At 34.9% G+C, this 72,089-nt stretch overlaps 3 protein-coding genes and 2 non-coding genes across 5 annotated transcripts in view; 2 read left to right on the forward strand and 3 right to left on the reverse strand.

The window, feature by feature from the left end:
• Positions 1-15,160: 15,160 nt before the first annotated feature.
• TRNAT-UGU (transfer RNA threonine (anticodon UGU)) lies at positions 15,161-15,233 on the reverse strand. The gene has a single exon. It is a non-coding gene; the product is annotated as a tRNA-Thr (tRNA).
• Positions 15,234-18,185: 2,952 nt separating this feature from the next.
• LOC150094201 (uncharacterized) lies at positions 18,186-18,782 on the reverse strand. Its single transcript, XM_090412421.1, has one exon. The coding sequence runs from the start codon at positions 18,780-18,782 to the stop codon at positions 18,186-18,188; it is 597 nt and encodes a 198-aa protein (XP_090268547.1).
• Positions 18,783-30,366: 11,584 nt separating this feature from the next.
• On the reverse strand, positions 30,367-30,439 carry TRNAT-CGU (transfer RNA threonine (anticodon CGU)). Its single transcript has one exon. It is a non-coding gene; the product is annotated as a tRNA-Thr (tRNA).
• Positions 30,440-30,664: 225 nt separating this feature from the next.
• Positions 30,665-32,374, forward strand: LOC150094203 (KAT8 regulatory NSL complex subunit 2-like). The gene has a single exon (XM_090412147.1). The coding sequence runs from the start codon at positions 30,898-30,900 to the stop codon at positions 32,266-32,268; it is 1,371 nt and encodes a 456-aa protein (XP_090268273.1). The 5' UTR covers positions 30,665-30,897; the 3' UTR covers positions 32,269-32,374.
• Positions 32,375-60,023: 27,649 nt separating this feature from the next.
• The window catches only part of LOC150094204 (PEST proteolytic signal-containing nuclear protein-like), a 170,608-nt gene continuing 158,542 nt past the window's right edge, over positions 60,024-72,089 (forward strand). Inside the window, exon 1 of the mRNA XM_090412131.1 lies at positions 60,024-60,094. Within this exon, the coding sequence (XP_090268257.1) occupies positions 60,052-60,094 (43 nt within the window). The 5' untranslated portion in view covers positions 60,024-60,051. The remainder of the gene's footprint in view (positions 60,095-72,089) is intronic.

The following is a 72,089-nucleotide window of genomic DNA, read 5'->3' on the forward strand; positions in this document are numbered from 1 at the left end:
TAAATACACAAATAAACCATTTCTCAAACACAAAATCAACAGCGGAACTGTTGAAGACACGTGCAAACTTCCGAGGGAGGTTGCCGCTGAAAGCGCTGTTGTCACTGTGCATGCTTTACCTTACGCTCGCTTGCGTCTTGTTCACAAGTATAGCCGAAATTTAACGTAGAACGGATATGATATCTCACGCTATAAGTGGTTTTAACGTAGCGCCTAGGAATGTAGTTATTCTACATAGTATGATTGTATTTAGTATGTTTTGTATTTATTCCCTTATGAGATCACCGACGTATCTTCGAGAGGACGTAACTCGAACGGACGTAAGTAGAGGTATCACTGAATGAGGTTCAGAGATATTTGCAGTCTGTGTAATATATTTGTCAACAAATAGTGCAATAAGAGACAACTGGGATAAAAACGGCACTAACTGAAGAAGAAGCCCCCCCACACACACACACACATAAACTATGCTGTATAGACGCAAGCAAAGCAACTGCTAAACACAGTATCTAACTAAAAACTATTGTCCAAATTTTCAATTACATAAAATAAGCTCAATTACACAAAAATACTCTCATATCTCGCACCACGATTATTTAACTTTAATTTTGGGAGAAAATAAAGTGCGAATTATATTCGAGTAAATACGATAATACTGCTTTGAGAAGTAACCTGTATACTTGTACTATCATTCCGAGGTGTATTTTAAGTATCAGATTCTTTCCACAGAATAAATAAAGAATGACTAAATTCATTAAAAGTAAACGCTTAAAAATAATAAAATTTAATTAAAATAATTTAATTAAATATTTCGCCACCATCCAAAAGTACACGGGACGAATTGCTTAGCGATATGAGCCATCGGTAATAAAATCAACGACTCCGACAATTACTACCATCGTCTGCCGACTTTCAATAACAACTCCCCCCCCCCCTCCCGATTTAGTGTGATTATCTAAAGATCAGTTAAAGAATTTTGATAGTCTTGAAATTTTTATGCAAGAAAGGAAAAAAGAAAAATCTCGTTTAGTAAATCAAAATAATAATAAAGCACTGTTTTTCTCAGTATTAAAAGGAATAAAATAGGTACTAACCAGGGAACTGTATCTTCAGACTACAGCTCGCGAAGAGAGGACAGAACCCATAACATTTTTTATACAGGCGGTCCTTCAGTTACACGAATTCCGTGTAGGTTGATATTTAGACACGGATGGGAAACTGTATCCCCACTGACTATTTTCTCGTTATTTAACTAAATTTATAAATTTAGCTTTTTATACTAAATGGCTTAAATAACGACAATAGGATTCGTAACACCAGAATGAATAGTATTAAAATAAATTGAACCGTATTTTTCAACGAAAATTGAAATCTTAAATTTTCATTGAAAAATACCGACCGTGTAAAAATTGAATTATTATTCCTGTTTCACAGTTCGTATGGAAAATTACAGACTATGGAACCAGAATAATAAAATTCATTGCAAATCATTAAATTAAATTGATCTTCAAGCCTGACGTTACATTTTAAATTAATTCCACAGTCAACGTAATACTTTTCCTATGAGTGCATGCACAAGACCGAACTAACCAATAGTACATGAGGATTATTACATCAAAGAAAAGGTTAAATGAACTTCACAAAATGATGCATTGTTGATTTATTTATTTATTTATGTTACTCTCGTCCACGAAGAGTTGCAAACCTATAGTACATTAGCACCGTAATGTGGGTTTGATTTTTTCTTGATTTTTTAATTTCATTTATGTTTTGTTAATTTTGAAAATTTCGATATGTACAAAATAAATAAATAATCTGTGTCCCACACATATATAGTATGACGAAGTTGTATACACATTCAATGATGAACTGCTTTTTTTTAAACTGAAAATTTATCCTAAAATTTTAAACGGATGCATGAAAAAGGCCCCAGTATATTATCCGCTCTGCCTGAAAACCAGGATTAAACACTTTTAGCATGTAGATGTTTCAAAAAACATCTTTGAGACGACGTTTATTTTTAACTGGCGAAACAAAAAGCCTGTACATATGATATCTCGCGCTACAAGCTCAGATAATGAATTATTGAGGAAAAATAAATTTATGTCTCAAGGTACCGATTAATTTGTTTAGTCAGTTAAGAGAGAATTGACGTCATAGTTCCATGGCGGCAACAACAACAACACACACACACACAAAAAAAAAAATAATAATAAAATAATAATAATAATAATAAAATTGCGCAGATTTCTACACGAATTTACTGATTGAAGAATAAATTCTATTTATTGATTTGCATCGGTGGATCATATCATTGTAGGTATCTTTAAAAACCGTGTCCTTTCAGCATGAAGATTGCCTAGCCTTTTAGCATGTAGTTATAGTCTGCAATCTAGAATTTATAATAAAACTAAGAACGGATATTTTCCGGAAGCTGAAAAGAAAGTACTGGCATCATTGTCTTTGTTCAGTAGGCTGTCACAAGAACTTGCTGAATAGAATATTGTTAACAAACGCCATTATAACGAATATTCATAGTGAATGCCAGCAGGAGCAGAATAAAAATATTCTATGCTGGAAGTAAGGATTCCCATATGCTATACACTGCTTGGAAAAAAGTCAACGGACATTCCTTGGGCAAGGTGTATTGTGCCATGTAACAAGTCGCGTGTTTGTAGCCGGTTTGTTGCAAGAAACGAACTGACGAAGTTTAAGAGGCGTTGTGATGGGATGTCATGTTGCAGGCCTATCTATTCGGGAAATTATTGACAAATTGGGCCATTCCAGGTCATCAATCAGTGATACCATACTGAGATGGAAGCGCAGGGAGTCAACTGCGAGTGCTACCTGCAGTGGACGACTCACCACACTTACCGAACGTGACCGTAGGGTGCTACGAAGGATAATATGTAATTACCGCCATTAGTCGGGCAACACGTTGAGTGTGGTTCCGAGCATCAACTGGAACACGAATCTGCACAAAAACATTCAGAACCGAGGATCACAACATGGGTTTCCATGGTAGGATCGCAATATGAAAGCTGCGCATTATTTGGCCCAACATGCAGCGTTCTCCTCAGTGGTGCCAAAAAGCATGTACAGCGGGACATGGGCAGTTGGAAAGCTGTGTTATGGAGCGACGAATCACGCTACACCCTCTACTGAGCAAATGGACAGGTGTAGGTGTGGCGGATGTCCGGTTAACGTTTCTTACCAGAGTGCGTAAACCCAACTATGAAATTCGGAGGTGGAGGTGTGATGGTATGGGCCTGTTTTCCTGGTTTGGCCTAGGGCCTCTGCTTGTGGTGCCATGAACACTCTCCGAGAAGGATCTGAACATTCCGTACAATGCAATGCTTCCTACTTTGTGACGTTTCTACGAAACTGGCTATTGTCTTCTTCAGCAAGACAATGCACCTTGTCATAAAGCTGCTGCTGTAACTGCGTGCTTTGTAGACACGAACATCACTACACTTGACTGATCGCAAACCCTTAATCTCAACCTTACTGAATATCTATAGGATGAACTTGAGCGTCGGGCAAGGTTCCAGGGACCTCCACTCCTCAACAGTCCAGGACTTCATTACACGCCTACAGGAAGAATGGTTCAAAATTCCCATTGATTGCTATTGTACACGAGGAAAGTTGGTCCCGTAGGATTGCTGCAAGTATCGTAGTGAAAGGAGGTCCTACATCTTATTAAGGTGGGCGCCGTGGTTGTTTATTCATCACACTATGGTGTCCGTTAACTTCTTTCCGCGCAGTGTATATTACCAATACATAATTTGCAAAAGAGTGACTCAGCTGCTTTTTTTTACTAACGGATTGATAAACAAATAGTAAATACACGACTCCTGAGAACTCAGTCCACTTCCGCAAATAATACTGTCACGACATCAAAATACCGAGTAGGAATTTAATGATTAATAATTCAATAAAGATGCTAGATTAAAGAAAAATAAACTACATAAAGTTTAAATCAGAAAATATTTGACGTTACTGTGTAGCAAAGTACTTTCGTTTTTCATTCCAAAACAGTTAACTAAAAAAATTTCGAAGAAGTTTATTATTTTGCAAAAAAAGCCCAAAATGCACATTCACGGTACTTTAAAGATAGAAGTGCAGTAATGAGACTACTATTTAAATAAGAAAGAACGATTCGTTTGGACCAAACGATAATATATCATTACGTCTAATTAAAGTGCAATAAAACTATTTACTTTCTGAACAAATATAATGGTTGCGGTGCCACAGCTGTGTAATTTTCAAACCTTGCATAACTGGATGAGAAAGAGAGGCTCGTCTGTCAGGCTGAAAGGCGCCAAAGCGAAAATATTTAGCCATTTTCATGATTCTACTCTCTCAATTTTCATAATTACATTATAAATTAGAAATGGGGAAATTACTTGCCGTTCTCATGTTAAGATAGTAAATGATTAATTTGCGTTCATGTTGATATTAATGAGTTAAAGGGGGGAGGGAGTATTTCCATCCTTTGAACGTGACCTACTGTTCGGGTTTTGCTAGCAATCTCTAGGGATGAAAAAAACATTTATAGAGGGCAGAAGTGTATACAATAAAGCAATTTAACTTACAAAAACGTTATAACCAGTAATAACAGTACAGATAGAGCTATTTTGATAATTAATAATAATATTAACTATAAATTTAATGATTTTAATAATTTTTATAATTAATAATAATAATAAATTATAATAATAATTTCAGTGTTTTAATTTATATTTATAAAGATAAGGACACAAAATATTAGATACTTTCAAAAGTTACGTTCACATATATGATGGTTTAGAGAACATCATATATCGTGGAATACGTACTGGTCTATTACTTTCTGACCAGTACGTGTTCCACGATATTCTTCGGGATTGTTGTAATTTCCAAGAGAAAGTTCTGCTTCCTTGTGCTAAATATCGAATAACTTAGGAACTGGATGGAAAAAAAAAAAAAAAGCCTAAAAAAGATCCTCTGGTGTTGGTGATTAGAATCAAATTGAGGGTCATTCTGCTGGCAGTATAACATTATTGACACAGAAGCGGTACCACCAGACTAAGAAACATATTTTTTTTCTATTATACAGAAGTTTAATAAATTCTTCATTTTTTATCAACTTTTTTGACATATTTTGTAATACAATCTTTCAATGATTTTGTAACCATTTTATATCCACACTCGATATCAAGAAACACAGCATTACCTCGGAACCTCTGTAGCTCAGTTGAATCCATACGAGCCGTTTGGTTGGATAAACTCGGGTTCGAATCCCGTATATGACGTGAGGATCGTTTATCAGGTATTTTCAGTCAAATCGTAAGTCATCCGGTCTCATACAAAGAAGATGACCAATTTGATCAATTGGTCATCTCCCGTCCAATTATGGTCAAAGCACTCAGTTCTCTGATTTCTTATAAATGGCCCAAATGTTGGGTTTGATAAATCTATATCTTAATTAAACTAATTTAGAGACCACCTCAACCTACCAAGTAGCAAATAAAAATTCAAACTACCTCTAAAAACTACAGTTGGAGTATGATGATTACATTTTCTAAAGGTTATCTAGGACAAGTTTTTATTTTTTTTTAATTCACTTATATAAAAAATAATGAACCAAAATAAATAAAAAATGGCACGCGAATGTTATTTTTATTAGTGGCTTATCCATTTCTTCAAAATGTTTTTCTCTTTCCCCACACATTTATTTATTTAGCGTTGTTACCGTAAGCTGCGAATTTAATACGCCATTTAAAATGGAGTGGGGGGGGGGGGGGAGCCGCTGCAGATACAACTACTAACCAACCAACAGACTACAGCGACTATTTCAAAACCGCTACATATCTCATGGCGATCAAGATGCCCTCTAGGGAAATCAAACGTTGGAGTTTGTTTCTGTGAAATGAATATAATCAAGGAAAATGTTTTTAGCAATGTAGCTTTCGTGTTTCGCTGCAAGTGTGATACTAATTATTAAAATGCAGACAGTGGGTATGGTTTTGTTTTGCAGACAAGATCGATTGTAAATTCAGTCCAAAACGAGATATTTTAAATAAGTGAAGAGAAGGCATAAATTAACCAAATACAAGTTTTTAATAAACTCTGATGTGGAAAAAAAAAAATGTTACATGACGAAATAAGTTGAAATATTTGCGTTTTCAATTAATATAATTTTTGTTTGTGTGGAACTGGCCTCTTCATTTTCTTCCTGTCTACCACAATAACTACAAATGGATGAAAAGAGCGCCGGCCATTTTGAAAAAATAACTACTTAACATTAAAACGCGATTAAATAAAAAAAAAAATTTCAATGAAGCCCACACGGGCCACTAAGCTATACTGCGGTATTTAGAATTGTAAGATGCTTTCCAGATTCACAAGGAACGTTATGCATTTGATACTTTACACAAAATATTAAATAGACATGCTTCTTCAACCATCTACCAGCGCCCAGCGGTACTTAAGTACCAGTACTAACGTTGCAGCTAGATGACTGAAGCAGTAGTTCGAGTGCGCTGTCTAGTGCCTTCCAGATTCATCTCGAAGGTTCTCGATACTTCGTTATTTTCATATAAATACAAGAGGATCTCATCCACAGTCAGTCAGTCGTGAACAGTGTGATATTCGTGTATAAGCGCACTCAGGTTCGTCGTGTCAGCCATAGCCTATTGTGGTTTTATATTGACAGACTTTTTCCATTAGTGTGAGACATATTCAGTGAATAATAACCGTTACACGGCTATTTTGGATCATTTTTTTGTGTTCACTTTCCATCACTATGGCATCTACGATTAAAAAACGTAAATAAAGTGATTCTTCTCCGGTTTTTAATGAAAAGTGGACCAATTTATACAGATCGACGATAAGCCAGTGTGTTTAATTTGTCGTGAGTCAGTGTCAGTATCAAAAGAATACAATATAAAACGACACTATGAGACGAAGCATGCGTCCAATTTCGATCACCTTCAAGAGGGGCTTCGTGTGGACAAAGTGAACCGTCTCCAAATTGATTTCAAATGCCAGCAGGGTACGTTTAAAAGGCAGAGGAAAGAGAGCGAAGCGTGAGTCAAAGTAAGTTATGCAACAGCTGAAAAAATTGGTAAAAAATCAAAAGTCTTCGTGGACGGCGAGTTTGTGAAAGGGTGTCTCATCGCTGCCTGGGGAAATTCTGTGACCAAATAATAAGGAAGTATTTAAAAAGTCTGGGGTAATTGTAGCACGACGTGTCGAAGAACTTGCCAATGACATTGAAGGAACTTTAAAAAAACGGTCGTTCGAATTTACGTCACATTCACTTGCTTTAGATGAGAGCACAGATGTGAAGGATACAGCACAACTGGCTATCTTTGTCCATGGCACTGATCAACAATTCACTGTGACAGAAGAACTGCTAGCGCTCGTACTTATGAAGGGAACGACGAAAGGCACTGATATTCTTGAAGCCGCCAAGAAAACGCTCGAGCGCTTCCACCTCAGCTAAACCACCCTCGAGGTTGTGGTAACTGATGGTGCCCCTGCTATGGTGGGAAAGAGCGAAGGGTTTGTTGCGCTGCTATGGAAAGAACCGGAACTAGGAAGAAAAGATTTCGTCCATTACCCCTGTTTAATCCACCAGGAGAATTTGTGCGCGAAAACTATTGGATTTGAGAATGTCATGAAAGTTATGGTGACTGTCGTCAACATTATTAGGGCAAGAGAGTTGAATCATCGTCAATTACAAGAGTTTTTGACCAAAGAATGCTAAGCGAATCACGGCGATGTGGTTTATTATATTGATGTGCGTTGGTTGAGCAGAGGGAAGGTTCTTAAAATGACTCAAGGAGCGAAATACAGCAGTTCATGCAAACCAAGGGAAAGCCGATTGCGGAATTCAACGATCCGAAGTGAATGAACAGACTTTGCCTTTGTGACCGACATCTCGTTGCATATGAATGACCTAAATACGCGGCTATAATCCAAAGATCAACCGGTGCACACTTTGTTTGATCACATCAAAGCTTTTGTGGCTAAGCTCAAACTTTGGGAGGCACAACTCCCAAAAAAAGATTTAACTCATTTTCAGCTTCTCGCTGAGTCCAACTGTTCATCTCTTGATGAATACGCTACAAAATTAGCCGTGTTGCGAACTGAGTTTGAAGAGAGATTTAGTGACTTTCGTAACCAAGTCTTCTTTAGATTTATTTTCAATGCCATTCAGTGTCAATGCTGCTGAAATGCCAGGCTCAGTACAAATGGAACTGCTTGAACTCCAAAACAACTCTTCTTTGGGAGAAAAATTATTCAATGTGCCCTTGCTTACATTTTACAAATACTACATTTCTACATTTGTCGGCATGCTTTGAAGATGTGCGCTTTGTTAGGAAGCACATACTTATGTGAGCAGTTCTTCTCCAGAATGAAGAATGTGAAGTCCAAGATAAGAACTCAGATTACGGACCAACATCTCGACTTCCAACAGTGATGCCAACATTGACAAGCTGGTCAAGAAAAAACATTGCCAAGTTTCCCATTGACATTGTAAAAAATGAATGTTTTCTTCATTGAATTATATTTTTTTCAAGTTTTGATTGTATTTACTTTCGATTGACTCCTACTTACGCTCTTAAAGCTGAGTTTGTTTATTTTTATAGGATTTTATGTAAAGTATGAAATGTACAGCGTTCCTTGTGAATCTGGAAAGCATCTTACATTTCTAAAATACCACAGTATAGTTTAGTGGCCCGAAGGCTTCATTGAAATTTTTAAGGCGGTCCGCACTGTCCGAAAGGTTGAGACCACTGCCCTAATACCATATCCTTAAAGATTCTAAGCAAAGCACGTACATGTCGTGACTTAAAAATTAAACAGGTAGCAGTTAACAAAATTTAAATTAATGATTTTTATAATTAATTTAATTTATTTAATCTGATCACAATAACTATTTACTATTGCATAACTCGACCTCATCATCAGCTAACGCCTATGTTGTTCCCGTATAGGGAGTAGGCGGGGCCGTTTACTGACCTGTGATGCAATAATAGCGAAAAATATAATTCAAATATTATAAAAATCTGATCTGCTTACATTTGCCTTTTGAAGGCATCAAATATTTACTAATTAATAAATATTTTCTAAATGAAAATTACAATTAAATTAAAATACAAAAAAACAAGTGTTACGAAACATTTGTCGTTTTCTTGAAATTAGCTCAAAAGAATTTTATAAAAACTATTAAAATTTAGAATCAAACTATTCAAAATATGAATAATTAATTTAAATTTTCGTAAATAATTTTCACATCACAACTTGAATGCTCCATTTACATTTTTTAAGAAATCCGAAGTGAAGTATTTTTTCAAATACTTCACTTGGAATTTCTGAATACATATTATTATTATTATTATTATTATTATTATTATTATAAGGGTCCTGTGTAGGCATACGAAGGACCCTTAATATCACGGTAATATCGCTGCTCCCGTTTTTCATAGTTTTAAAGTGGTTCCAACTTCTGTTTTTAATTTGAAAGTGTTCCCAAGTAACTGTTCTTGTCACGCCGAAGACAAGACAGTGATATAAAATTCACCGAAATCGGCTACGAAGAAACCAAACTTTGAAGTGTTGAAAAGTGAACAGAGAGGACCGGGGTCAACAAAGATCGAAGAACAAAGGACATCTTTGCAATCACGCCTTGTTGCTCAAGGGAAGAAAGGTGAGTATGAAGTGTATCAAATGCCTGAAGGATTTATCGTCCGACGGAAATCATATAACCTGTAGGAAATGCAGTAGGATTCTACACTTAAAATGTGCCGGCTTTTCAGAAACAACCTGGCAACGTAAATCCAATGCAATATGCGAGGAATGGAAGTGCCTTCTCTGCAGGAAGAACAAAGAAACGCACCTGAGACAGCCACCTACGACACAGCCGATGATACCGGAGGCAAAATCAGACGACGAACTGAACAGACAAAAAAAAAATGCAGGTGGGTTCTAGAATTTCAACTCTTTAAATATACTAATGGAAAACGGTCTAGAGACTATAAAAGCCAGCTTAGTAGATTTTGTGCAAGAACTCTTTGACAAACAGAGCGAACAAATAACAAAAAAACTACCGAATATCAAGATTTGCTCAAACATAATAATTTAGCAGTGATAGAAGTGTTGCAAACGGTAAAAGACATTAAAATCAGCATTAACACACTAAATGACAGGCAACACATTTGATGAAAGAGACATCCGAACTCCGTCAAGAACTTCATTTTTTTTAAAACTACAATACGAACGTTTAAATCAGAACAAACAACATAAAGAAGATCTTGTCATAAACGGTCTCCCTGAAACTGCACCTACAGAAAACCTCAAAGACGTAGTTTTAAAATTAGGCCATGCAATTGATATCCCCTTACAGCTTAACAACAATCAGATCGTAAATCGGATTCCTAGGAAGAGCAAAAAACAAGTCTTGCCATGACCTATACCAGTCGTAGTTTGTCTTACAAGCAAGTCCACAAGAGACAATCTCATAAAAGCCAGCAGACAGAAAAAAACCAGTTTCCAAGGACTTCAACGCATTGCAAGACAATACACCAATCTTCCTATCAGAATATTTAACACCATTCAACCAGAATCTGTTCCACCAAGCAAGAAAGGCAAAAACAGAAAAAAATTATCAATTTTTGTGGATCAGATATGCCAAGATATTCTTGAGGAAGTCACAAACTTCAAAGCCAATACAAATTAAAAGCTCAGAAGACATAGAAAGGCTGCCACAGTGAAAAAAAAAAAAGTCTCCTAATTAGTTCAAAAAGAAGACCACAATAAAAATGAATGTGAACCATCAAGACAGATACAATAACACCAGAATATACCGGCAATTTCACTTTGATCAGACCTTTCAGATCATTCATTTGACCTCCCAAACATTAGCCTACTTCGAACACAGCGATCAAATCAATAATAAAAAAAATATCTAACTGGTGTCATCCTCAGATCAGCTTATTAAAAAGCTTCGAGGATGCAAGCTGAGACATTACATCGCAATCAAGATCAACAGAAAGAAAAAAAAAGAAAACGCTGTAGTTACAGCGGTTAAAAACATTAAAAGCAAAAATTGTAAAATATATATAACTTACTGTTATATAAATGCTGTTAAAAAAATGTAATCTTATCCAATTGCAAACTGTAAATTATCATCTATAGTAACATTATTAACACATTATACAAAAAACGGAAAAATGTGTATGAAATTCACTGTAAAAAAAACAACAACTAGAACAACACGTTTTTAAATGCATAATATGCAATAACAACTTTAATAATAATAAACAAATAAATAAAAATTATTATTGGCACTTCCATGGAGTATTTAGACTCATCGTAGGAGGTCCACTAAAATCAACACTACCCACCAATACCTGTCATATTTTCAACTTATTTGCTGACAAAGCAGTATTTACAAGCGGCTCTGGCAATCTATTCCACTTATTCACCACTCTCCAAGAAATCAATCTAGTCCTAGCGCCCTTGCTAACCACACTAATTTACATAATATCCAAGGATAATCCCTAGATTTCCTCGTATTAGCCATGTACTGTACTGAAATACTTTTCTCCACATCAATCCTATGACTCCCTGTGACTTATATGTAGTGGCGGCCGGTGAAAATTTTAAGTGGGGGTGATTTTTAAATTTTAAATTTAAAAATCACCCCCATTTTTTAAATTTTGTTTTGCATATACAAAATAAAATTTTAAAAAATATTTTTTTTCCTAATCAATAACTAATTTATTAATAAATAAATTTACATGTTAAAAAATTGCTTTATTAAAAATATTTAACCCTCACCACGAACAAACACCAATAATAAAAGTCTCGTATCTCACAAAATAACGCGCGCAACGATACACTGCCCAAAAGAACAGTGTCAAGGGTAAACGAATATCGGCGAGTTTACCTGCAATTGGCGTGATCATTCGCAGTGTATTTGTTTCGAGTTACCATAATTGAAAAAATATAATTCTTTTCATATTTTCAACGGTGACACTCGTCATTATTCAGCCTTGTATCTATAATAAATAAGTATATGTTATTTTAACAAAATAAAATAAGATTTGCAAAAAATAGTTCAACCTTTCGTATCTCACAGAAATAACGCGCAAGCATACGATACACTGCCCAAAGAGACTGTCGGATTCACAAGTTACGTGCAATGAGAAGAGCAAACGAATATCGGCGAGTCTGGCTGCGATTGGTTGAAAGTGATATAACGTGATAATTCTGACACTGCGTTAGATCGCAGTGTATCTGTTTCGAAATCTAAAGCGTTAATCGAACAATTATAATTATTAACTATTCAATCATTGTCGAAACATAAACTGTAACCTTTAACATGTTGTATTGCATTTATGTAATGTTGTAAGCATTGTTATTATTTATAAACACAAACAAAATTTAATTTTTTCATTTTTTCCTTGGGGGTGCTGCAGTGTCGTAGTGCTTATGTACGGGCCGCCACTGTTTATATGTCTATCTTATCCTCCCCATTTATCCGTGTGTCAATCAGTCTCTGTAACCCATAACTCTTCAATCTCTCATCATAGCATTCCACAGAGCTGAGGTTTAAAAAAAAAGTTAGTTCGAGAACTACTGATGAAATAGAAGACTGCGTTCAGCATTATTTTGATGTGGCGCCATCTAGTAGCTCTCGTGCAAACTGTTTTTATATCAATTCTTGCCCGGAAAATATCGTGCAATACTAATTAATATAAAAATCATAACCCCCGTTTTGTGTATTACATACTGAACTCAATATTATTATGTGTATATTTTTTCATTGAAAATAATGTGCAATAATAAAATTCAATGGATATTAAACAAAACAAACAACTTTTATTTGATAGAGCATCTCATTGACTAACATTGAAGTGCTCTGTAAATTTTATTAACATTAAAGCATCTATATACAATCAAAATAAATATATATACAACTATTTACAATGTTGAAAGTTTATTTTTCACTAGGTTAGACTATAATAAATTTAGTTTAATCCTTTATCCCAGTGAGAGCAAACAAAGTTTGCGCCTGAAAATATCTTCAGGACTGAATATAGTGTTGCACTATCTTACCTGGGTAAGTAGTGCAACACCAAGGCAACTCGTAGCAAAGGTGGTGCAAGATACCAACACTCCTATCCCAGTATCTCCCATAATGCAAAACATATCTCCTTGTGGATATGTATACTGTTATGCATTAATGGATTGGCCACTACCCAGACTAGTTTCGACCTTTATTGAGGTCTCTTCAGTGGGAGCCAGGCCCAGAGTTGGAGATACCAGGCAGAAACAGTAGCAATCATCTTTACCTAGTGTTTTGCATTATGGGAGATACTGGGATAGGAGTGTTGGTATCTTGCTCCACTTTTGCTACGAGTTGCCTTGGTTTTGCACTACTTACCCAGGTAAGATAGTGCAATACTATATTCAGTCCTGAAGATATTTTCAGGTGCAAACTTTGTTTGCTCTCACTGGGATAAAGGATTAAACTAAATTTATTATAAATATTTACAATATATACATTTATACATAGAACGCTTATTCTAATTCGCATTTTGATTTACATTTCTGGATATCTTAATAATATATATTATGTACAATTTATTTTTCCTTACTTTTAACATCATAATCTGCTCAGTGTCTGCTTCTTCCTACAGTCCTTTTTACATGAGTTGAACAGTATTTTTCTTTTAATGTAACATAACTTTACTATCCATGGAATTCTGTATTATGAATTTAAGTTACCAGTCACATTTCTATTTCCATAAATCATATTTCCTTTTTATAATGAAATTCTTATTTTTTGTGGTATATTTCCAATTACATATGGGATTCGATCTACGTTATTATCTCTTGTGAGGGGACACCTTTCCTTAAACCTATGTAAGGTTTGTTTTAAAATATACAACAATGGATTTTATATTGTTAACTAATCTGACAATATTCATATATAAATATACATATTTATACATGTATGTACATATACACACCTATACATACATACCTATTACTACTTTACATATAATACGTCTTCTATGCATATGACTATTTTACTTATAATACATATAATTATTCTTTCGGAGACATGAAGTGCTCTGTAAAGTGAACATGCCATTTTGTACTTTATTTGATAATATTGTTTATACATAATTTTTAAAAAAGTGTTTATTTGTAATCATGGGGTTCATTCCTTCGCCTTTCCTCCTCCTATTCTTGCGAAGTTCTTTCTGAATTGTGAGCATATTCTGCCTCACATAACCATTTAAAGAAAATAAATTATAAAAATGTTATTTTTGTCTAAAAATTCAAACAAACATAATTCGATCTTCCAGTTCTCGTGTTTAGAAACACAGAAAAACAATATAAAAATATCCATATACATTCAAAACAATCTTAATAATGATAATAAAATGATGAAAGAATTACATAAAGAATTATAACTCTTTCCGACTTTACATATTATTATACATGTACAGTGCCAACATATTTAATATCACTGAGCTTATCTTAAAGCTATATCAGTTAATCTCAAGAGTCTCATTGAATCGTAGACAAGTTTTCGGACCTTTTATGTAGAAGAAATGTAGGAGAAATTTCGGAAGATGTTGCAATAACTATTATAAAGTATAAAATGTATAAAGTGATAAATGCCTTATAATATATATAAAAGAATTATAAAACTCTAATCTTATGTAATAATTATCCGTCCAATCGCAAATATAATAACAATAATAATAATAATAATATCAACCTTTACAAACTTCCTCGTAAAATGCAAATAAAATTATTTATTCACTTATAAATTTGATAAAAATTTATAAATTACATAGTTTTATACATATAAATTTATTACATAGCACGGATCTATTCATCTTGAAATGGGGAGGATGGACCATGAAAATTCTAGGAAGATAATAATGACTTGTTTGGGAAGGAGAAATAATGTTGTTTATTCATTCGCACAGATTTTCTAATTATCATCTACCTTTCAAAAAGTTTTTTTTTTTTTTTTGAAATTCTCAAAAATACAAATATGCGATTGTCCTTAAAATAAATCAATAATACTTTAACTTTCATAAAGAAAAACCAACAGAAATCAACAAGACCAAAATCTTAGGTAAGCCACCAGTGAGGATCGAACTCACGACCCCTGGTTTACAAGACCAGTGCTCTAACCACTGAGCTATGATGGCAATGCGTCTGAGCGCCCTCATAATACTCCTTTCTTCAATACCAAGCTTAAATTACATGCCAATTTTTAAGATACTGTATTGTGAATGAAAGACATAAATGAATGAAATAAGTTTTGTAACATAGCGAACACACATTTATTAGTTATACACAAAAGTGAAATATACATACTTTTAATCAATAAGTATTCAAATTGTAATCAATAATCTTCAAACAATATATAAAATTATATATTGTTTGAAGCTTTTATACGAAAAATCAGTGTTAAAGCCAATATTATTCTTAATTAATAAGTACAGTACAGTAGAGTACAAAGCTTCCTGGTAAACCGCGTTCTTCAAACTCAACAAAGTTATTTAGCTCTGTCAGTTGGGAGAATAGCTTGCACACTGTTTCCACAGTAGCTTTTTAAATGAAATGTGCGGTTAAGCGAATTACTCCACTCATAAAATAACACTGGGGATATAAATATGAGCATAAACACACGATGAATTCTTCGACTCCATGGAGGGTGCAATAAAAATAAAATAAATATCAGCTTTATTAAAACAGAACAATTGGAGCAATTATATATATATATATGAAAAAAACACATTAAATTTCAACTTTAAGAATTTCAAATTCTAATTTCCTGAAGGTGTCAAATAATAATAATAATAATAATAATAATAATAATAATAACCTGCAGGAATTCTCTGCTCGGTTTTAGGTTTCACAAGTACCAGTAGCGCACGCAGGATTTAATCTTGGGGGGGGGGGGGGTTGAGAATACACACTACGCATTGCATACAAGCAATGACTGAGCATCTGCAATGATCTCTAATTCATAAATAGCATAGAAATAGAAGACACGACACAACATAAATAAAAATAAATGAATTTTAATCAGGAAAAAATTTTTGGAAATGTTTCTAGTGTTTTTTTTTTTCCCTTTTCTTTGGGGGGGGGAGGGCTTGGCCCGCCCCTATGGGTGCGCCACTGACGAGTACTTTGAATCATGTCGGCAGCAATATATTTAATGTAGTGTAGGAACAAACCTGCCTATATATATATATAAGCCGAAATTTGAAACGTTTTTATGTCACGCCTTTTGTCTCGTCATTGTTTGGAGCCGGATTAAGCTGATAAGCTGAAATTTGAAACGTTTCACGTCCAACAATGTTTGCCTTCATGGAGCAACAATTTGTTGGACGTTTCAAAACAATGGAGAACCGGCGTATCAGCCCGGAACTCGGGAGGTTTTCTGCTATTGAAAATAAAATAAAATAAAAATAATACATTTTTTTTTTTTCAATAGCAGAAGAAAGCGATAACTTTTTTATTATTATTTAACCCTTCCCTTCCAACACACACATACAAGCATTCTGTGATGTTCCAGGAATTTTTACACAATAATTCACATGTACGTCTTACATAAAATCATTCTTTTCTTTTTAATTCTAACTAAACCAATCCGCAGCCAATATGGACACAGCTTATCTATTAGTCTTTCGGGGGCCGACCGACAGAAGCTATCTAGCATTATAAGAAAATCTGGCACATTAAATAATAATATTTCAAATTAATTTTAAATGGTTTCGCAAATCATCTATTTTAATATTTACAAAATATATATTTTGTAAACTGGTTTTAGGTTATCCGACATCAGAATTTTTCTTCAATAGCAGTTTTCAATCAATATTAGATTTATTTATTTTCTAATATTATCCATTTTAGATATATTTTATTTATCAGGTAAGTAATTTTGTTTTAATTTATTAATTTATTTTATAATTAAATCTATCGTATTTAATTCTAGAGTATGACTAGTCGTGAGAGTAATTATTATGGAAGAAAACACCCAAGTGGGCATGAAAAACGAAAGCGAAAACAAGAAAAAGAAGCGGCTGAGGAACGTCAAAGAAATTCACTGTTTAAATTTATGAAGTCGAACTCATATATTTGTTCCGATATATCAGTTGATAACGGGAGTTCTGAAATAACTACAAACAGTTCTTCGGCTTCAACATTAATTAATAATGAGAGTTCATACTCAAAGGAAGCGGAGAACATGACGCATTTGGTCAAACAATAAGTATTGAAGATCCTAAAACTGAGACACCAGAGGAAGGTGAACTATTTACTATTGATGATCCAGCAACAAGCCCCAAAATTTTGAACAACGCAACACTAACACAAATTGTACAACGTGGTCCACCGTCTCCTCCGGCTGAAAATGATTTTCCAAAAGATGAGAACAAGAGGTGTTTTTCCACAGCTCACTATGTTAGGACAATTGCAAACGGAGAGAAGCAAAACAGAAGATGGCTTGTATATTCAAACTCTTCCAACTCTATTTTTTGTTTTTGTTGCAAATTATTTTTTTCTGATGATAATTTTTTTTATCTAATAATAGATTTCCTGACTGGCAACATGTAAGTGAAAGATTAAAGTCGCACGAACGAAATCCAGTGCACATGAAAATATATTGTCTTTTAATTTTTATTAAAAAAATGATAAAGTATGCGTTTACACAATCACAGAAATAATTATATAATTAAAGGGTTTTAAAAACGACAAATAAGGCTCATAGAACAGAAAGTTTTAAATTAAAAACTTTAAAAAACTTTCCTACAGTTAAAAACTTTTACTGTAGGAAAATAAAAAGTAAAACTTAAATTAATATAACAACATAATTGGTAGTATATAAAAAATTAATCTTTTATTCAGGTGAAAATTTGACAATAGTCGTAATATTGCTTGCACATTAGGGAACACTAACTCAATCTTGTCTTGAAAGATGATTTGATACAAATCTTTGTGTTGAAAATGTTCTTTTTCAGGATAATTTTGCTTGACATACTCATGGAAGTGCCTCGGTTCACTCGTGAGATTAATATCAACATCGTGTGGGTGCTCTTTTATTAACGTATCTACTGCTTTTCGTAGCTGTACCTCTGAAACTTCTAAATCAACTAAAAATGAAAATTTATTTGCAACATAATTGTAGACTGTTGCTTTCTCGTTAAATTTGCCTCAAGGATGTCTATGATATGAATGAAGTTCACTCGAAATTTGTCTCTTGGAGAAAGCTGTTCATTAGCATCAGGTGCAGCTCCATCATTGGCTTGTTTGTTTCTCATTCTCTTTCTTTTTACTGTAGACTTATATTCTACACCAGACAATCTAGATTTAACTTCTTCAAAATCATCAAAATTTTCTCGAATATTTTTAACATAGTGAAAAAGTGATTTGTACAGATTTGCACATGTGGTAAGTGCAATCTTTGGATCCTGGAGAGCCATACTGGTTTTGTGAAACTCTGGCAGCAAATTATTCCATAAATGTAGCATAAAAACAAACTCTAGTTCCTCCATTTTTTCCAGAAGAATACCAGCTTCTAGTCTTGTAGCTCCCTTTTCATTCTTATCATCATAAATGTTACTTAGAGCATCTATGATGGGCTTATAACTCACATTTATGGCAGACACTGCTTTGACATTTGCTTCCCACCTAGTGTCAGACAGTCTTTTTAGTACTCTGGTATCTGCTGTTTTCAAGAAAAATAACATCACAGACCACCTCTTTGTAGAAGATGAAAAGAAAGTGTATATTTCTTGAACAACAGCAAAAATGTTTACCGCATCTAAACAGCAACCTACAGCAGCACGGCCGACAAGATTTAGTGAATGACCGGCACATAGAAAATATATAGCATGCTTATTTAACTCAAGGATTTTTTGTTGCATTCCCTTGTATTTGCCAGCCATATTCGCTGCATTATCATATGACTCCTCGGCATTTGCTGAAATCAACTTTGCAGTCCTTACTTAGATAATCCACAACCATACCATTGCAATTCAAAGTCATGAACACTCTGAAGATCATAGAAGAACTTTGCTTACATACTTGGCAAGAAAGCGTGGTCAAACCTTAGACTCGGAACTAGCAAAACAAATAAAAGAAGAATAGCTTTATTGGAGGAATATGCTTGAGCGTGTTATTGCAGTGATATGCACATTAGCAGAACGTGGTCTGGCTTTTAGGGGAGACAATGAAACTTTTGAATCGCGAAATAATGGCAACTACCTCGGTTTGTTAGAAATGATTGCTAAGTTTGATTCATTTCTTTCCAATCACATAAAACAACATGGAAACAGAGGATCTGGATCTCCTTCATATTTGTTAAAGACAGTATGTGATGAATTGATCCAGCTTACGTCTAATAAAGTAAGAAAATCAATTTTGGATAATCTGAGAAAGGCGGGTTACTTCAGTTTGTCTGTGGACTCTACCTGTCCACAGTAGAGTCCACAGACAAAGTGAAGTACAGTAATTTCTAAATAATTAATTTCTAAATTAATTATTTAGAAATTATCATAGTGATATGTCTGACTTCATTTGAGTGATTTTTCTACGAATATTTTTTTATCAATTTTTATATATTTTTGTTTTTTTTATTTGAGGCCCCGGCAGATTGCGAGGCCCTAAACTGTAGCTTTTTTAGCTTATACGTAAATCCGGCACTGGTAGGAGGATTAAATAAGAGTTTACAAATCGACTGTTTATTATTATTATTATTATTATTATTATTATTATTATTCGTGACACCTCCAAGGAGTCCGGAAGACTCATCGCAGGAGGACACCTATTGTACAACTCTACGTCTCCACCACTACACCCAGGGCCGGCGGAAGCGGGCATGCAGTGCATGCGAGCGCAGCTACGAAGGGGGCGCCGCCACCGGGGAACCGTTCATAAGTTCATTTTTAAGAAACAAAATTTTTATCATGAAAACAAAAAATCTTAGAATGATCAATATTAAAATAAATATTGGCCGGATACACCGAATAAAAATTAAAAAAAATTGTATATTGCCACCTCTTTGATCAGCCGGCTGTTTACAATTTTGCAGCGAGAGCAGGCTAAATGCTTGCCTAAAGAATGTTGTGTCTACTGCAGTCTATCTAAAGTGAAATGATGAACGGTTTTTATGTGCAGAAACGAATTTTCGTACAAAACATTTGTTTCTAGTTAACCAGTCATATGGTACGCATCTCAGTAGGCTACTGACAGTAGCGCAGTGCGGACTATTATTTCGTCTCTGTGTCGTGTTGTGTAATAATTTCTTGTGGGTATAAAATAGAAATGGAATCAAAAATTAAAAAAAAGTTATCCCGTGCACAAAATCGTAAGCGTCATGCTGCGAAAGAAGCAGATATTAAGAAACAAACTGGGGCTCTTAATAAATTTGTTAAAATATTAAAATATTCTGCTGCAGATTATAACCAAATCGACACATCAGAAATCAGAGTTGAAGAACCGTGCATATCATCCAGTTTTCACGAAAGTACTATTGCAACTATTGAACAAGATAACAAGATGCATGATTTAAGTGAAAAACAGTTAGGAGAAGATTTAGTTGTAGTTGACCACAAAACTAACACACTGTTAGTCTCTGTAAATTTAGAAGATCCAGGTGAATGGGGAAATATTGATGAAAAATTACGAGTTGTTTTAATTGAAATGGGACCTGTTCAAAAGAAAAATATAATATATCCCAGAGATACATATGGTCATAAATTTGACGACACGTATTATAATTGAAAAATGAAAAACGGTGATCTTGTGCCAAGAACATGGCTCATTTATTCCGAAACTTTAAATTCTGTTTTTTGCTTTTGTTGCAAACCTTTCGCACCTACCGAATCAAGTAGAAGGCTATAACGACTGGAGAAATGTAAGTACAACTTTGCATAGACATGAGACTAATTTAACTCACATGAAAAATTTCTTAAAATGGAAGGAAGTTGCTAAAAATTTAAAAAACAAAACTACTATTGATTGAGAGACTCAATGGAAAAGAAACATTGGACGAGTGTTTTAGAACGCTTGATTGAAATTATAAAATTCCTTGGTAGCCAAAATTTAACTTTTCGCGGATCATCTGATAAATTATATGAAAGGAATAATGGCAATTTTTTAAAATTAGTCGAACTGTTTGAGAAGTTTGATCCCGTTATGGAAAATCATGTTGAAAGGACCCTACAACGAAACAATAGAATACACTATTTGAGTAAAGACAGTCAAAATGAAATATTGGAAACTTTAAGTAACGCATCAGGGATACAATTTTATTATCAATTCGAAAATCTAAATATTATTCCATAATTTTAGACTGCACACCTGATGTAAGTAAAACAGAACAAATTACCATTATTATTCGCTTTGTTTCCTGTGACAATGGAATTGTTAAGATCAGGGAAAACTTTTTAGGTTTTGCAGATATATCAGATTCCACAGGACGTGATTCATGCGCGACAATAATGGAACAACTGGAAAAATGGAACATTCCCGTTGAAGACATACGAGGTCAAGTGTATGACAATGGGACAAATATGAAAGGGAAAAAATATGGGCTCCAAAATTTGCTTTTAAACAAAAATCCTCGAGCTTTTTACGTGCCATGTGCTGCTCATACTCTAAATTTAATCATTAACGATTCAGCCAAAGTGAATGCAGATACAATTAGTTTCTTTGCAATTATTCACTTTGACTGAATCGTTAATGATTAAATTTAGAAAAAAAACCGAATATTCAAAACCCTTTCGATATTCTTAATTTTATTTTGTCCAATAATTTTTCTTTCCCTAACTTTTCAATTGTTTTAAGAATACTATTAACCTTACCTGTTAGTGTAGCGAGCGATGTACGTTCCTTTTCCGAGTTGAAATTGATTAAAAGTAGGTTTTAATTTAAAACCTACTTAAGAACAAGTATGTCACAAAAAAAGGCTTGTTAGTTTGGCGTTAATAGCTATTGAAAATGATATATGTGCGGAATTAGACGTTAAGACCATTATTTCTAATTTTATGAATATGCAATCAAAAACCCTAAAATTTTACTTTAAAAAAATTTCAAGTATATTTATGTAATTTAATTTATTTTCTGTTATTTTGTAAAGATGTTATTTTTTGAATACTTATATTAAATGTTCTAATTATTTCTGAATTCTTTTCTTATTTTCTCATCTATCTTGAGTTTCTTTTATTTTCCTAAAAGATAGTTCCATTTATAAAAATTATTAAAAATTTTTTACAACTTACTAAGAATTTAGTAAAATGCAAGAATTTTTTAAACTTTAGTTCAAATAAATTTTAACTTTAATTAAAATTTATTTTAATTTTGTTAGCGATTCGGATCGGTGAGAAGGCTATAATCCCTGTATCATTATATTCAACGATTAAAGTGAGGTGGCTTTATCAAAATTTTCTTTAACTTTTGAGAATTTTTTGAATATTCTGGTTACATTTAGCGAACCAACGTGTGGCTGTTCTGTCAAAATTTATTTAAGAAATTTCAAATAATTTAAATTTTTATTATCGTAAAAGAACCACACTAGCCCGGATCGTTACAGGGGCGCTTAGATAGACATTGCATGCGGGCGGCAAAAGACCCTAGCGCCGACTCTGACTACACCGATCGTCTACTACCAATCATCTACATTAAGTTTAGGATAACCATTCTTCTGAAAAATTGATAAAGCAGCTTTAATTCTTTGGCGATCTCTTCTTCATCGCTGATGAGCGTATGCGCATGAGTTACTAAATAGAAACGATACCAAACTCATAATGATCGGACTGAGTGTGAAGATATCTGTTCGTATGTGTAGGGTTTCTGTACATGGAGATTTTTATTTTCATTATTATCAACATAATGACGTGTAGGCTTTCTGTAGATGGAGATTTTTAGTTTTTTCAGAAGAATGAGGAAGTTTTACATAACTTCTAGTTCTGCTGTAAATTTTATCCTAGGATGTTGGTTGTTAAGAGGATTCAAGAATTCTTGGAGTGAATCTGGACGTACAAATCAAGAAAACGTCGTCAATATAGCGAGGTGATTTTTATAAAATAAAATTCCGATTTAATTATTTCAACCTCATTTCATACTTTCCAGCAATTATTTTTTAGGGAATTTAGGATAAAAAAAATCCTTATACAAATATAATTGAATCAAAATGAAAGCAATAAGATGTTGGTTGTTAAAAGGATTCAAGAATTCTTGGAGTGAATCTGGACCATGGTACAAATTAAGAAAACGTTGGCAATATATCTTTTCCATAACCTTAGTTTCAATGGAAAGGAGTTTATTGCTGTTTCTTCGAAATCTTCGAAATATATATTCGCTAATACAGGTAATAGAGGATTGCCCATGACTAACCCCATAATTTTGCTTTTAGGTGGTGTTGACAAAATCGAAAAAACTTGAATTTATGCAGTGACTTAAGAATGTCAAGATTGTTTTAAAAAATTTATCTCGTAAAATAACTAATACTTCTTCTGTGGATGCATTACTAAATAAAGAAATGACATCAAAGGTAGCTAAGATGTCTTCTTCTTGTAGATGTATGTCTTTAATCATGGAAACAAAGTGTTTGGAATTCTGTAAATGTAAGAATTAGAAAAATCTCTAAAAGAATTTAATAATTTTGCCTGATGTTTGGATAACTTATAAGTAGGGAAGTCAATTCCATCTACAACTGATCTTAATGCAAGGAATGAGGGGATGCAGGGGTCGTAGGGATAATCTTAATTCTCTAGAGAATTCGAAAGTAGTCTCTTGAGGAGGTTATTAGTCTGGTTATATAATTCTCGTGTTGGATCATTATCAAGAATGGAGTAAGTGCGAAGATCGCATTAGAATCGGATCAATTGCATAAGGAGTAAATCGCATTAGAATCGGATCAGTTTCTATTCTGCGAAGTTCCAGGCACCTTGAAACACACATATCTAACCTGTCCGGCAAACAAAGCGATGATCATCTACGCCCTGAATATAGCCTCTAGCACCTGTAACTACCCACACAGCCAAGAAGACTACTGGAATTTAGTCCATACAGAAGAGAACTAACACAGAACATGCAATTTCCTCTTCATTTGCGCCAAGCCCGTCATTTACAGTTTCTACCTTAAGCACACAACAAATAACCAGCACCTATCCATCACTGAATCGGAACAAACCCTCATGTTGTAGCCTACGTCGGAAACTACAAAGCAGACTTTCACTGGAATTTGATTATTACAAAGAAACAGGAACTGTTGCAAAATTCATAGAGTGGAATTCAACTGGTACCCTGTTCTGGATTGTCGACGATAATACACTTCAGCTAAAAAATAACTAAAAGTGATACTGAACTGTAATATTGATTCTTACTGAAAAGACACATCCTGTCTACCACTAATGTATCTTTTCCCCCCCCCTCATTTCTACTGTATATCTAAAAAGAAAATCCTTTTTCTTCCCTCTGTAATATACATTCTTATAATATGTAAATAGTCCTTTTTTGTTATCTATCTTCCAATGTATATTTTATCAAGTTTAATAATAATAAAAAAAATATCCATCTATATATATATATATATATATATATATATATATATGCATATATAATATAAAATCTATTTTTATTTTTATATTTTATTTTATATTTATTTAAAAAAATATATTAAGAAAACTATATTATGAAATTAAATGACGTTGAAATATTTTTCAGCTAAGACGTGATGAACCTTTATCTGTCGACTAAAGTTGAGTTAGCCGTTCTCATATGGTGGTAGGGTTTTTTTTATATATATACCCGAAAACTCGGGTTTTTCGTCCACCGGAATATTCAAACCTTTCCCATAAACACACGCATTAATAGCCATAAAAATTGTCCTACCCCAATGCCAGAATCAGCATAAACGAATTAACAGAGGCCTTCCAATCCTATTATACTCCATGGAAGAAACGTTGGAACCGGTGCGTTTCGTGCAGGGGGGGGGGATTTACTTCGAAGGTAACCATGATGTATCAGACGATTAACTGAATACACGATTTTATGCGAATTTTGTTCATTACTTTTCAGCTATACTTGGTAGGAACTTTACTAAAATATTTTTTTTTAATATATAGATAAAAATAATGTGGATCACAATACATTAGATGACAGTGAAAATGATATTCTACATTTAGAAGTGTAAAATTAACTTGATAGTGTCGGTAATGGTGACCTAAAAAACTAGAGTTATGATTTCGTCAAGAAACCTTGTGTTTGCTTAATCTGAAAATTTCAGATTAAGTATTAAAGACAATTTCGTATTAAGGACAGACAGGTACAAGATACCTTGTACCTGTCTGTCCTTTCCCTTATGACATAACGGACTGAAGCTGAGTTAGTAGGTGGTTTCACATTTCATAGGAAGTGAAAGCGTATTTTTATTATTTAGTTATTTATTTCTGGAAGCACAGGATTTTCATTCTGCATGCCATGCAAACTGGCAAGAAGAACACGCTCAATTTACTCATATCATACACTGATCTCGTAACCTTAGCTGTATTTATTGTATTTCGCTATTGAATTATATTGTACTGTATTTTACTATATTTACCGTTTAATTCGTTTTATTTTTCTTAACTTATGTGGTATGTTCAAATATTTTCTCTATGCTAGCGCCTTCAGTTCTTAAAACGATAAGTTATTGCGTCTTTCGTTTGGATGTGAGTTTTTCTTGTTGTCGGGAGAAAAATCTTTACATGGACTTTTTCAAATGAAGGTGAGTTAGTCGAGGATAGTATAATAGAACGTTTTCCCAAGGAAACTCTGGTTTTTCAGATAGAGTGAAATCCGCTGGAGACAGTGGTGTAGCTAGAGCTTTTGCCGCCCGGGGCGGTCCCTGAGGTCTCAATACACACCAAAAATATTACAAAAAGTCAAAACGAGTATAGGAAAATAAATTAAAACACTATATTTATATTTGAAGTAAAACTTTAATTCCAACGTTAAAAATGTTATTTTTCTTGCTTTTTTGTTAGCAAAATCATCGATGACATTTGCGAAGTTTATTTCATAGTAATGTAGGTAATTCTTAATCAGTTTTATTTAGAAAAACTCCTCTCACAACTAGTAACACTTACAGCAATTGTGAGGGAAATTCGCAGTAGCATTACAATATTTGGAAATGAGTTCTCGAGACTGTATTTTAGAATTAACTACAAAAGTTCAAAAAGGTTCAAAGTGCCGCCCAGGGAGCCCCCCCCCCTAGCTACCTCTGGCTGGAGGACATACGCAGCTAACAGACAAATAAGGTAATAAATGGACAGTAGATAACGTAGCATGCAAGATGGTGAGTTGTGGATAACAGTAGATAACGTAGCATATTAGAGTGCAGATGGTGAGTTGTGGCTTAAAGTAATCTCCCGCGATGAGTCCACACCATTAGAGATGTCACTAATAATAATAATAATATATGAGATAGGCTAACTCATCGATTCACTTGGCTACTTAATGAAAGCCTTAAAGTCCCTGGGGAGTGGAAGGAGGGTAAGATAGCGCCATTGCGTAAGTGGTAGGAGAATGGAGGCATGGAATTATATACTAGTTTGTGTTATTTCTGTGGTTGTTAAAGTATTAGAAAAATTGTTAAAAGCTCGGATACAAAACTGGGAGGATGAAAATAATATTATCTGTGAAGGCCAGCACGGATTTTTTTAAGGAGTGTTCTTGTTTCAGTAATATTGTTAACTTTTATGATAAAGTAACAAGAGTGGTTAGTGAGGGAAATGCATACACCGTAATTTCTTTTAGATTTTGCAAAAACATTTGATAAGGTCCCACAAACTGATATTTAAGCTTCAACGTATAGGTTTGGAGTGGATTGACAATGATTGTCTGATAGATATCAAAAGTTGTATATCTCCTGAGGAGCAATATCGAGGAAAAGGAAAGTTACTAGTGGAGTTCCACAGGGCTCTTGGGGACCACTACTTTTTAGCCTTTATATCCATGATATTGTCACTGAAATACAAGAAGATATTCACTTTGTGGATGACATCAAGCCGAGGAAAGTTGAGAATAGTTCTGTGGTGGTTCTTCAGAAGGATATGAATAAGCTTGAAATGCAGGAAATGTGGGCAGATAATAGGGATGCCAATATAATGTTGCTAAATGTAAGGTTTTGAATTTGAGAGTGCAGATGGGATAGCTCAGTCGGTGGGATAGCTCATTCCCATCAGTGACGTGAGGAACGTCGAGACGCATCTGGTCACCGACGAAAGGTGAGTTAGCCGGTCTCATACGGGGATAGGAATTTTTTTCCACTCAAAAACGCGGGTTTTTTTGTTCCTCAGAACACACAAGGATTACATTCATGAATGTAATCCTTGTGTGTTCCTTAGGGGATGCAGCAAGGAGTGACGAGCCGGCCGCATTAAATTCGTCGTGAACCCCTCATTAGGGGACTCTATCTATCCTAAAGGGACGGATGAGACTAATCAAAGACAAGATGAAATACTGCATACTATATATGTGGAAATATGATGGAGGAAGCACGGGATCTTGGGGTCATGGAGAGTGGTTTAAGCTTCGGTATGCTAGATACTATATGTTATAGGCAGGAAAGCTTTTCCGTAAGTCTGTGGACTTTTGTAATATATGTATACTTATTTCACATGATAATGTAATATATGTATATTTGTTATATAATTTATGTAATTGTTAATGGAATAACCTCTCTCTTTCTCTCACTACCTCGATGAGTCTTTGACTACAGGAGAGATAATGTTATTGATGTAATAACAATAAAAATTAAAATTAAAAATAATAAATATACATTTCACAGAGAGATTATTATCATTCATGCTATTTATATTTATATGGTTAACATACTGCAATTTCTGATTTGTTCAAAGAGTTCAGTATCAAGTTGGAAAGAATTATGTTCCTAATTTTTAATAATAAAAATAAAGGCATAAAATAATATTTTAATAATAAATCATTAATGAAGATTAATAAATAAGCAAATAAAAATAATAGATTTAATAATCAGATTTAATTATTATTATTATTATTATCTTATTGGCACTGAACTCATCCTAGAAAGCCAAATCTACATATATATCAGCTTATTATCATCATATCGATTTTTTACTCAATGCTTATGAACGTAAAATAATAGCACTGTTACACTTTATATGTATAATGCATATATAATTTAAATTGCTATATACAATAAAAAAAAAACTGAAATATTTGATTACTTTGTAAACTGCTACTATATTTTTAACAAATTTTACTGATTATTTCGAGTTCGTGTGCACACACACACACACACACACACACACACACACACACACACACACACACACACACACACACACACACACACACACACACACACACACAAATCTGTTGCTGATACTCACGAAAGGTTATTTGCAACCGTGAGTGGACTGAGGATTTTTTCTATTTTTTAAATCAATTTTATATATTTTGTGTGTTTTTAATCTATTTTTACATAGTCCGGAATACCTGCTCTAGAGACCAAACATGGAAATTTTTTCAAGACACTTCAAATAAGCGAAGCGATGGTCTCACTCCAGGCGATAAAATTCATTTCCCACCTAAAATCTGATTACGTAATCATATGAATCAACTCAAATTTCTTTTAGTTTCAAAAATATTTGAATTAAAAACACATTTTGATTTTGAATAGCAAAAGCATACTATAGAAATAACTAAAGATACGAAGGTTCGATGTGCTGGTTGAGAAAAAGTTTTACCTTCATATTGTTTAATTTTGACGGTATATATCAGAACACAAAATTATAAGTAAATAATTATTTCTTGACTTATTGCTAATATAGTATTTCGCTGGTGTTATAACCAGCATCTTCAGAGCACAAAAACACAGTTTGTCACAGTACGCGAGACTACAACAACAACAACAACATAGTGTAACAAATGGACTAGTTTAACAAAATTGTAGCAATAACACAAATACTAAAGTCCTAATTAGGCGCCCTCTATCTAAAAAAAAAAAAAAGAGAGAGAGAGAGAGAGAGAGAGAGAGAGAGAAAGCAGGTACTAGTTATGTCTTAAGATGACTGTCTCCCAAATCTTAGGCAATTTATACAGCCAAAGGCTGTATAAATTTGCCTAAGATACATTTATACAGCCATGGGCTGTATAATTAAATTCTTTATATATACAATCTTTCAGTACCGTCAACAGGGTGTGGCATAGACGCAGCCTGCCTCACGGCGCGGCTTAATAAGGGCGTTCGTTCAGCCATATTGCGGTAGGGGCCGTCGCTATGCTAACAATTCCTGTTATGTAGTAAGTGCGGAAAGAAGTTTTTCCAAGCTTAAACTGATTAAAAATTATTTGCGAACAGCAATGACCCAAGAAAGACTGGTTGATCTAACAACTATATCGATAGTGGCGGACATAGCTTATAATGTAAATTTAGAAGAGCTTATAAACAGTTTTATTGTGCGATATCCCCGTAGAGCAAACATTCATTAATATTATTAAATAATCCTTTTGCATTAATATTTTTCTTGTAATAAAAACAAAATAGCAATTGGAGAATAATTTTATATATTTATCTTATAACCACCAGGGGTGATATTAAATTGTTTGCCTCAGGGCGTGATCTAATCTGGCGACAGCCCTGCAATCTTTATTTTATTTATACAATCTATACAACTTATACAATTATTTATATTTATACAATCTTTATACAGCCTTTGGCTGTATGAATTTGCCTAAGATTTGGGAGACAGTCATCTTAAGACATAACTAGTACCTGCTTTCTCTCTCCTTCTGTTTTTTTTTTTTCTTTCAGGTAGAGGGCGCCTAATTAGAACTTTTGTCTTTGTGTTGTTGCTACAATTTTGTTAAATAAGTCCCTTTGTTACAACCATGTTGTTGTAGTCTTGCCTACTGTGACAAACTGTGTTTTTGTGCTCTGAAGATGCTGGTTATAACACCAGTGAAATATCAGCAATAAGTCAATAAATAATAATTTACTAATAATTCTGTTGTGATATATACCGTCAAAATTAAACAACATGTACGACGAACACATAAGCCTTTCTACAAGTTTTACCTTCGGTTCAGTTACGTCAGATCTTTTCCTACTAAATTATTGAACAATCGAAAGCACTTATCCATGTATGTTAGCTTCAACTTCAGTTAAGTGACATTTTGATTCATCCAGCTCTGAGCATAGAAACTGAAATAATTAATAAAAATAATAAAGCTACGTGCCACTGAATGTACAAATTACTATAAAAAGGCGAAGCGATCAAAAAATCCACTTTTTGCTGACAACCTAGCCACCAGTGAGGTTCGAACTCACGACCCCTGGTTTACGAGACCAGTGCTCTAACCACTGAGCTATGGTGGCTGACGGGAAGTATGTTCGTAATTCTTTTATTATAAGAAAATAGCCATTATACCTTGATTTTTAAGCGATAATTGATTAATTAAAGGCTTTTCAGCTAAACATTATTCATTCTCTTTAATGTTTCAACACAATTAAATGTTCAAATAATTTCTACCAGAATATATATACCGATTACGTCACAAGAAATTCCTGTTAGAGATTAGTAGTCGCCGTTCTTGTGCAATTTTAAGTAATGTTGTTTATGTTTGCATTTTTAGTATATTTTTAACTTTGATATTGAAGATGTGTAGTTTAACAGATTCTTATTTTCCTACTTAAAGTATTTAGGAAGTTCACATCTTAATTTTAACTGTTGCCAATATGTGACTGCGGATACTTTCACTTGCGTTAACAGTAAACAGTTGTACTAGCTACACAGAGGTAGTTCAAGTACGTGTACGTTACGTTACGTTCACACAATGAAGAGAGCTGTGAACAAGAAGAAAAGTAGTAAGTATCCGCAAGAAAAGCCATTTTGCAATTATGTGCATCGTATTTGTATGCAGAATCGTTTAGAAGGTTATGATTACTGTATAAGGCATATTTTAGAAGATAAAAGTGCTCCGTTTCGTCAGTGTTCTTTTGTTCATTCGCAGACAGGGAAACGTTGTACAAATGCTGCACCCAAAACGGATAAAAGAGATAGTTTATGTCCGTGGCATGTTAAGAGAGCTCTTCTTAGCAGCCGACTTTATGTACATAAAAAGAAACCATCGGAATCACCTCAGACTTTGCTTGCAGCTTTAGAGCATCATTGCCAGAGTACAAATCACGAAACAAATTCGCCGCATGGAGATTCGTGGTCTTCAAATGGAACAAGTGTAATGCATTTGAATAGTAAGGATAGCGAATTCGACGATATTGAAAATCCCTTAGTAGATCAAACATGGAAAGGTGGGATTGATAGTGATGCTGAAAGTGTTGATAGCGAATTAGATGACCCGCTGAAACATGCAGGTGTATATACCCCAGAAGAGGTTGCAGCAATTACACGTGATAAATTAATTCGATTGCAATCCCTTTATATTAATCAATTTAAAAGGCTTCAGCATATTTTAAGAGAAAAAAGAAGGTTATATTTACAAGCGCTGAAATCGGAGAAAGAAACTTTAGGTAGCATTCATGCTTCACCAAAATTGACCCCTGCTGAGATAAATGCTTATCAAAAACTGAGGGCTTTAAGACGCTATCATCAGTGTCACGGTAAAGAAGCTCTGCTGAAAATTCAGTCCCGGGAACGCAGGCGAGCAGCTGCAGAAGGAAATAATTATCAGCCACCGCGATATCACAAATGCACATTTTCACTTGAAGGACAAAAGTGCACTTCGAGAAGTCTTCCTTTAAGTAAGTTTTGTGCAAAACATATTTTGTCAGATCCACTACAAGTATTATACAAGACTTGCAGTACAGAAAGTGGTGAGTGTAAAAAACCTATTGTTCCTTACTCTGAAAATCCGGTCTGTGTACTGCATGCTCAACTTCCCAGTGCTCCTGTTGTTCAAGATCAAAACTGGGATCTTGTAAATCAACAGGTTGCTATAGCAAATGTGGTTGATATGGATATCCTTGCACTAGAGCCAGAACATTTCCAGTCAATGGATGACATTGCATCCCTTGGGCTTGATGTTGTCCAGCCTGGATGCTTATTTGGACTTAATCAGTTTGGTGAGCCTGGTGAATCAACAGATTCTGTATTGTCTGATCATCCAGATTTGATGCAGTTATCCTTAAATCCATCAGATATTTTGGGTATTAACAGGAAAACTTTGGAGAGTGAGGTAGATAAATGATATCTTGTGTCAAGATATTAATCTTTTCTTTTTTGTTTGTTCTGTAAATAAAATATAATATTGTATTCCGGTGAATGATATTAAAATATCTTTCTAACTACTGGCAGTTAATGAGTTTACCTTTTCTTCAATGTTACAGTATTTACATTTCTTGTTGACTTGTTTTCTTGTTGTTAAAATACTTTTGTTTGTTGTATTAATTTACATTCATTGAAGCTAATGTTTTTAAGCAATTTTTACACTAGAAATGCTGTTGTGTGTTCATCTTTTATCATGTAAAATCTTGCTATATTTTCCATGAAAAGTTGTGCAATTGAAAACAGATGTCAGTTATTGAATTTATTGTTGGTAAATACCATAACTGTACCTGTAATTTATAGGTCCAGTTTACTTATATGTAAATTTAACTTTATATAGCAAGTGTAATGATTTAACTACTGACATTTTCCATTACTATTATTAATTATAGTTAATGAGCACTTGTTTAGATGGTAGGGGGTGATATCAGTAGTGTGACAGGTCCAGACTCTTAGGGATAACCATATGTAAATGTTTCTCTCACATATCATTTTTCCATTTTGGTAATATCGAATACCTTATCAAAATGGAATTGTTTTATTTTGCATCCTTTTATATTTTTCAAATAACAACCCTCTGCTATGTAAATGCTTTAAGTAAATAACTTTAAATAATTTTAAATAATAGCATCCATCTTAAAAAAAGTTGTATTAGCGGAAACATTTTTGGATTCTTTTATGTGTCTCTCCCACAGAAAAAAAGCTAGTTATAAAACATTTTAGTTCCATGTAACTATTAGTTTTATAATCTGGGAATCCTGCTCTGGAGACCACATTGCAGTTTTTTTTTTAATGATATTTACATATATTTCTATCAAATTTTATATAAATGAATAACAATACTTAGAACAGTTTAGAGTACACCATAAAATATCAGTATTGTTTAATTCTATATAACTAATCTATAGAAGGGCTTATTAGTAGTGCTCTGTTAAAATAGCCTTGATACTTGTATAATCTATATTAACTTCTTTGAAACAGCATTTACATCAGCCAGTGTAAGTTGACTTATAATTTTTGGGATTTTAAAATGCTTTACATAATCTATTTGGTGCATATAATTCCATAAAGAATAGTAAAAAGTGTAGGAATGTTTTTAAAAAAATTTTCACACTGTAAACAACATATGGAGATTGCTTCAGAACTTTTTTTTTTCTTTCCCTGTTTAGAAAAATTTGAAATGTAATTGTGTCAGTGTATATAATGAAGAGAAATTTGGTAAATTATGAGAAGGGAAAGAGACATTTATCTCATCCTGATGTACATAAACTTCTGAAGTGCAGATCCCACATGACAACTTTTCATTTTGAAAACCTCTTTTGCCCTTGACTGGACTTTCTGATATCAAAATACATATTGTCATTTTTCTAGTGTATAACCTCATTGATGTTCCAGATATGTGACAGTAGCACAGTATTTCACAAATCGTTTCCAATCAACGTTTTTTTCAAATTGATTTGAATGGCTCTTAGATTCTGATCTTCTAAAACATTCCTGACTGCTTCAAACTGCCTATATCTCAGTCTTCCTGTCTCTTTTCCTGCCATTTTTGCTTAGACACTTATTAATTTTTACTTACATTCTTGAATACATTGATTTGTTTTCTCATGTACTCATTTTTAGTATGGTTGCATTATTATGCTGTCCACTCACTCTAATTTTCCTCAACTTTCTATTTTTTGATCAGTTGTCTTAATTGTAATCTAATTTTGTAGTCCATATGTTAATATTTCTTGAACTATCTTCTGCTAACTTGGGCTATTTACTAATTTCTTTCGTATTCTATATCAGTTTATTTATTTTCCTTTTCACTATACCTGCCTTACCTATTCTGTTAATATTTCCATGTTTAATTTGTTATCGCTAAAAATGTAGCTAAATAGGCTCTTTTAGTGATGATTGATGTAGATTCACTACTGAGAATGAAAATACAAGATCAGTTAAATATTTTCTTGTATTTTCATAGTTTTGATATTTTTATTTCTGATTGTTCATACCAAATTTGGCAAAACAATTATTTAGTTTGGCTAATGACTGAAGTGATAATAAAATTACTACAGAAATTAATGCCTCCAATTAAACTTGCCATTCATTATCATCCAAAGCTCTCTCGGGCAGAGTTAAAATAAAAAAAAATACAAGGCAATCATTAGACCACGTTATCTTGTATTGAGCAGAAACCTTGCAGATCTTTGAAAATTCTTAGAAACGTTTTTGGACCTGTGAGAGAGAGAATTTAACAGGTGAATGGAGAAGAAGGCTACAACAATCAAGAACTAGGCCAACTCTGTAGATCTTAACTACTAATGATGAAATCAGAGATGGCATGGACATATGCAAAGAATGGGTAAGGAAAGGATGGCTAAACAAGCATTCAAGATAAGCCCTGATGAAAAACAACCTATAGGAAGACTGCAGCAATGTTGGAAGGATAGCATCCAAAAAAAAAAAAAAAAGCAGCTGAGATGAGAATCCTGGACTAGAACAGCTCAAGACCGAAAAGAGCAGAAGATGGCACTTGCAGCAAAAGAATCTGAGGTTCAGCAAGCTAGGACTACTGCATATTTGCTGCATTATTTAAGAGAATATCATATGTATAGAGTAAAGAACTAAGCTTAATGTTTCCTGCTTGAATATAATTTATTGCATTTGCTTTTCAAATGAGTACAGTTTTCTTTTCAAATAAGATACTCATTTTTACCTGATCTTAACATTAGGTGGCATAGTTTCCTATTACACTATCTCTAGTACAACTTTGAATTTCGATTAGTATGTAGATAGCACTAGCACACTTAAATTTACACATAAAACACTTTGTAAAAGTAAATTATACAATAGTCAGCTGTTTTATATGATATACCCCCCCTCCCCAAAAAAAGTGAACATGGCTGTTTCTGGTTGATTTTAAAAATCTCTCAGAATTGTAAATGTAATGGTTAGTAATATAAAATTAAATTTCATTATTTTGGAACAGTAGTCAGCTGCAATGTTAGTGTTCTAGTGATTTTTGGAAAGCCACTCCCATCACACTTAAAAAAAAATTTCAATAAATCTTTATTGTTGCATTTTCGTGAAAACTTGGATTTAGATTGCACGTTTGATGTATTTTGTTGACAAAAAAAAATCTGTTACATGACAGCTCTAATAAGCTCAAACTTATTACAGAACTGTCATGTAAAAAAATGTCATGTCAGAAAAAAAAAAATCCTGCTACCTCCATGTGAAATCAGCTAATTCACCTTCAATTGAAAAAGCCCATATAAGGATTCCCCTCTTCACGAGTTCCACTGTTCTCCCAATTGTGCTACGGAGACACTATTCGATTTCTTAACATATGTTAATAAACACAAAAGTCAAAAAAGATTGTGCACGATTATCTTTTCAGTTAATATATATAAAAAGGAATAAATAAAAATCAGTGGTGATGAAGGATAACTGTACTGCAAGCATCACTCATCATATTCCTGATATGTATATCCTCAAGGAGTGTAGAGGATACTGTGATAGTACTACATGAGTAAAATGTCATTATTAGCCTCCTGACCTTTTACTTTCTGTTTGAGTAACTATACCTTGGGTTAACTGTGCTGACATACTGTACGCCCACAGATGCGAGACCCTTTTGACACTTCTGCGCATGTCAAAAGAAGGAGAATCCGTTCCGATTTCTTAAAGTGGTAACTATTTTGCTTGTACAACAGTTAGAAGATTTATGTATAAAGCACATGACTTTGCATGTTAGTGGCCAATTCATGCATCCTGTATTTCTTTCTCCCCTTCAGCATAAATTGATTATTCTTGGCACAAAGCCAAGGTCGGTTCTACGAAGTGTGGACTTACAATATTTCTGAATGCTAATTGTGTCAAGTTCTTTCCTAATATCTCCATTTTTAATATTCCACCACTGATGCCATCTGTTCCCTCCACTAATTTTCTTCAAAAATCTCATATTTATGGTCTCTAATCTTTGATCAACTTCTTTATTTCTCACCCATTTTTTATCTATGGGTTAAAATGCTTGAATACTGTCTTGTCTACTACAAATATAGGGTTTTGGCTAATTTCTCTTATTCTATATAAATTCAATTGACTCCCCACAGCTTTCTTATTCTATGGTACATTTATTTCTATATTTAATTTTGCCATCCTCACTGATATTGTGAGTAATTAGCTGAAATTTATTTTACTTGTTCTGTAGGTTCTTCATAGAGATTGCAAGTGCATTCCATGTTTTTAATTGCTTTGGTAAAGAATGTAGGAGATAAATACCAAGAAGGTGACAAAATATCTGGAGGCTATCAAAGAAGCATAAAAATGAAGGAGCAAGTTCTGTAAAAGGAATTGGAGATGATAAAGTTGACATGAAAACAGAAGATGAGGATATTCCAGGAGTATGGAGTAAATGTTTAGAGCAATTATTAAATGAATATTCAAGAGGGATGTAATCAGGAAGCAGGTGATGTTTGCATCATCTGTGTCTTGAATGGGGAGGACCTGTAAATAGCTGAAAAGCAAAATATTTCAGCTATGTATGAATACTTGAGATAGAAAAATCCATTAGATGCTTAAAATGTGGAAGTAGATATTCAACTAAAAATGATAAAATATGGAAGTAGGTGTGAAGGCATAGTGTGAAGGTGAATTCTGGATTATTGTTCTTGTAATACCCATCTATAAAAAAGGAGGGGGAAATAAATCATTTAAATATGAGAGAATTTTCTTGCTGAATGTTCTAGACAAGATTAATGTAAATGTACTTGAGAAGACACTAAAAAAACTGTGGAAATAAAATGGGTTCTGGTCAAATAGGCATTTCAGAATCAAATTTTCACTTTAAGAGAGAGGAGAAATCATGGAAATATGAAAAGGATTTGTATTTATGTTTTGTAAATATAGAAAAGATATATGCCATGGTGCCAAGAGAAAAGCTATTCAGGATGCTACAGCAATTATGGTGGGTAAACAGGACATTATATACAATAGTCTATATTTATGCAGTAAGTCTGAGTTGTAATCAGCAATTAGAATTAAAGGAGGTATGAGAAGAGAGTTTGATTTAAGACAGTCTCTGTTATTCATCATCTATGTGGATTGTGTTATGAAGGAAAGTTTCATTAAACTGAAATAAATTCAGTACAATTTCTGTAGATTCCTTACCTGAATTGAATAGCTGCTGTAAAAAATATGGCATAAAAAATCAGTAATAAAAACACACAGAATATGAAAATAGGGAGGAACATTGGAAACATCACCCTGCATCTTGAATGGGGAATCTGTAAATAGATGAAAAGCAAAATATTTCAGCTATTTAGGTACACAATTTTTAGTGAGAATTGCAAAGTAAATATGGAAATAAACAGTAGAATGGACTCCTTGGAGTTGCCTGTAATAATGATGAGGATAAGGGTCAAAGCTGTATAACTGAGAGGATACCTTCAAATAGCCTTTAAAGGAATGCAGAGAACTGACCAGGGCTTCTAACCTAATGTCAATCATACCTAACAGGGTGCACATTGTTAGGTATCTACTTGTATACTGAATGAATGAGGATGGGCTGGCAATTTGGGATTTAGCCAAACAAATTGTATTCTTATTGGCTTAAACCACAATGTAAAATGATGGCACAACATGACAGAATTTCATACCGGCTGGAGTATCAGCTGGTTAAACAAAGTCCCTGTTGTTTTCGCCATGGAAGCAGGGCGAACAGTGAAAAGTCAGCTACTGGAACGAAACACATCCCCACTCATCATTACCAGAGTTCAAGATTGGTACTATCAATATAAGAAGCCTGAATGTCAAAGAAGTGGAGCTGGCTGAGGAACTGGATAAGTACCAGATCAACATAATAGGGTTACTGACATAACTGAAACAAAAAAGACAAAATCTGGTGATATTTTAAAGCAATGAATACAAAATGCTATATTCAGGCAATAATAATCAGGGAAAAGGAGTAGCTATAATATTCAATACTATAAGGATAATCTTCTTGGATGGCAGGCAGTATCAAGTAGAGTGATGTGGGCAAATATGAGAACTAGTCAGAACTTATTTCTGCCCACAGAAGGTTCTACTAAGGAGAAATGGAGGAATTTTTTGAGGCTTTAGAGAAAGCAATTGACACTATAAAAAAAGAAAAGTTGGTCCTTATTGGGGATCTAAATAACAGAGTATGAAATGATTGTCAGATACACAGAAATATTGCATCGCCGAATTGAAACCTTTTGACTCTTTATTTTAATAAATACTTCACACACTGACTGAGAGTTCACTTATGAAAATACACCTCTCTGACGTCTCAAGTTTCTTAGTACTGAGAGTTTTTGCTCTCTTAGGTTTCTGCCTGGTCTCTGACGAAAACTAACGAGTTTCACTGTCAGACCAGTGAAACCTTATCAAAATGGACCAATAGTAGGCGAATATATGGGTGCTTCGCCGTGTGTGCTTGCTATTAGGTTTGGCTAGGGCAACTCATAGTATGGTGGCAAATGTATTCCCGCAAGCACTCTGGTCAACTTTCAAATATGAAACTTTTATAGTTTCTGTATTCTGCTCTGAAATTACGTTGGATTTAATATCCAGTTAATTTATATAATTTTGCATTGCCAAATTGAAGTCTTTTGGCTCTATTTTAGTAAATACGGAAATATTTTGGGAAAATTTGGAGAAAAGAGCAAAGCTGATAATGGCAAATACCTGTTAGATTTCTGCTCAGGACATGGACTGGTGTTATTTTTAACACCATGTTCCAACATAAAAATGTGCATAAATTCACATGGAGGGAAGAGGCAAGGAATAAGACTATATTATTATTGATAGTGATGTTTTCTCACTGGTGCAGGACCCTACAGTGTACAGAGGATTTGAAATTGGAAGTGATGACCATTTAATCTTGAGCAAGATAAAATTGCATTTCATATTGAAAAGAAAAACATGTAAGAAAGTTTTAAAGTGAATAAAAGTCTATATATTTATATATAAAATATATATATATATATCATCATCATCATACGTATCAAGGATTTAGGCCTAGCACATGGCCTGTTCCGGCCTTAGAAGTCATCGTTTAAGAGGACGTCCTGGTTTTCTTTTTCCTAATGGCTTGTACTTTAAGGCTTGTTTTGGTAATCTTTCTGTTTTCATTCTTTGAACATGTTCCATCCATTTATGTTTATATTTTTTAATTTTTTCTATTACTGGTTCTTGGTTTAATTCTTTCATAATATCTTCGTTTCTTTTGTGATCAAATAGGGTATACTTTGCAGTTTTTCTCATAAACTTCATTTCTGCTGTTGTTAGTCTTTGTTTGTCTTTTTGTTTTATTGTCCAGATTTTGCTTCCATACATTAAGACTGGTAAGGCTAATGTATTGTATACTTTTAGCCTGGTTTGTTTTTGAACTAGGTTTGGTTTAAATATAGAGTTAATTACACCTGTTATTTTTAAATATTTTGCAATTTTTACGTTTATATCTTTTTCATTTTCATATGTGATCATACATCCTAGGTAGTTAAATGAATTCACCTGTTCTAAGATCTTGTTATCTATTACTATTTTAGTTCTTGCTGGATCTTGTCCTTTAAAGGCCATAGTTTTTGATTTTTCTGTTGATATTATACCATAATCTTTGGATATCTCATATATATATATATAATAAGACTATATTATTATTGATAGTGATGTTTTCTCACTGGTGCAGGACCCTACAGTGTACAGAGGATTTGAAATTGGAAGTGATGACCATTTAATCTTGAGCAAGATAAAATTGAATTTCATATTGAAAAGAAGAGCATGTAAGAAAGTTTTAAAGTGAATAAAAGTCAAGCAGCTTTCAGATGTGAACTGTAGACTAAAATACACAAACATTATTCAACACAAAATGAAAAAGTTTGGGAGTAGGAACCAAACCTAGGAGATTCAGTGGCAAGTCCTGAAGAAAACATTGATTCGGCCAGAGAGGCATGTGGTGAAGTTGTCTGCAAGGTTAGAAAAATCAGAACTCCATACTGAACACAGGAAGTTAAAGAGACAGTGAAGGAAAAGAAGAAAGCATATCAAAAGTTCCTGGTGAATAAGTCAGCTTGTGCTCTTAGAGAATACAGAGACAAATGTAAGAATGTTTAATTCGAAAAAGTGCTAAATGAAATAATCAGTGACTGCACAGTGGTAAAAAAACACTCAGAAAGCATGTAATCAAGAGTGTATATATCCATCCTTGAAGTAAAAACACAGGAAGTTAAAGAGACAGTGAAGGAAAAGAAGAAAGCATATCAAAAGTTCCTGGTGAATAAGTCAGCTTGTGCTCTTAGAGAATACAGAGACAAATGTAAGAATGCAAAACAATGTGTAAAACTAGCTAAACAAAAGTCATGGGAAAACTTTGGCAAGAACATAGAGAATAAATATCAGGAAGGTGGTAAAATATATTCTGGAGGTTTGAAAAATCTCACAAATGGAGGAAAGAGTGCTGTAAAAGGAATTAGAGATGATAAAAATGACATGAAAACTGGAGAAAAAGATATGTTTAATTCGAAAAAGTGCTAAATGAAATAATCAGTGACTGCACAGTGGTAAAAAACACTCAGAAAGCATGTAATCAAGAGTATATATCCATCCTTGAAGTAAAAAAAGCAATCAAAAGACCAAATTGTGGAACGATGATAGCTGGAGTAGATGATATTTGATCAGAAATGTTCAAGTATGGAGGTATAAAAGTCTTACAGTGGCTGGACTGCATAGTTTAGAATTCCTGGACATAAAGATGAATTCCAGATGATTGAAGTAGAGCTCTCACAGTACTCATATATAAAAAGGGAGATAAAACTGAATGCGAGAATTATAGAGGTATTTCCCTGCTGAGTGTACCTGGTAAGATTTATGCAAGTATACTTGAGAAACAGTTGAGGACTGTGGAAGGGAAGCTGGATTCAGGCCATATAGAGGATCAGGATCAGATTTTCACTTTATGACAAATAGTTGAGAAATCATGGGAATATAACAAAGATCTGTATTTAAGTTTTGTAGATCTGGAAAAGGCATATGACAGGATGCCAACAGAAAAGCTATTTAAAATGCTGCAGTTATATGGTGTCAATGGGACATTATATTAAGCAATACTTAGGCTTTATTCGAATTATAAGTCAGCAATTAGAATTGAAGGAAGTACAGGAAGATGCTTTGATGTTAAATCTGGTGTCAGACATTATTATATACATTATTTCCTCTGTTATTCATTATCTATGGATTATGAAGGAAAGTGGTATTAAATCTGATATCAAAATTGGAGATGTTAATCTCAGCCTTTTATGTGGATGATGTTATACTTTTAAATAAATCTGGTACAAGTCTGCAAGATTCCCTGACTAAATTGAATAACTGTTGTAATAGATTTGCTAAGAAGGGTAGTAATAACAACACAAACACAATGAAAAAAGGCAGAAGCATTGAAAATATCAACTGCATTGTGAATGGAGAACCTATAGAACAAGTAAAACATTGTAGCTACCTAGGCATAATTTTTAGTGAAGATGGTAAATTAAATATGGAAATAGACAACAGAATCAGCAAAGCTGGTATGGTATTAAGATAATTGAATAAATTTATATGGAATAAGAGAGATATTAGTCAAAATACTAAATTAGCTGTATACAAGGCTGTGTTCAAACCAATTTTAACTTATGGATCTGAGAGCTGGGTTGGAAATAAAACACTTGACCATAGATTGGAGACCACAGATATGAGCCTGAAAAAGATTAGGGACATGAACAGATGGCATCAATGGCAATATCATATTAAATTAAAAACGAGGATATTATGAAAGAACCAGGTAGTATGGTCACTTAAACAGAATGGGAAAGGAAAGATTAGCAAAACAAGTGTTCTATGGCAAGAAAAAGACCAAGATGTAGGTGGATTGATTCAGCAAAAAAGTGCTTTAGAAGACAGAAATATAATATCTGATAAAATGTTGGAGTAGTCTTGACAGGTAACAGATTGCTTTGGAGGAAAATTGTACATAGGAAGTTAGTAATGATGTGTTTCATGTAGTACTATCATATCATGTATACTCCTTGAATGTACATGTAAGGAATTTGATGATGATGATGGTATGATAAGGAGTCAACCGAATTAATTTATATGGATTAAGAGAAAACAAAACTAGCAGTATACAAGACTGTTGAAGCCAGTTTTAGCCTGTGGATCAGATATGGGTATAGAAATAAAGCAGTTGATCAAAATTTAAAGACACCACGGATATGGAAATTTGAGAAAAATTATGGGAGTGGAACAGATGGCAGAATCGTAATGAAGATATCGTGAACGACCTTGACGTTTGCTTGCATTCAGTGATGTGTGAGCAGAGATAATCTCAGATGGGTATGATTGCTTAAACAGAATGGGAGAGGAAAAGTTAACAAATAGATGTTTGATGCCAGGATAGCAGGTAAAAGACCCAGAAGAAAACCCGAGATCTAGGTGGATTGATGTGATGAAATGTCTTAAGACAATAGTATGAGATCTGGGGCCATGTCTATGTAGATAAGACTAATTTAAATGAAAATTGTGATAGGAAGGGAGTCATTTTCAACAGATTTAGAATTTCAAACCAGATGATGCACAATTTTTGAGGTTATAGAAGCAATTATGGACATTATTACTGCAGCCAAATTCTTGATATGTTCCCTCACTGGATACCATGAAAGTTTACAATATTACTAACTTCCTATCAACAATTTTCATTTAAATTGGTCTTATCGACATAGACATGGCTATATAGGCTAAGACAACATCGTTAGGCCTAACAAATGCCAAGAACATCAAGAGACAAGATTAGCAGCCTGTCTCAAGCGTTTTGCTGTTTTCTTGAGCAAGATGATTTTACATCCTTTCTTTTAGGGTTACACGGTGATCAGCATTCATTTTAAAAATTTTATGGAATTTACAACCGTGTTAAAAAAACTTTTTTTTTTATTATCCCGATGTTTCGATCTTCACATCAAGATCATCATCTAGAGCGTACATAAATATACAGGACAAGCTGAGTTACATCATTAACTGTAAGCTAGAGAAACAATGATTTGATCACATGTTATTCTACTGGCATGACCTCTGGTGGAAAAATAAATAAATAAATAAAATAAAAAATAATTTTTTACATCAAGCTAAATTCTATTTTTACAATGACAGGAATAAACATTCTTTTAGATGGTTTTCTTTCAGAAACAATTGGTGTCCTATTTTTAGTATTACAATTCTTATTTTTGATTTACAATACTGGATTTTCTACAGTCCTGTTCATAGTTGTTCTTGGTGAGGAAGGTCGAATATATACCTTCCATATGTTTGGGATTTTTAAACCATCATTGTTGTTCAGATTGGGATGGGTGCTGATAATCTCACAAGCTTCCTTGAATTTCCGTTCATACCATGTTCTAGTGTGATGTAGATAGCTGGTGGTTTTCCAGTCAATTCTGTGTAAGGTATTCAGGGCATGATCAGAAAGGCCAGCTTCACTATAATTATTATATTTAATGTGTCGTTTATGTTCTTTTTGTCTAATAGGAATAGTGCGTCCTGTTTCTCCTATATATGGTATGTTGCAAGTACAATAAATCCGGTATACTCCAGAGTGAGCTAGTGGAGGGAGTGGGTCTTTGGATGAGTTGAGTAAGCTTTTTAATTTTGCAGGAGGTTTAAAGGTGGCTTTGAGGTTGTACTTTTGTAGTACTCTGTCTATTTTGTCTGCTATTCCTTTAATGTAGGGAATGGTTATAGTTTTACTGTAGTATGGTTTGTCTTTGTTTTTTATTGTGGTTTTGTAGAGAATTTTGTTTATAGTGTTTTGGCTGTATCTGTTTTTTTGTAAGTTATTACTGATAGTTTTAAATTCGTCTTTCAGTGCCTGTTCACTGGAACAAATCATCTGAGCTCTGTTTTTTAGCGTGTTGATGGCACCTAGTTTTTGTGTTGGGTGGTGGTAGGAGTTTATGTGTATATATTGTCCCGTATGTGTCGGTTTTCGGTAAACAGTGAAGGAAAGTTGAACAGCTCTTATAGGTAAACTGTAGACTCAATTATATAAACGTTACTAGGGGGATCCGCTCCCTGGTGCCAAACCCCCTGTGTTCCGGATTGGTAGGCCAGTTCTCCTTGAATTCTGATGACTCGAATTTCAGGCTCGACACTGAGTGTCGAGTCTTCAAAAGGGGGCTCCGCCCTCCTGGCACCCAACCTTCCGAGTTGCAAACTGGTAGGCCAGTTCTCCTTGAATTCTGATGACTTGGATTTTGAAATAAAAAAGGGGGTGCGTTTTCCCCTGGCGCCTAGGTTGCCCCCCCCCCCCATCTCACTCCTACTCATTTGTATTATTATTATGTAACACCTCCACAGAGTCCAAAGACTCACTGAGGGAGGGCATCTACTCTACAACTCTCCATCTCCACCACTCGCAACTACCTTCATCATCTACACCAACGCCATCTACCGCCGACCACCACTACTAGTATTTTCACAGACAATCACAAACATCCATGCCCACGGTGGGATCCAAACTCGCAGCCTTTTGGCTGAAGAGCGGATATGCTAACCACTCAGTCAACCAGGCCGGCATATATGAAGAATATCAGTTGAAAGCCAGAATGTGTGATTTTGAGTAGTGGGGAGGAAGTTAAAGTTCTTGTGTGGGTATAATGGAATTTTATTTATTTATTTGTATGGCATTTCCTCCCTTTTTCTCCCCTGTCCCTATTGGGGTGAGTTGAGCCCCCTCATGGGGGATTAAGTATTTATGGCTGTAGATCCGTGTGTGTTCATGGGCCCGGTTTGCCTGCTTGCGGGATGAAAAACACCAAATAAACTGGCAGAAAAACCCTACTGCCCGCACCCAAGACCGGCTAACTTGGCTATGGCTGAGGAAGATCCTCAAATTCCTCATGTCTTCGACGGGAATCGAACCTGGGACATTCCTTCCCCAGTCATATGGTTGCGAAGCGCACAGCTACTAGGCTAACCTCACGGATGGTATAATGGAATGCAGAAATAGAAATGAGCTTCAAATTATGAGTTCCAGAAGAGAAAGTTAAGACATTAAAGGCTTAAAATGTAGGGAAAACTTTGCAACTTTTAGACAAAGTTAAAAAAAGATCAGAGTTCTGAGTACTAGTAACCTATATAGCAATCAAACAGTACTAAGTGGGAGAAGGGATGATTGTGGGTCAGAATAGAAATAGGTGATGAGGAGGAATGTAATTTTAGTGGAAGAAGTATTTTGGTAGGTTCTAAATATCTGAAATATTGGCTTCAATCTTGCAGTTAATGCAGTAAGTAATTTCATTGTGATACAGTTACTAGAAGGTTTCCTAATTGCTTTTGTTAATCAACTGTCATCATATCAATGTTCAGACACTGTCCACTGAACTATGTGGTTACTAGCCCAGAGCAATCACTTTGATTATAACAAATGGAACAGATGTGTTAGCTCACTTTAGTAGGAACTACCTGATTTGCATAAATTATGTATTTGCCTGTTCACTTGCAGTTGTTGACATAATTGCAGAATTTGATAAAGTATTTTCATATGATTTCAGAATTCTTATCATTATAAAGTGTGAGAAACAGATTACTGATCTCTGAATTGACAATAATGACATCATGTCCATACTTGAACAACAACAACAAAAAAAAAAAAAAAGACTGACAATAGTCTTAATATTCATTAACCACCTTACCGGCCATTAAAGATCAAATACGCACCCTGAAAAGCTTTGTATCCATCATAAATTTCAATGTAATATCAATGGGATTACAATTTTAATATGCACTTCGCATCCATGGAAATGTGGATGTATATATATGTCCTGGCCGGTGGCGTGGTTAAACTCCCTTAACTGTAATATTGCAGAATCCCTCTCATCATAACGAAAAACAGAGATCTCTCACAAAGACTCAATGAAACAAAAAAAAAAGGACTTGTTCCAAACAGATCTATAATATTATCAAATTCACAACTGACTTATGTAAATTATGCTAAGGAATTTGATCTATTGAAAGAAAGAATGCTGAATCAAGGATATCCCAGGGAATTGCTATCACTAGGACCCAGCAAATTATGCAAAATCCTACTTGCCATGAAAAAAAAATGCACTCATCCAAGCCTACCACTCCTCATTTTTTTTAATGATGTATACTCATTAGGACCTTTTCCATAAAGTGATAAGTGGTGCCATTGTTTGGAGAACAATTTCTTTGTGTAAGAACCATTCCAAGAAGTCCTTAAATATTAACAATAGGAAGAACAATAAAAACTTTAATTTCTTGGAAAACATAATAATTTGGTAGATTACTTTTTGTTACTAGATTGGCCCTTTAATATTATGTAAATTCTCCTTTCTTGAAAATTAAAAAATAAAATAAAACAAAGGATTTTGTTTAGCAAGTTATTTCTAAAAATCATTTGTTTAGAAATAACATTCTCAACAAAAGGGTAGAGTTTATTGCCTTGGTTGACATGTCAAATCCATCAACTAGGTGTATGCAACATTGAAAGCGCTAATACCTCTTCACTGGATGAAGAAACTCAATTGAAGGAGGTATTAGAGCTGTTGCACAAACTGAAGAATTCGGCAATAGGGACTGATGGGATATTTGCACGGGTGCTAAAAGAGTGTACAGCTGAATTAGCTATTCCTTTAACCAGGTTATATAATTTGAGTATCAGAACAGGAAAGATTCTGCAGGAGTGGAAAGATTGTAAGGTAATCCTATTGTGAAAAGAACGATATATCCAGCTATTGACCAATCAGTATCTCAGGAGTGGGTGATGATTTTGGAAAAGTTAATTAGGGCTTGCATTCAGAAATGGGTTGTCAGAGAATCTCTACTTTGCAATGAACAGGATGGGTTTACTAAGGGAAGGTCATGTTTTAGAAAATTGCTCATATTCTATAATAATGTTACCATTGTCATATATTGTTTAAGGAAATTAACAAATGTATTTGTTAATAAATAAAATTATTTACTTATTATCCTATATTTTGCCAAAGTCAAATTGGCATTTACCAGGGATTAATACACTTGTATTAGTCTAATCTTTAAAGGTACCTGTGGCATAATTAAAATTAATAACTTAACACATATAAAACCAACAGTAATAACTTTAATGAATTAAATGTACAAATATTTCGTACTGAAAGTAACAGTACATCATCAGTGTAGAACAAACAGTTAAAGGAAAATGGAATACAAAGAACAGTCGGTGGATTACCAATTAAAATTGTTGCCGTGTGCCAAAAAATTAATATTAATAAAATATTATTAAATAATTGTTAAAAACTATTTCATTGATGGTTGCATAAGATAAGAATCTCCCAAACTTTTGGGAGAGAGAGACAGTCATTTTGATTCAAATTTGGCCGATGTAAAGGGCTTTGCAACTTTCTTTGAAAAGGCATTCGTATTTAAGCTTGTATCTGTGGAGAAGACAAGCTTTATCCCACTGGATATTATGTTTAGTGTCAATGCTATGTTGTGCTAGACCAAACCTATGAGGTTTCATATATTTGATATAATACTGATGTTCCTTCATTCTTTTTTCCACAGAACGGCCTGTTTGTCCAAAGTATGATAAATTATATTCGCATAGTATCTGGTAAACACCAGCTAATGATAGAGGGAGGTGCCAATTTGTCTTTTGTAGATGACAAGTCCGCGCGGTTAGCCTAGTGGCTTTGTGCTTTCCAACCTTATGCTGGGGGGGGGGGGGTAAGTGTCCCAGGTTCGATTCATGTCGAAGACGTGAGGAACTTGAGGATCTTCCTCAGGCATAGCCAAGTTAGCCATTCTTGGGCGCGGGCAGTAGAGTTTTTTCCGCCAGTTTATCTGGCGTTTTTCATTCCGCAAGCAGGCAAACCGGCCCCGTGAACATACGCTTCTACAGCCAAAAAAATATACCCCCCTCCCAGCGGCAGACCAGGCGACAGGTCGGTTGTGAGTGGTACTAACAAGTCGCATCTAAGTAACACGCGGACCTTGCATAGGAAGCGGAATAACGCGTAGTGAAAGAAATGTCGTCAAAGGTAATTTTTTTCTTTTGCTTATGGTATAACGATTAATATTTTTGCATAAGTTTGGAGTAATGTTTTTCATAGGAATGGTCTAAAGATTGTTTAGACACCCGAAGAACGATATCAAGTAATTCGTCATCCAGGACAGCTGAAATTTTTCTTTCAAGATCCAAAATAGAATGAACGTTAGATGCTAAATCTTTTTTAATCGCCCGAAGTTGGTTCCGTATCAAGGAAAAACTTGCACGAATGTAAATTGCGTGACCTCTGGAAGACCGAATTGTTTCTCTAAATCCAGCAAACGTAGGAAAGACTTTCGTATCACGGCATTTGAATCGAAACAACTGTCTCACTCTCTCTTCCAAAAGCTTGGCAGATTCTTATCTTACTTATGCAACCATCAATGAAATAGTTTTTAAGAATTATTTAATAATATTTTATTAATATTAATTTTCTGACACGCGGCAACAATTTTAATTGGTAATCCACCGACTGTTCTGTACTTTGTATTCCATTCCTTTAACTGTTTTTAACTTTAACTACAATGACGATGTACTGTTACTTTCAGTACGAAATATTTGTACCTTAATTCATTAAAGTTATTACTGTTGGTTTTATACGTCTTAAGTTATTAATTACACTTGTATTAGATACTCGCACGCAGGCACACTTCAGTAACAGATGAAAAAAACTGCAGACATACAGGAAGAACGATTACGCCGCCTATTGGCTTCGGTTTGGGTGTTCTTGGTCATTGGGCTGAATTACTGCAGAGGAGAGTTTCCTATATGTGTATACACACACAGTGTATATTCATCTTTTTTTGACTGACTAAAAAAAAAAAACTTTCAGTGCATCTCTACAGTGAATTACAATTTGTAAGTACTGATTATTTCGCAAACTAAACTCTAAGAATAACAAGATTACCGTATTTTCCGAAGCAGATTCGGAGGTAGTCGATCTTTGAATGGCAAGTAGTAATTTTCTTGAGGAAAACCTAGGTGGTCTAAATTTACATTAGACCACCTAATCTCATATATTGATACCACTTATTTAGTGTTCTGCTATCGCTTCAGGCTTAATTTCGTCTGTAGTCGTGAATCCAACCACCAACGAAGAATCGGAGTTAAGGAGAGTTTCTAATCATATTCTAAATATGATTAGATAGTTAAAGGTGCAAAAGTTCTGTCCATTTCATGGAGAAAAAGGATATTAGTGACTTCATATTTTATGAGTTCTTGTTATTGCTCCACAGGAAAAATAGGATGAGCTAGAATTCTGTAAACTTACATAGCTCTATTGGTAATGACACTCTTTGGAGAGCTTGGGGCTCATATTCCACCTTTTAGGCATAAAGAGCGTTTTTATAAGGACCATTTGGTCGATGAGCTTTTTCATCCCGCAAACTCTCAGAATACACGTTATTAAAATATCTAATGCACTCCCCTCTCCTCATAGCTACTTTTGCTCTGGCCACAATCCACCAAACTAACCTAATCAGCTGTTAACTTCTTTGGTGCATGGACTGAGACCTTGACTCTTAATCCCTACGTCTGTAATAGCTGCCTTGAATGGAGGGCAATCATTATCAATCGCCAAAAGGAGGGCAATCGGCCCTCCTTTTGGCGATTGATAATGATGTGTCTGCTAGCATGGATTTTCGGTCTTTTCTATTTAGAGTAATCTATGAGGTTGTAATTAGCAGCTTGACAGATTAGTCGGTTATAAAAAAAAATTTCAGCGGAATTTTTAGAAAGGATAGCATGTCTGGTATCTTGGCGTCGCGATGCAGTTATTCCTGACAAATCAGGAAGCATTTAGTGCTATCCTTAGGTTTATTTCGGATTATTTTCAACTTCTTAATATTACTTTCAGTAATTTATTCCCAGGCTGGTGAAGCGTAAGTTAGGAGAGTTCTTATTACTTTTCACAATTTTGTAAAGCAGAATCTTGTTCATATTTAGGTGACTTTTTCTGTTCAAGAGGAGAATAGAGCTAAGCCATAGTACGATTGTCTTTACTAGTAAAATAATCTGAATGCATCCTGAAGTGCAGGTCTTTATCTAGTTGAACTCCTAAGTAGTTAGCGGAGTTCTGCCAAAGTGAAGGTTTGTTGAACATATATACAATTTCTAGCTGATTTACTAGTCTTCTGGTGAAGAGTACTGCCGAGTTTTTTTTTCGAGACTGATCCAGATTCGCCATTTGGCGATCCACTTTTCAAGTATATTGTTGCGATTTGGTGTTTCTTGGTGAATAGTTCGGGATAAAGTGATCTGGCTATGATAATTGTATCACCTGCATACAGATCTGTGATAGTGAGAAACGTTTTAGGAAAGTCTGCCACATAGATGGAGAAAAGTAAGAGAGATAGCAGAGAGCCATGTGGAACTCCTGTTGTATTTCTTACTGTAGATTTTATTTCGTTCATTTTTACTCTGAAACTACGGTTACTAAGATAGGATTTGATGAGTAAAATGAGATATGCTGGGAATTTTGCTTGAAATAGCTTATAACTTATATATATAGCTTATAGGTCTGGAGAAGATTATGTGTTTTGCGATTTCACCTATATTAGAAAGTAGGATAATAGGGCGGTAGTTTTAAGGGAATTCCAGTTCTTTTCCTCGTTTGGGAATTACACATCTGTTAATTTCCAAGATGTTGCAAGGTAATAGAGTAATAGTCATTTATAATAGCTACAAGGTGCATGATGCCTTTGTGGGGATAAATTGAGTAGTTTGTTACAGATCCCATCTGCCCCAGCGCCTTTCTGATACAGAATTTCTCAATAATTTCATGCGCTTCAGTTGGTGATTCGGATTTAGTGCTGTTTAGAAGATTGGCATTTCTGATTTCTATATGTACTTGACTGTATATTGTTTATATGAAATTTAAATCTGCATAATTAAATTTGGGATTGCACTGTTTTTCTAAATTATCTGCAGAAGCTTCTGCTTTATGATCATCATTGTAGGCAATTCTTCGTTAGGTGTTAATTGGGAAAAGGGGCCTGCGGTTAGTTCGGAGTGCTTTCATACATTTCCACAAAGCCTGGTCTTCAGTATTTAAAAGTTGAAGTTAATTTATCCCGTGTTTGTTGCAGAAGTCTTTTAGTGCATAGCGAAACTGATTTGTAATTATGTTATGGCGATCATCCAGAACCAGAGTTTTCTGGTTCTGAGATTATTAACAGCTTGTATATGATAGTTGTGTACTGCATTTTTCAGTATTGCTAAATCTAATACGTCGTGGCCGTCATCTCTTACAGTTTTCTTCCGAATGAGCTGTTTTATTTCGTCGAAAAGCCAGTTTGCTCAGTGCTGCTAGTATTTGAGTTTCTAAAGAATTTATAATATTTTCTATTTTATCAGTTGTGGTTATGAGTGGGACTGGTGGTATCTATCTTCATTGAAAGTATGTGCGGTGCCTAGCTGTAATAAAATGGGATTATGGTCTGACCTGAGGTTATTGACTGCTTGTATCTGATAGTTGTGTACTACATTTTTCAGTATTGCTATATATAATACGCTGTGGCTTCTTGTGCCGCTGTGATGAGTAGGTTCCGTGTGAATGACCATTACCTCTTGATAGCGAATGTGTTCAGAATTTTGCCGTTATTATTGAGGAATCAGCTGTTCCTGGTTTTGTGCTTAGCATTCAGATTACCAGCGATTGCTATTATTATCCGAGTGCTTAATACTTCTTCTAGATCAAAGTCAACAAATTTTTTGGTTCGATGGTTATATTCTGAGAAGGTTTTAAGGCGGCTACTTCTTGAGTTTGCCATATGGATTTTTTATCCCGGTGGTTTCGAGCATTTTGGTGAGGGAGACAGCAATTTCATAACCTGATCAGCACCCTATTTTAGAAGTTTAATTAGACTGTCGTTTTTCTAAGATAGCAACACTACACTTAAGGATATGCTCTTCCTTATATCAAGAGAAATAATACGTAAAAGTTGAAATTAAAATGAGACACGCATAATAATATCTTCTCCTGATATTATTAAAGTTTATGATCAGCAATTTGTATCATAGTTTTGTATATGAAATTAATTTATCTATTCATACCTTAAGAAATATGTGATATCTAAAGAGGTATAAATGTTCATAATTCAAATATTCATTAATATGAAAAGAAGTAAATACAAACGTGAAGGTTTCTACAGTATATACTCATAAATATCAATATGGTAGTGGATCTGTAAACCTGCCTAGGTTAAAACAAAATTGATAATTAAATGAGAGATATATTAAAAGGATTTTAATTTGACGTACCTGTGCATCTATTTTTTGAAGGTAAGGATGGTGTACTACTTGGTACAAGACTTGATTGAGTCCAGAAATACATCATTCCAAAAAAAAATTCTGAACATGAAGAACCAATAAGTGAGCGTTTAAATATATGTAAAAACTAACCTATGTGCAAATGTCACTTGTACATTAATAATAATGTACAAGTGACAGTGCCAGCTAAGAGGAAGGCAAAGCAGAAGTGGGATGAGTCAAGAGTGGAAGAAGACAGAGAGGTGTACAGAGAGAGAAAGCAAGAAGCCAAGAGAGTTGTGGCACAGGCGAAGGCCATGGCATATCAATATCTGTATGATCAATTAGAAACAAAGGAAGGACAGAGAAAAATTTACCAACTAGCGAAATGTAGAAATAAAGCAGCAAAGGACATCTTACATGTGAGGCAGATCAAAGATCGAAGGAAGAGTATTATGGAGGGATGTGTACATAAACAGATGGAGAATATACTTTGAGGGACTTTTGAATGAGGAAAATGCAAGGACTCACAGAAAAGATGGGCAGCCTTCTGAGGGGATGGTGCAGAACATCAGTAGAGTGGAAGTGACGGAGGCCATGAAGAGGATGAGGATTGGAAAATCGGTGGGCCCCGAAAGGATTCCAGTGGAGGCATGGAAGGCACTGGGGAAGAGGGAATTGACCTGCTGTAGGACCTGTTCATGATTTGCCAAAAGGAAAATATACCCATGGAATGGAGGGAGTGTACTCTTGTCCCCATCTACAAGGGTAAAGGGGATGCATAAGACTAAAAATTACAGAGGAATAAAGTTGATGTCCCACAATGAAAATCCTAGAAAGGGTTCTTGATGGAAGATTGAGGAAGGAGGTGGAGATTGCAAAGGAACAATTTGGCTTCATGCCTGGTAGATCAACAACAGATGCTATCTTTGGGTTATGGCAGATGATGGAAAAGTTTCGAGAGAAACAACAGGAGCTAAATCTCGCATTTATTGATTTGGAGAAAGCATATGATAGAGTGCCAAGGCAAGAAGTCTGGAGGTGTATGAGGGAGAAGAAGGTTCCAGAGGAATATGTCAGGTTGGTGCGGGAGATGTACAGAAATGTGAAGACAAGTGTTCGGACCTGTCTGTCCCAGACAGGTCCGAAAGTTTTCAGGACAGAAAGTTTTTAAGTAACAGTTGGCTTGCATCAAGGGTCAGCATTAAGTGCTTTTCTGTTTAACATTGTGATGGAGGTGAAGGTGAGAGAAGATGCACCTTGGATAATGTTGCATGCAGATGACATCTTGCTGTGTGCAGATTCAAGAGAAGAAGCGGGAATTAAAGTGGAAAGATGGAGAAAAGTACTGGAAGTGAGAGAGGTATGAGACTGAGCAGACGAAAGGCAGAGTATATGTGTTGCACAGTGGGCAGCGGCCAGGAGACAGACCTGGAGCAGATAGGAAATATCATCAGGAAGGTGAGGGACTTTAGATACTTAGGTTCAACAGTGGAAGAAGATGGAGGACCTGAGAAGGAAGTGGGATGCAGGATTCAAGCGGGTGAGGAACTGGAGGGAGATGGCTGGAGTGTTATGCGATAAGTGGGTGCCGATCAACCTGAAAAGCAAAATCTATAGGACAGTAGTGAGGCCAGCTATTGCGTATGCTATAGAAATTGTGGCCCTCAGGAAAAATAACATCGGCAGGATGGAAGTAGCAGAGATGAGAATGCTTAAGTGGATGTGTGGTGTGATCAGAAAGGATCGTCTGAGAAATGACTATGTGAGGGGAACAGTGAAAGTTACGAACTTAGGAGCGAAGATACTAGGCAATGTTGAGATGGCTTGGTCATGTGATGAGGAGGGAGGACGAATATGTGGGAAGAAGTGTCATGCAGATGGATGTGCAGGGAAGGAGGAAGCGTGAGCGGCCAAAGAAGAGATGGAGGGAGCTGTTCCAGAATTTATCTGGTAGCAGAGAAGAAGAATATGGCAGGCAACCAATCATCTCGCAATCCCTAAGGCTATATATTTTGTCTGAAATAATGTGAGTCCTGTGGTTGATTTTCCCGAGTTTACTAAAGAAAAAACCGTAAAGTCGATATCAGGCACAGGCAAAGGGAGATGAGGAAGTTCTCCCAAAAATCAGTTTCTAAGTGACCAACAGAGGAAAAAACCTTGCTTGTATCGTCTACCTCGAGAACCTTTCAAAAAGGTTTCTCTTCTCGGCGAGGACTAGAATCGAACTAAGAACGGCCTTTCTTCGGGCAACCTTGCACTCTGGATGAAAAGTTCGTTTCCAGTAGACGTTGTAATCATTTTAAACATTAATTAATTTATTTGTTATAATATTTTTAAAAAGTAATATTAATTCTAGAATACTAGTCTGTCCACAACAACCTCAAACTGCAGGACACATACCGAATGGTATTTAGTTGCATCATGATTACAATAAATGTACTGTGTTGCGTTTGACACTAAATGCAAAGCGAATTATAGTGAAACTCACACAATGTGAAAGCGTATTTCGAAAGGTATTGCTGTGTTTGTTTAGTTACGAAATTATTAAAAAAACACAATCTAAACCTGTGCAAACTCTGATGGATCTAATCGTGTTTCCGTCACGCTGTGATGTTTTTTTACAGTGTGGTGTCGATATCTGTATAGTTTGTATGGCATTCGAAAGTATTTAGGAACGATTCAGTGAACTTGATAAATTCTGGGAAGATGTTCGTACGAACCGGTGCAAATCAGATGAATCCCATCACTGGTTACTTCTTCTTCCCAGGAACCCAATCAACAGTGTTTTTACAAGGTATTTCTCAGCATGATATGAAAATTATACAACTGATTCTTTAATTATTTTTGGTTTTTGTTTGCTAAGTTCCTAAGAACTGAAATCACATACTAATGGGGAGATTTGAACATGTGTTTATTCTTATCACTTAAGTAACATAACAGAGTCCTAAGACTCATGGCAAATCAAATATCTCATAAAAGGCCTCTGATCACTCTCTTTAATTTCATTCATTGCAGGTGCTACATCTTTTTCCAGTAACATATTCCCCTCGCCGATCATGAGAAAGAACTGATTTTCACTTCCTAACTAACTGCACTTTTGCTTAATTATTCTCATTCATTTCCTAGGTACCGTGAAGCAAATTCCTCATTTCTATTATTATTATTATTATTATTATCATAATAAATAAACGAATTCCCTGAAAATTAAACGAATGTCCTATAAACTGAAACCTTTTGGATCTTTATTTTAGTAAATAAACTAATGCCTTTTATTCCCTTATAGGGAGTAGGCGAGGCCGTTTTAGTCCTAACTTTTATCTCAAACTCCACCAGTACCAATCAGAGATAGGTGGCCCAAGATGATGAATGATTTTAAATGGCATCCAGTGAAGATACGGGTAACAAGTGCCGCTATATTTTGATCCCTAGCGCTAAATATACAAAATAAGAAAAATAATGTGGGTTCTAAGGTTATTTGATTTTCTTTTATTTATGGGACGATTAACCAGAGTTTCAGGGAGAAAAAACCCAATAGTTCAACTAACACGGGAACAGGTCGAAAAAAACTTAGAAAATGCTCATCTAGTGGGCGACTAGAATGGAACCTAGGTTTTTCTTCAGGGCCGCCTAACGCTGAGTAAGCAAGAATCACTTCCACTGTTCCTCCAGAAAGGTGTTCAAGGAACTATTGTGGGTGGACACCTTGCACTGCACAACTCACCATTTACACTACTTAACCTATCATTTACACAGCATGCCAGTATGCACAAGAAGCCATCCCTCCCAATAATAGTATTTTTGTGTAAAAACTACACAGGTTCTCTGGCGGGTTTGCTTTTATATTATTATTAAATAAGAAAATTGACCATTCAATTATTATTGTTGGATTCAGTAAATACTTTAGACTCTAACATTAAAGTCACAGTGGAGAAAGTATAAAAGAAAGCTATAAAGAAAATCGAATCATTCACACAAACAAGGAAAAATCTTTGGATAACACAAAAAATAATTTATAATATACTCGGGGAAAGAAATTATGCTTTGTGGAAACAATTATAACAATACCCAAGTAACTCAGCCTTAGAAGCAAAAAAAAAAATCAGCTAACGCCTTTTTATTCTCGTATACGGGGAGTAGGCGAGGCCATTTAGCCCTATTTAACTTTTGGAGACTGAGTGGGCAGTTCAATCTCCACTGGTACCAATCAGAGATAGATGGCCCAAGGCTATCACTAATTAAGCGGTACATAGTGAAGAGAAACGGCTCAAATGTGCCGCCATCTCGTGGTCCCTAACCCTAACACAATATATTTAATGTCTGAAATATAAGCAGAATACAAATTAATGAAAAACAGTTGTTGCTGGAGAAAATTTAAAAGTGGAGATGCCTGCATATACAAAATAAGAAAAATATTATTTTTTTCCTAATTAGTAACAAATTTCATAATAAGTAAATTTCCATATTCGAGAATATGTAAACTTTCGAGATTTGCCAATATTAGTTTGCATTTGTCACTGCATGTAACAAGTGAATCCGAAACTTCTCCCTGAACAATTGCTACAGATAAATTGTATGCTTGCGCGCGTTATTTCTGTGAGTTACGAAACTTTTATTATTGGTATGTGTACTTGCAGTGACATGAGCAAACGAATATCGCGAGTCTATCCGCAACTGACTGAACGTGAAAATTCCGACACTGCGTTAGATCGCAGTGTATTTGTTTCGTAATCTAAAGCGTTAATCGAACAATTCCAATTATTAACAATTCAATCAATGTCGAAACATAAGCTGTAACCTTTAGTATGTTGTATTGCATTTATGTAATATTGTAAGCATTGTTATTATTTATAAACACAAACAAAATTTAATTTTTTCGTCTTTTCCTTTGGGTTGCAATGTCGCAGTGCTGTGTACAAGCCGTCACTAATGAAAAACAACCCTACTTCTGAAATAAGAAAGCTAAAAGAACCTACTCTAAAGACAAATTAACCTGTTCACAAAGTGATATAAAACAAACCTCGAATTTGCTTAACGAGATTTTGGATTTTACTTCTAAAGTTACTGCATTTGAAACGATAAAAAACACCTTTGTGAAATAGGCCAAACGTTTCGAATAGTTAGGAAACGATTTTAATCAGTACTTTGTAATCTTTATCCTAGAACTGTAGAAAAATTCGCTCCATTCACAAATCTGCACCGTCCAACTTGACAACGACAAAATCAGACAACCTGGTTTCCAACCATAAGAGTAGCAAAACTGCTCTCTGGAATCAAAGAAATGGATCCAAACAAAAGTTCAGGAATCCAGGCCATAAGGCCCAAAGATATAAAAAACATGCACTCAGTGTAACTGTAGTCATACTAAAATTAATAAATAAATCTTTTGAAACTTGGCATATACCCAGACATTAAAGAACTCACTATATACACCTATAATCATGGGAATATAAAAGTCAGTCAGCAACTACATACCCGTAGCTACACTACCACTCATCAACCAAATTATAGAGAGACTCATTCTTAACAAACGTGCTACACATACTGAAAAATTTGATATAATTCCTCAAACTTGGTACAGTTTCCAGAATAGTAAAGGAATAACAATTCTCTTGGAGGATATAATACATCTCATCAACTTAGATAAACAAAATTGAAATATTGGTCTTTATTTACCTGTCTTAAGTAGTTGATACACTTACACATGAAACATTTCTAGCAAAGCTTAGTCATATTGGAAGAAATAGGTCTTTGTACACGTTACTTAAAAATTGCTTCCAAAACAGAAAACATATAACCCACACCGGATCATCCCATAATACAGAATTATCAGTAACATATGGAATTCCAGGAGTAGTAGCTGTTTTGTCTCTTTTCATATTCAATAGCTATAGTATCGCATTCCTATAAATTCAAACCGCTTCCCCAATTTTTACACTGCTTGGAAAGTCAACAGACACCCAGATGGGTAAGGCACGTCGTCACATGTAATTACGTGTGTGTATCCGGTATAAATTGTTGTATTGGAGGTATGATGCTTCCAAATTAGTGCAACTGTGTTTGGGTGAAATGGCTGTGACAATGGAAATGAAGGAGTTTGTGATGGGATGGTGCGTTGTCGGCCCATCTGTTTGGCAAATTGTTGACAAATTTGGCCATCGCCGGTCAACAGTCAATGATACCATACTGAGATGGAAGCGCAGGACGACAACTGTAAGTGCTACCAACATTGGACGACTCGCCACCCTCTTTGAACGTGACTGTAGGGTCCCATGAAGGATACTATGTAATAGCCGACATCTTGAATGAGGAGTTCCGGACATTGACTGGAACAAGAATCTGCACCAATATTTAGAATCAAAGCTCAAAACATAGATTTACATGATTGGACCATAATATGCAAATCCCTCATTACTCGAACCAACATGCAGCGTCGTCTTTAGTAGTCCAAAGAGCGAATACAGTGAGACGTAGAAGCTTGGAAAGCTATGTTATGGAGCGACAAATTATGCTGCACCCTATACCGAGTAGATGGACTGGTGTGAGTATGGTGGATGTCCGGTGAACGTCTCTAACCAACTGCATAGCCCTAACTATGAAAGTCTGAGTGTGATTGTATGGTATGTTTTTCCTGGTTGGACCTCCAACCTCTGTTTGTGGTATCACGAGCATTCAACTTCGAGAGGCATCTGAACATTTTCGACAATGCAGTGATTCCTACTTTGTGGCTTTTCTATGAAACTGATCATTATCTCTTTTAGCAAGGCAATGCACGGTGTCATAAGGCTGCTGCAACTGCAAAGTTTGTGGACATGAACGCCACGAGACTTGACTGGCCTCCCCAGAGCCTTGATTTTAACCCTGTTGTACATCTTTGAATGAATTGGAGTGTTAGGTTAGGTCAATGGATATCTGCCGCACAACAGTCCAGGACTTCATTATAGGCCTAACATTCCGATTGATCGCTATCATATGTCCCGTAGGATTTGCTGCAGTCATCATAGCAAAAAGAGGTCCTAAATCTTATTAAGTGGACGCCATGGCTGTTTCCTCACGTTATGGTGTCCGTTTACTTCTTTCAAAGTAGTGTATTTGTGACACTTAATGTACCATAGTCCATCATTTTTTGTCATTTTGAGCATCTCATTTCACACTCCATTATTTTCTTAATTCTTCGTATTTGTTTCAGTTATTTGCACGTATTTTATTAGATAGCATAGGTAAAAAACACACACACACACACAAAAAGAGAGTTGTAGGTGGACTGTGTATCAAAACTGTAAAATCTGTTGAACCAAGAAATGTTGTTAATCGTTAATATTATATTATAATTAACTTGGTCAAAAGAGGGCGTATTTCACTCACGTTTGAAGAACAATGGCGGACGATAAATTGGACGCGGAAGGCAATATTATGAAAGGTACTTTGTTGTTTTATATTAAGAGAACATTTTTCAAAAGCTTCTTAAATGTTTTAAATGTAAATGCCAGTTTTCATATTCATGCTGTTCTTTTGAATAATTTAATCTACTTTTGGTTTAGTTTATGGAACGTTGTTTTTTTCATATTGGAAAGTTATTCAAAAAATGAGTAAATATGTCAGCGTTTCTTGTGTTTTGACTATTGTCAGACTTATATACTTTGTTTGCCTTAAATTAGTTTTAATTTTTTAAAGTGTTACAGGTGATCATTTAATCAAAGTGCTTGGTGAAAGTGTTGGGAAGTTGGCATGTACATCTTTTTCTTGTTATCTTAAACTGAAAATTCGCGGACTCATGCTACACGATGTATTTCTTGTTTTCTGTCTTGTAACGTTGAATATATTTTTGAAGATAAATGACTTCGCTAAACTAAATTTAACCAAAAAACAGCGCTTTTTCTTACCCAGATGTGGCGCATGTTTAGCAGATGAAATTTGAGGATTATAAGTGGGTATTTCAAGTAAGTCACATTGTTGTGCAAATTTGTCAGCTACCTCCCTAAAGTTGCTTTCTACTATCCAAATATCAATTGTCTACAAGTTACACTTTAATCGTGATATGACAATTTAATTTTGGGAAATTAAATTGTTCAGTAACAGAGTATGGTATGTATGTTTTGCCAGGCAGGTTGGCTGAGTGGATGGCATACCTACTCTTCAACTAACAGGTTTAGCTAAATCCTGCTGTGAGTGTGGATGTTTTAGAAAATGTTTAGGTTGTATAATGTTTTCATCATCCCATGTGAGACCACCCTGCTAATGAGAGACACGAAGTGTCAAAAAAAAAAAAAGTTTGAAACCCTGGTCTTTGAGACCTGGGTTTCAAATTAGTATGAGAATGACAAAACCATGTGGCATATGCCTGAGTCACATGGCTAATGTCACTGGAAGGTGTCAAACATGTGACACTGCTCTAAGGAGATAACAAGATAATAATTTAATAAAAACTAATAAAACCTGAAAAATCATGATGCTGATAAGAAAAGAATATCAACCTACAAACTAGATTAATGAAACCACCCAACATGGGATAAAAAAATCCAAAGAAAAAATTAATATAATACAGGAATTCCTTGCCTTACCTGGTTTTGAATGACACTTCTTGAATTAACATGCTAATAAGCACTTGCTAGCCGGCTTCTTCACTGATTACCAATTAACTAGTGATAACCTTGGGCCATCTCTGATTGGCTATCAGTGGAGATTGAACTGTGCACCGAGTCAGCAAAAGTTAGATATGGCTAAAACGCCCTGTATGGGGACAAAAAAGCGTTAGCTGATTTTTTTTTTTTTTTTAATAAATATATATATCGATTTATTTAACGGGGTTACAAATTCATTTAACACATTCTGTTCAAGCTGTCTGAATAGAGCTTCTTGGACTAACCTTGAGGAGAGGTGTATGTTTATCATATACGGTACAGAATCAGTTAGTATATGTATCGTATTTAGTAGCAGTTAGTGTAATTATAGACAACTGTAATGGAAAAGTGAAAAACATTCCCCCTCCAACAGATGTTATACTTCATATGCTCAAACAAAACAGTTTTATTGTAGTGCCAAACAATATCTGACCAAATACATTGTCCTAGCATCCTCTTTCCAGTTTTCAGTCACAGAAAATGTGGTAACACGTGGTTATAATGCCTTCATTGGGTGCAGAAAGTAAACAGTTTGTGTAAAGCAAATAAAAATTTATATAACTTGAAATCAAAATTGCTTTTGAGATGTTCTATATCATTGAATTCTATATAAATAAAATTTGTAAGATTTCTTCCAAAGAATGAAAAACACAACCTGGTTTTATATCATCAAAAGATTGAATATCAGTTTTAATGGGTCGAGATTTCAAACTGAAGCCATTCTTATGTACCGTGTATGCAAAATCATAGGGTATTTAGATACTACAAACTATTGGTCATTTAGCATGTTAATATATATATATATATGTATGGAGAGTCTGTATAGCTCAGTGGATGCACACCACGGCGCTTGACTGCATGAAGGAAGACTTGGTTTCGGATCTAGTCGGTGACTAGAAGTGGGGGGAATTTTTCTAAGCCTTTTTCCGAGTTAGTCAATCTCTAGCACAGGCATGCGGGTTTTTTCTCCCTGAAATTCGGGTTTTTCATCCCATAAACTCAAGAAAATCGACCGTAGAACCCACATTATTTCAGAGATTAAATACGAGTGTTAGGGACCACGAGTTGGCGGCACTTGTTGAGCCATCTCTCTTCAGTGTGCCGCTTAATTAGTGATAGCTTTGGGCCAGCTATCTCTGATTGGGTACCAGTGGTGATTGAACTGCTCACTCGGTCTCCAAAAGTTAGATTGGGCTAAATGGCCTCGTCTACTCCCTATATATGGGAATAAAAAGGCATTAGCTGATTTGAGCACACACACAGTAAACTTGATTTAATGGACTTTAAATCAATTAACTCAATTTAAATCAATTAATCGGTCTGTATGTCACGTGAAAATTAATACTCTGTTAATTTTAAAATGCTTTTAACCAAGATTTGCTTATAATTAAATTAACAGGTTATTTTTTGTTATTAATTTCCTGTTATAAGTAATGATACATATAGAAAGCTTTTCTGTGAAATTGAACTTTTCATGGATATGGTACTTAATTTTAATTACATAAAAGTTTCTACATAAGTATAAACATGTAAATTAGCTAATTTGTTAATTTTTTAACATACGCATTCTGAAAATCTCCTTTATTATTTAACGGACATCCCTTGCCCAAATTAGTCCGTTATAACGAGGTTTTACTGTGTGTGTGTGTGTGTGTGTGTGTGTGTGTGTGTGTGTGTACAGTAAAAAAAATATATATATTTTATATAGTGTCACCCATGCTTTATATATATATAAAGCATGGGTGACCGTGACTCTTTGAATACTGTTCAACAGTTTCTATCTGTTAAAAGTTATTGTAAAGAAAATCATATTTTTAAGGCTATTTTGTATTTAGATCATTTTCCTTAACCTTCCTATTTCACTAGATGATTTAAATGAAAATATCAAGGTGACATATTTACCACGAAATAAAAAAATACATGAAAAGAACTTGAACACCCAATTCAGGCAACTATTGGTAGCAAGCCAATTCTCCTGATGAAGTTTTGGAAAAATTATATAAAAAATGCTGTAGAAAAAGACAAAGCATTGGAAGCAAGTAACATAAGAGCTGTATAGAAAACTTTTGCAACCTTGTACAAAATATTTTGTAGGCTTTACCCAACAGTGGCCTGTTGTTGAAGAAATAGCTAATATTGGGAAAGAACTAGATTTGAATCTATACACAGTAGTCAAGATTCAGCCAAATGTCATATAAATTTCAAGAATTATTAAATTTTCAATAAAAGAATTGAGTGAAAAAGACCTCATTAATTGCAATTAATGAGGTCATTTTCTACATAAATTGCAGTTCTGTCTGTGATGGACATAACTTTAAAAGAATTTGAATCATTATTTCAAGTTGTTGAAACATTAAAACAACTTATCAATTTTCACCCTAACCTCGATTGTGGTATGCAAGTCTGCTGGAATATCGATAAAGCTTCGAGATGTTACTGCAAGATGTACATATATAAAAAGAAGCAAAAGCCACTGCAAACTACATTGTTGAAATATTTTTCATAATTTCTTTTCAAATTTGGTAGAGTGGAATCTAGGAGAATGGGGATGACTAATGGAGTAACTCAAGGTCCGTAGTAGGGTCACTATTTTATTTGTATATTAATGACATAAGGAAAGATTTAATGGGGATATATTCAGTTGTTTGCTGATGATACAAAATTGAGGAGGGCAATAGTTGATAATGGTAATAGAGATGTCCTGTAGGATGATTTAAATAAAGTGGTATTGTGGGGAAAAGGATAATGATTGTCAGTTTGATGTTGCAAAATAATTCTGCACTTCAAGTTGAAAAGGTTACATACTGTGTATCATGATGAAGCTAGGGATTTGGGGGTAATGGTGGACAGAATTGAAGTTTAGAAGACATTGCAAGAGATGGTAAAATAGCTCAAACTTACAAGTAAAGATAGGCTTTCTTTTTTTTGTCTGTGATATTTGGTTGAATCCTGACTACTGTGTATAGATTTGGTCACCTGTGATTTTTGGGGATAAGGAGGTGGTGGTAGAGAGGATTTAGAGATGACAGGAATAGTTCCCTGTGAGGATAGGTTGTAGATGTGTGTGGGTTGCAAAGTTTAGTTGATAGGCAGAAAAGTGGGGATATTATAGAAACTTATACATTAAGATAAGATATTTAAATTAAATAATATAATTCATTGTGTGTAAGAGTGTGGTTAGTGTAGGCTAAATTTTTTTGCTTGCTTGGAGAGTGGTGAGTGAATGGAATGTATTGCCAGAATTAGTTGAGTGCCCTAGATTTCACTGAACTCTTACTGATGAGTAAGGAGAGGTATGATATGTATTGTATGTATAAAGGTTATTGTGTATCTCGCATCATGAGTTCTCACTCTATGAAGATATCTGTATAATAATAATAAATATACACTCTGTCACCAAAAGTGTAAAGCCAGTAACTGTTTGTATTACCTGTCATACAGCTATTGTCTGACAGATGGCGTTGCTGTCAATACAGGGTTGGCCCCTCCTTAGTTGGGAGCCATTACCATTCAGGTAAGCTCTCCACTAAATTCTGGTAAACTGCTGCTGCTGGAATTCATTTCCATTCCTCTTGTAGTATGGATAACAGCTGACAAGTGTTAGTTAAGCAGTAGGTCTGGCTCTCAACTCATTCCAAAGATGTTCAATAGGATTGAGGTCAGGCTGGCCAGTTTAGTTATTTCACCTCTATATCTTCAAACCATGAAGCTAGGGCTCTTGCTTTGTGAACAGGTGCATTATCATGCTGATACAGTAAAGGTTTTATTCCAAACTGTTGCCACAGCACGTGATTAATGGGATTGTCCAAAATGTCATGGTAGGCGTCAGCATTTAAAGATCCAGACACAGAAACCAATCGGCATAGTTCAAACCACGAAACCAGTCTCAGACCATTGTGCTACGGCTCTAAATTTGGCAGTCGATACAAGACATTCCTGTGAGTATTGTTCACCAGGTATCTTCCAGGTCCAGACACATCTATTGAATTGCCAGATCGTGTACCATGACATACCGATGACGATGTTGTTTGCACCATTCCAGATGATGCTGAGCATTGGCAGGTGTAATGAAGGGCTTGTGACTGGGAAAAAGAAAAGCATGACTGTGAAACTGAAGGGCAAACACCTCCTGGTAAATTGTTCTGTTGCTGGCATCCATTCCTGAGCTCATGCAGAAGTTGTTTGTGATAGTTGCTAAGACTGGCTGATGATTTACTGTGACACCACAGTTCAGAGTTTGCCAGTTCTGATTTGTCAATTTCTTGGGCCTACCAATTTGGAGGAGGGATTTGGTGGTTCCATCACATTTTCCCCTTCACGATAACCTTGCTGACAGTAGACTGGGGCATGTGCAATGTGGCAGAAATCTCTTGAACCGAAAGATAAAACTTGTAGGTTCCAACTATCATACCACGTTCGAACAGACAACTCTTTTGGTCCACTCATCCTGATGGCAAAGAATGTCTACAGTGCCAATACCTACATGCCTGTGTTTATATATCACTGCGGACGTATATTTGCATCATATGGGTGAGGCAACATGGTGCTATTGGGGTGTCTGGATACTTAGCAACATGGTGTACTTTTATGCAGGGCTTCAGAAATCCACTCACCACTGGTGAGTTATTAGAGACAAGTGAATTTTCAGCCTTGTTCTAAATGTATTAAAAATATATTGCCTTAGTTTCTTTGCATAATTTATACAATTCTTTTTTCATTTTAAAACATCGTCTCATTCACTATGAAGTTATTTGATCATGGCAGCCTCCAGTGAATGTAATAAATATTATTTTCAACCAGGAAATAGAATCTTATGTAATTAATTTAATAAGTTAATTTCTTCATATACTGTCCCTGACAGAAGTTAGTTTGCATGAAGATACTCTTAAAAATGTTTCACTGCTGTTTCCGAAATTTGAATAAATTCCAATCTCTGTCAACAGGACACCATTTATTTCTCATTCTGCATTTCCAGATTAATTTAGAAATAGTCAAATATTCTGAAACATTTTATTTTGCATAACTTGTAGGTCATCACCATCCTTAAAAAAAATTCATAGATACCATCAAACAATTGTATACATATGTGTATATACAGTACCTCTGTTGTCGAATGCCTCTGTTCTCGAACAGTTCGGTTCCCGAACATATTTTCCGAACAAAAAACTCCCCGGTTCCCGAACATGCAAATGGCAACTACTTGCTCCGCGTGCTGAGCTGTAAGGCGGGAAAGCGTCGGTTACGCTGCAGCCTTCATTCGGTGCAGACACCTGCTTGAATTTGCAGTGAGTTTTCTTGATTTTCTTTGTGTTTTTTTTTTTTTTCATAAATTATTATTAATTAAGCCACCATGGGGCCGCAGAAGAATAGTGATAGCAAAGCGAAAAGAAAAGTTGTTAGAACCATGATGGAGATGAAAAAAGAAATCATATCCAAACATGAAAATGGCATTCATGTCTCGAATCTTGCTATGCAGTTCGGTATGGCAAAATCAATGATATATACAATACTCAAAAATAAAGAGGCGATCAAGAAAGCTGATGTTGCAAAAGGAGTGAAAGTTCTTACTAAACAAAGATTGCAGATGATTGAACAAGTGGAAAAATTGTTGCTGATTTGGATAAACGAGAAACAGTTAGCTGGTGATAGTGTTTCTAAGGCTATAATTTGTGAAAAAGCGAGGCGATTACATGATGACTTGTTAAAGAAAAACCCTGGTACGAGTGCTGATACTGATGTGTTCAAAGCTAGTAGAGGGTGGTTCGAGAAATTTAAGAGGAGAAGCGGATACGTAGTGTGGTTTGGCACTGGGAGGCTGCAAGTTTGAACCAAGAAGCTGCTGAGAAATATGTGCAAGAATTTAGTGACTATGTAAATGCTGAGGTTTTCTTACCCAACAAGTGTTCAACTGTGATGAAACCCGCCTCTTTTGGAAAAAATTGCCAAAGAGGACCTACATCAATCAGGAGAAAAAAGCATTGCCAGGACCCAAGCCAATGAAGGACATGCCGACTCTCTTGCTATGTGGAAACGTAAGTGGGGACTTCAAGGTCAAGCCATTGCTTGTGTACCACTGAGAATCGGAGGGTGTTTAAGAAAAATAATGTGATGAAAAGTAAATTGCCTGTTATGTGGAGTGCTAATAGTAGGGCCTGGGTAACCAGGCAATTGTTTATTGAGTGGATCCATGAAGTCTTTGCCCCAAGTGTGAGAAAATACCTTCAAGAAAAAAAATTACCAATTAGATGCCTTCTTGTGATGCTCCTGCTCGCCCTCCAGGCTTGGAGGACAAGTTAGTGGAGTCTAATTTTATCACGCGAAGTTCCTGCCCCCCCCCCACACACACAACTTCTCTAATTTAGCCCATATACCAGCAGGTCATTTTGAACTTTAAGAAACTCTACATCAAAGCACTGTTTCAAAGGTGTTTTGAAGTGACCTCTGACACAGAATTAACACTCAGAGAATTCTGGAAAAATCACTTCAATACCCTTCATTGCTTAAGTATCCTTAACAAAGCCCGGGCACAAGTGACGTACAGGATGATGAACTCGGCCTGGAGGAATTTGTGGCCAGACTGTGTAGCAGACAGAGACATTGAGGCTGAGCATGTTGCTCTTGTCAATGATGTTGTGTCTCTGGGCAGAAGCATGGGCTTGGAAGTTGACAATGCTGATGTGGAGGAGTTAGTGGAGGATCACAGGAATGAGCTCATCACGGAAGAACTGGAACACCTTCAGAAGGAGCAGCAAAAGACAGAGGTGGAGGAAATGTCTTCAGACACAGAGGAAGGGATTGAGGATGTTCCTAGTTCTTGGATCAAAGAAATGTGTGCGAAATGGGGTGAGGTGCAAAGTTTTGTGGCAACATATCACCCTCACAAAGCTGTAGCAAGCCGCATCATAAACCATTTCAATGACAGTGCCACGTCTCACTTCAGAAATATTTTAAAATGCAGACAAAAACAAATGTCATTGGACAGGTTCTTAGTGAGGCAGAGGCCCAGTGTGTTTCAAGCAGAGTCGAGTGGTGCCAAGAGACAGAAAAGAGAAAGAGAAAAAACCTCAGGACAGTAACCTGATGTTTTTATGAAAGGGGACTCCCCTTACTCACCTCCTTCCATCTACGCTACCAACTCTCCTCCATATGTATAGTTAAAGTGAAATTAAATTTTCGTTTTTATTTTATCTATTTATTGTGTTTATTCTTTTTATGTAAGATTTTATGCATTTTCATTATGTTTGTATACGATTTTATGCATGAAGTACTGTTGTAAAGGTTTAAATAAACAATCATCTGGGGTTCGGGAATGGAATAATCCATTTTACATTAATTCTTATGGGAAAATTGTTTCGATTTTCGAACAATTTAGTTTCTGAACAGCCTTTGGGAATGATTTAAATTCGACAATCGAGGTTCCACTGTATATATAAAATTTTAAGAAGACCGATTTTCATTTGTTTGACTGCCAACTGTAATTCAAAATGAGACAAATTTGTATTTCTGTTTTCCCAACACCTTTAACCCATAAGTAGTATGCAGTTATAACTTAGTATTGGTGTACGCTTATTTTTACAATGCACAACAGGAATTAGCTTGGAGTAATTATATACATACCCAATTCTCCATTTACATGGTAGTTTCGTTCCAGAAAAAACTCTAAAAAAGAATACAGTGCATATGAAAAAAAATAGAAGAATGGTTCCAAATGTGAAAACCCAATACAAACAATAAGTTATTTTAAAATAAAACATGAAAATCATTGAATAAAACTATTTAATTTTAATGGAATATTTTTATTTTAAATATTTATTTAAACTATATACATATGTATCTTTCTTAAAGAAAGTAGTGTGTCACTAATAAAACAAATTTGAAAAGGCCCAAATACACCCACACATATGGTTATTAGTTAAATTTTATTCGCTATCACTTTCTAACAGTAGCTGCATTCTTTTGTGTGAGACTGGAATTAAATCACTTCTATCACGTGAAACACTTTGGCCGTCCTGTTCATACTGCAATGGTGAAACGTTTTCTTCAGTAAAAGGAACTAAATTAGCATTTAGAAATTAGATAAGTAGTGATCTTCTCCTGTATACTTCTACATATTTCACATGAGGAGAAACTCATCCATTATTGAGATGCATAGATAATCAGAAGAGACATCTGTTCATATAATTCCTCTCCAAAAAACTCAGTTGCAGTGTACTTGGAAAAACTGTTTATATATATCATTGGCGTCGCGTGCTCATTTCGGTTGGGCTTGCTGTCATGTGGGTTATGCAACCCGCGCTACAAATTTCACGTCAATTTTGACCGTATGCATCGCCGTGCGCCTGCAAAAAATTTGGGGGGAGGGTAAAGCTTGGAGACAAATAATTACTTGATTTAATTAAATAATTACATCAATAGACATCTTTTAGCTTTTTTTAATGTAATTATTTGTCGATGTAAACTATAAATACATTATTTTCATTTTGCATCGATTTTAATGATCTTGAATTCTTGGTGGGGGGGGGGGGGGGGGGAAGGTATTCAGAATTAATAGCTTTCAGCACAATTTCATATATAAAAAAATTGACCATCATATTTGATTAAAAATCAACTAATTAATCCTAAACTTTAAACTGAAATTAAATTATTTCAGTTTAAAAACAAAAAAATAATAAAACTAACAAGTAAAATAATATTTAATTACATACACTTACCTTTTAAAACGTTTCGTTGACAATATCGATCTTTGGCAGAAAGTGAAGAAGAATTACAAGAGATAACCAGCCGTGTTTTCGGAACATTAAAAAAATATGGATTATACATAAACCTACAAAAAACTAAAAAAACAATTATAACCTCAAAATCAGACATTGAATTCTTAAAGATACAAATTGGCAATAAGCAAATTGAAAAGGTAAAGAAGTTCACTTATCTAGGAAGCACGTTGAGTCGAGATGGTTGTTCAAAAACCGACATTAAATACCGAATTGCTAAGGCAACCGTGGCCCTACAGAAGTTAAAACCATTTTGGGGAGATAGCAATCACAACCAGACTAAGACTAATTGACACCTTGGTGAATTCTGTCCTTTTGTATGGTTTTGAGGCCTGGACTTTATTGAAGGAAGATGAGAGGAGACTCCTGTCTTTCGAAATGAAAACTTACAGAAGACTTTTGAGAATTCCCTGTACCGCTCACGAAACCAATGAAAATGTCCGAAAACTGATTGACTCAGTAGATGGGAGAAAAAGGGAAAATATTCTGACAGTCATCAGAAGAATGCAGATGAAATGGTTCGGACATGTGGAGAGGGCTAATGGCATTCCAAAGCAAACCCTACAAGGAATCGTTACGGGATCAAGGGTTAGGGGCCGACCTCGATTAAAATGGACAAATTCCTCCCTTTCTCAACTGACATCAAGAACAAGAGACCGAGACGACTGGAAGAGGCTAGCAAAGAGTATCACCTACCAGCCATGAATGACCCAACAGTTCATTTAGGACTATGGGAGATGAAGACCTTTTAAAAATGTATTTTTCTGTTTAAATTTGTTTCACTATAAATTTACAATTCACACTTCACTCAGTAACTCACTAGACAAGAGGGCAAACTAACCAGTCACTGTTCACAAATCAGAAAAAGATGGACCAAAAACGTTTTATTGCTGCAATAAAACACATGTTCTATGGCTACCCCGCTGTGGGCCGAAACAGGCCAACCCATAATAAAATTTTAAGACAGACATACGTTCCCAGGGTCGAGAGTGTAAAATTACATATCTCAATCAATTTTATGATTATAATTTGTGGAATTTTTTAATCGGTCCCAGGGGAAAGTGCCTCCTGCGCAGGTATCCATGACCGTGTGATTGCATTTTATCGATGTATGAAAGTAAAGAACTTTTATTATTAAAAGACCAGAAGATAAATGATAAAATATACAAAGAGCCAACAAGTTTCACTAGCCACTGTCTAGCATTTTCAAGGCTGAACAGGTGAAAACAAATGCATTAAGTTACATTTCAAACATACACTTTAGTAACTGTTAGGCTATTACATTTGATCATTCTGTTTGAAGGCGTGCATATGTTCGAAAGCTTCAGTCAGATTCCGGTACATGACCACGTGTTGTGTAGTTTTTTGCATATTGTAATTCTGTCGAGCTGAGAGAGATGATGAGATTTTTCCATATGTGGTACTACGCACAGGCAATAATTTAAATAGAAATCAGGGTATTATTCTTAAGGACATATGGAAAAATCTCATCATCTCTCTCAGCTCGACAGAATTACAATATGCAAAAAACTACACAACACGTGGTCATGTACCGGAATCTGACTGAAGCTTTCGAACACATGCTCAAATGTAACGGCCTAACAGTTACTAAAGTGTATGTTTGAAATGTAACTTAATGCATTTGTTTTCACACCAGTTCAGCCTTGAAAATGCTAGACAGTGGCTAGTGAAACTTGTTGGCTCTTTGTATATTTTATCATTTATCTTCTGGTCTTTTAATAATAAAAGTTCTTTATTTTAATACATCAGACCAAATATGTACAATTTAAGTTCACAGATGTATGAAAGTTTTGAGAGAGCATAGCACATCAGTGCTCTTCTTAATTGGTCCAATGCAATTAATTGCAGGATAACTTTGAATACTTCTGCATAGAGTGGGGGAACAATCTGTTGGTTTTAGGATTTATTAGAAAACAACAATGAAGGAGAATGCTATATTTGGTTGGTATATTTGAAATACTCAAAGTTGAAAATATGTGAACCATCATTTATAAGATGTGAG

The sequence above is a fragment of the Typopeltis vanoorti genome, chromosome 22 (genome assembly GCF_054136105.1).
Source record: "Typopeltis vanoorti isolate ZY-2024b chromosome 22, IOZ_Tvanoo_1.0, whole genome shotgun sequence".
Taxonomy (NCBI): domain Eukaryota; kingdom Metazoa; phylum Arthropoda; class Arachnida; order Uropygi; family Thelyphonidae; genus Typopeltis; species Typopeltis vanoorti.

Excerpts from the sequence above, each read along its gene's own strand:
- LOC150094201 (XM_090412421.1), bottom strand. The coding sequence starts at position 18,782 with ATGTTATTTTTCTTGAAAACAGCAGATACCAGAGTACTAAAAAGACTG.
- LOC150094203 (XM_090412147.1), top strand. The coding sequence starts at position 30,898 with ATGAAGAGAGCTGTGAACAAGAAGAAAAGTAGTAAGTATCCGCAAGAA.